The sequence below is a fragment of the Vigna unguiculata genome, chromosome 8, assembly GCF_004118075.2.
Source record: "Vigna unguiculata cultivar IT97K-499-35 chromosome 8, ASM411807v1, whole genome shotgun sequence".
In the NCBI taxonomy this organism is placed as follows: domain Eukaryota; kingdom Viridiplantae; phylum Streptophyta; class Magnoliopsida; order Fabales; family Fabaceae; genus Vigna; species Vigna unguiculata.
Window position 1 is genome coordinate 12,539,604 of NC_040286.1, and position 72,089 is coordinate 12,611,692.

The 72,089-nt window shown below is 34.8% G+C and overlaps 2 protein-coding genes across 4 annotated transcripts in view; both read left to right on the forward strand.

Moving 5' to 3' along the window:
* The first annotated feature begins 13,535 nt into the window (after positions 1 to 13,535).
* Positions 13,536 to 33,336, forward strand: LOC114193159 (DNA topoisomerase 2-binding protein 1-A). 3 transcript variants are annotated; one of them, XM_028082868.1, is made up of 18 exons: positions 13,536 to 13,652; positions 13,739 to 13,973; positions 14,047 to 14,089; positions 14,455 to 14,576; positions 18,072 to 18,179; positions 23,784 to 23,928; positions 24,011 to 24,102; positions 24,944 to 25,037; positions 25,594 to 26,077; positions 26,192 to 26,334; positions 26,506 to 26,834; positions 28,188 to 28,355; positions 29,032 to 29,322; positions 29,481 to 29,897; positions 30,004 to 30,048; positions 30,141 to 30,226; positions 32,750 to 32,840; positions 33,047 to 33,336. In XM_028082868.1, exons 2-18 carry the CDS (start codon positions 13,779 to 13,781, stop codon positions 33,122 to 33,124), a joined length of 2,931 nt encoding a protein of 976 aa, XP_027938669.1. In that variant the 5' UTR covers positions 13,536 to 13,652; positions 13,739 to 13,778; the 3' UTR covers positions 33,125 to 33,336. The 3 variants fall into 3 exon arrangements, with proteins under 3 accessions (XP_027938669.1, XP_027938667.1, XP_027938668.1); XM_028082866.1 differs by having other exon boundaries at positions 13,539 to 13,626; XM_028082867.1 differs by having other exon boundaries at positions 13,539 to 13,626; positions 32,759 to 32,840.
* A 29,299-nt stretch (positions 33,337 to 62,635) lies between these two features.
* Positions 62,636 to 72,089, forward strand: part of LOC114195207 (NAD kinase 2, chloroplastic-like) — an 11,368-nt gene continuing 1,914 nt past the window's right edge. Inside the window, exons 1-6 of the mRNA XM_028085601.1 lie at positions 62,636 to 62,905; positions 64,473 to 66,416; positions 67,488 to 67,609; positions 67,715 to 67,856; positions 67,989 to 68,213; positions 68,510 to 68,584. Coding sequence (XP_027941402.1) covers positions 62,684 to 62,905; positions 64,473 to 66,416; positions 67,488 to 67,609; positions 67,715 to 67,856; positions 67,989 to 68,213; positions 68,510 to 68,584 — 2,730 coding nt within the window. The 5' untranslated portion in view covers positions 62,636 to 62,683. The remainder of the gene's footprint in view (positions 62,906 to 64,472; positions 66,417 to 67,487; positions 67,610 to 67,714; positions 67,857 to 67,988; positions 68,214 to 68,509; positions 68,585 to 72,089) is intronic.

The window sequence follows — 72,089 nt, forward strand, 5'->3', positions numbered from 1 at the left end:
TTGATGATGGGATGTAGCTCGAGGGACGAGCACAAACAAGTGGAGAAGTTAGCAAGAAGGTTAAGTGTCATAAATCAGTTCAGTAGCATGGAAAGGTCGACAAGACGTGCGGATAGCTCGGAAAGCTTGGCAAAGAGTGTGAAGATCTCAGACAACCCAAAAAGGGACTTGGAGAGCTTAGTGGAGAATGTGGAGAGCTTAGTTGAGCATATGGAGAACTCGATGGAGCATGTGGAGAGCTCGGTGGAGCATGAGGCCAGCTTAGTTAGCTCGGTGGGAAGTTCGAATAGCTTGGTGGAGCAAGTGGAGTGCCCAGATCGTTCGGGGGAGCAAGTGATCACCTTGAAAAGCTTAGCAGGGAGCCTAGGTAGCTCGGTAGAGCGTCCAGCTAGCTTGGATAACTCAACGTGGATTGTGGATAGCTCAGATCTTGAACAAGAAGAGCAGTTGCATGCTGAGAAAGATCGTAGAGCAGTACTAAAGGAGCAAGATGAGAAGTGGCGACTTGGAACAGATGATGAGTTTTGTGTGAAAAAGGCGTGGGGATTGTCCGATCTCTTAAAGAGAGCTCGGCCTATTTAGAGGAATCCGGTTAATGGCAAGTCAGTCACAAAGATAATAAAGAATCTTGTAAAAGGTAAGTCAACCAAGGTTAAGATGAAGTCGGTCAAAGAGAAGATCAAGTCGGTCAAAAAGAAAATCAAGTCGGTTAAAGAGAAAAGCAAGTCGGCTTTGGAGATAGAAGATTGTTCAAAATAAGAAAAAAAAATTTAAGATTATGGGGGAGTTTTGTTGGATAATCTTTAATTTTGTTAGATAATATTTAGATTATGTTTTAGATTATGGAGTTGTTTTTATTTAATAAAGTGATAGGGTATTTTATATTTGGTGAATTAGATTTAAGTTAGTTGTTATTTTAGTTAGTTGGAATATCTAAAATTTAGTTTGATAATGTGAGATGTTAAATAAGATAATATTAGATTAATATTTAGTTTGGTTTGTTAATATTTGGTTTGTAATTGGCTATATAATAACTCATTCTCCATCAATGAAAAATACTAGTGAATTACATCACATATTCTTTTAGTGTGTGTGAGTTTTTTCCAACATTCATGGAGGAGATGGAAGTGCAGAGAGAGGAGCATGCCGAGAAGGAGGAAAGATAAAATGATTTTAAGTTTTTTTATTAAATTTTTCAGTAAGGGTAATGAGGTAATTTCAGTACAAATATGGGGTGGAGAAAAAGATAATGGAGGTGTACAAAGAAATAGCCTTGACAGTTCTACGCACATTATACCCGTATACATTCATATAAAAACAATTGTCAAATATTATTTTAATATTTAAATTAAACTAATATTTTTTATAATGAATTCTTTTCTTAAAAGAAAAATTTAATTATTTTATCTGAAATATAAGATATTTTAATTACTTTATAAAAAAAATATTTACAAAATAAAATCATTTAATTACAAATAATTCAAATATTATTTCAATTTTTAAAATTTCTTGTCCAAAAACAAATAATTCTTTAAGCTTGTAATGTAATGTTGAATTTCTTTTTACCAATCATTTTTAGCGGAAACCATTGCTTTTACCAAGATCCTTCCGAATTTTTTTTCTTTGCTAGATACCTTAGCCTAGCCATTGGTTTATGGTATGAAGAAACAACTTTTTGTTTAATATCGTAGTGTTTCAAGATCTTGTTCAGTTTTACATTGCAAAAATACCTTCATTATTAATTAAGACATCAAGAGAGCCAACTTGAAAAATATTGTTCTTCAAAACCCTAATCATTACTTTTGCATTATCTTTGCTTTCAACAATTGCTTTAAACCCATTTTGACGCAGCTATACATATGTATTCACTGGAAATTTTTATGATACAAATCCTATAAAGTTAATACCGTAACATTTAAAGATTTCAACTTTTATGAAATTTTAGACATTCTCATGTAGACCTATAAAACAAGTATTAAGATTTATCAAACAGAGTTTATGAGCCAAAATCAAAGCATAAGAACATGATCTCTGTGTAGGTTGTCTTAGAATAATGATCTAAGAACACCAGTTAGATGATAAAACTGTATGAAGAATACATGAACTAGAAAATGGACTTGAAACCATTTTGAACAAATCAAAGATTCAATAGTGTATAACAGTGAAATATTAGATAATGATATTTGGTAGAGCTAAAATATGAGCAAGTATTGTTCATCCGATAATTTATAAGTTCATCTATACTTATATAGGCGTTTGATGTTGAATGTCTTATAACTTTAGACTCTTCTTTTATTTGTTTACTCTATGACTTAGAGTACTTCAATGCATGAACCAATAGATAATCTTTTAATTTTAGTAGATAATCTTATATTACTGAGTTGTTTTTATTTAGCAAAGTGATATGGTAGCTTATATTTGATGAATTCGATTTTAGTTTTTATTTTAGTTAGTTGGAATATTTAAGATTTAGTTTGGTTTGTTAATTATTTGGTTTGTATGTGGCTATATAATAGCTCATTCTCTATCAATGAAAACAACATGGTGAATTACGTTGCATATTCTTCTAGTGTACGTGAGTTTTTTTTTTTCAACATCAGAGCTTTATGCTCTGAGTACCGAGTGGATAAAAAGGAGAGAGAGTGAAACAGAGTGAAAAAAAAAGTGTGCGCTTGTGTTTTGGAAAAAAAAAGGAGAGATGGCAAAAGTTGTAAATGGTATGATTGTGCCACAATTTTCAAAGAAAACCAATTATAATAATTGGTGTTCACAAATGAAGACCCTTTTGGGATCCCAAGACATATGGGATGTAGTGGAGAGCAAATACCAAGAACCCGCAGAGGACGCAAATCAGACAGTGGTCTAGATTACCACATTGAAAAAGATGCGAGTGAAAGATAAATCAACCTTGTACTTCTTATACAATACGGTGTACGAGTCAGGCTTCAAGAAGATTGTAAACGTTGCATCTTCAAAAGAAGCATGGGAGATTTTGGAGGTTGCATACAGAGGGAGCAACCACGTGAGACAAGTCCGACTACAAAATCCTTAGAGGAGAGTTTGAATGCCTAAAGATGGAGGACATAAAGCAAGTAATCGAGTACATAACTCGAGTAGAGAAGGTGGTCAACCAACTCGACAGGAATGGAAAGCCAATGTCAGCAAGCCGGGTTATGAAGAAAATCTTGAGATCATTGATAGATGATTTCAAGAGCATCGTATGCACCATATAGGAGTCAAAGGACTTGTGAGTTCTCTTACTGGAAGAACTTGTCGGGTCACTTAAGGCTTACAAACAAAGGAGAAGGAAGAAGCATGAACTACGTCACCAAGCACTATAGGCGCAACTTGATTTGAATGAAACTCGAAATGCTCAGGGCCGAGATCCTGAAGGCAAAGGACGAGGTGGCCAAGGACGAGGTGGCCGAGGATGAGATGGACGTGATCGAGATTATGTTAAAGACGACACCGATCAGTCCAAGCTGTAGAACTGGCGTGGCCGTGGTCAAGAAAGGGGCCAAGGAGATCAATCCCAATCAAAAGTGTAATGCTTCAGGTGTGGCAAGCACGACCACTACATAAGAGAATGCAAATCGGCAAGCTGTTACAATTGTGGCAAAGCTAGTCATATAGCGAAGTTTTGTTGAACTGAAGAAAAGGAGAAAAATGTTCTCACAGAGGAAGACGACGAGGAGGAAATATGATTGTACCTCTCGTTTTTAAATTTCCATTACGTAAGCATGAATGGAATGTGAAATATGATTGTTTGTTTCTCTTATTTTCTAGAATGTGTTGAGTTTTTTGAAATTTTGCAGAAATCGCTTGGTGGGCCTTCAAAGCCACCAGGCAACTTATGCCATTTTCTATGTAATTCTGGGTTCCTGAGAGTAACCGCCTGGCGGCATGAACTGGACGTTAGGCGACGCAACCTCGCTTTCCCAATTTCTGGGTGTTTGTATGAACAGCCTAGCAGTGATGAACACCCACCATGCGACGCGAGTCACATTGACTCGATTTTTAGTATTTTAGTGGTTTTTGGGATGTCATGATTGGAAAAAAAGGTTCTTATCAATTGATTATATTGTGAAATATTGATAATTTCAGTGTTGTGATGCGAAATGAGATGATTGAGTGGAATTTAACATAAATGTATTTTAGGGTTGGAAAATTGGGAATTTGGAATTAGGAATTGATTGATGCAGAATTACATTGAGTATTTTAGCGTTGAATTTGGTTTGCTAGTAATCATTGTTGCTGTTGTGATTGTTTACTAAAATGTGGATCTGGTATGAGTATTATACTCTAGGTTTAGGCTTCGTAGGTGCAAAAAAAATGCTGGATTTTACCCAGAATTATATGCACCACTTGGCGGCACCTAAATTAAGCCAAGCGCCAACGTAGAGAAGATGACTCTGTGTGGTTGTGAGGTGCAATCTTAGGTCTTGAAATTATTTTAGGTCAATCTAGTGACTAAGGGGAGTGTAGGAATTTTTCTGGACAGTGGGTAGAGGGCTAGAATGATAATAAGGGTATGAACTATTGATGTAAGCTAATTTATGGGTTAAAATGTGAGCTAGGTGGATTGCAATAGTAAAATCAGTGCATGTCTCATAGTCAAAATAAGACTCTAATTATAATTGAAGGCAAAATTTACTAATATCTAAAGTGAGAGTCTCCTAGGGTAAGTTTATCCAATGTTGTTGTTAATATGTGGATAATGTTCCAAGTGGAAATTGTATAAAGGTATTGTTCAAATTTAGGCAATGGTGTGTAAAGGTGTAACACATATTATATCGTCTGACGAAATTACTCAACTTAGAGAGTTAAGGGGGACGAGGATTATGATGGAATGCACATAAAGGTTTGGGGTGTTCTAAATGTGAGAATTAGGTAGAGCGGTATGCATAAAACCTTTGTGAAACACCTAAATCAGTATTGCGCAAGTACTAGTGTAGCGCCTGACTGTAGGGTTTGAACTGCCAAGCGATACCTACAATTCCAGGGGGCTGATCTGACACGTGGCGTCTGGCGGTGAGGTTCGTCCCACTAGGTGATACATGCAATGGCAGAGTGTTTTAAGGCGCTTGGTGCCTAGTGGGTTGTGGCTTCCGCCAGGCGGTCTAGAACTAGATTTCACCTGACGGCTCTAGAGCAACGCCAAGCAATAACATAGAGGCAGAATGGTTGTTTGCTTTGGATGTGTGTGGTCTACAATGCTTTGGTGATACCTTAAAGATCAACTTGCTGGAGTGTTCTTTGAGTTGTGACTCAGAACTGTATCCCTTAAGTTGTGGCTCGAGATAAGGGATAAACATGTGACATTCCTTGAGTTATGGCTCGGAATGACATCCCTTGAGTTGTGGCTCGGGATGACGGATGAACATAAGCGTTACTTGAGTTGTGGCTCGGATTGACGAGTGTTTTCGATGTGAGTGTGCAAGTTCTGGCTCGTACGAATAGGTCCATAAATATTGTCGTCTTCGACGCTGGTCAGCGAGTTTGGTAGTCTTGGAACATTATGACGTTGGTCAGCGAGTTTGGTAGTCTTGGAACATTACAAACTATGGTTCGTATTGGGAACTCCTCTTGGCATTATAGAGTGTGGTCTGTAAGAGGTTTCCCGCATGTGTTCTACAAGTTGTGGCAAGAAGGGCATCTTGAGGTATTCACCTAAAGACGTAGAACATGGATAACATGGGGGAGGTCATGTGGCATTGAATTAAAGGATTAAGTTCCTTTGATGAGTGCATGCTTATATATTTTTGAATTATTATATGTTATCTGTTAGCTCACTCTATCTGCTTCTGTTTGGCGATGATCGTGTAATCCATTACATGGGAGCAAATGATCATGGATGTCTACTATGTTCCCGAGGTAAAGAGTAATATTTTAAGGATAGGTCAAATAGTGGAAAAAAGAAACTCAATTCTGATAAAGAACCGTGTTAACCGAGTACTGTACTTGAAGGACAAGAATGGTCGACTAGCAGCCGGGGTAGAAATGAAGAAAAATCAAAGGTACAAATTAGAGTTGAGCATCCTGTAGAAAATGTGTTTGAAATATGTGGACAGTGAAGGCGGCGCGGGATCCGTTCGGAACGACGTTGTGAAGAAAGAGACTAGTAAACAAATTAAACCAATGTGATCTGAAAATGAAAGAGATGAGACAACCAATCTTGCCGAAGAAGTTGAAGAAGAAACATTGTTGTTGATGATGGGATGTAACTCGAGGGACGAGCATAAACAAATGGAGAAGTCAGCAAGAAGGTTAAGTGTCATAAATCAGTCTAGTAGCATGGAGAGGTTGTCAAGATGTGCGGATAGCTTGAAAAGTTTAACAGAGAGGTTGGAGATCTCAAACAACCCGAAAAGGGACTTGGAGAGCTCGATGGAACATCTGGAAAGCTCAGTGGAGCATGAAGCCAGCTTAGTTAGCTCGGTAGGAAGTCCAAATAGGTTGATTAAGTCATTGGAGCAAGTGGAGTGCCCAGATTGTTCGGGGGAGCAAGTGATCACCTCGAAAAGCTTAATAGGGAGCCTAGGTAGCTCAGTAGAGCATCTAGCTAGCTCGAATAGCTCAGCGTGGATTATGGATAGCTTGGCGTGCCGAGAAGGATCTAAGAGTTGTATTGGAGGTGTAAGACAAGAAGTGGAAACTCGAAATGGATGATGAATTTGGTGTGAAGAAGGCATGGGAATTATCTGATCTCTTAAAAATAGCTCAACCTATTTAGAGGAACCTGGTTAATGACAAGTCGGCCATAAAGATAGTAAAGAACCCAACAAAGAGTAAGTCAACCAAGGTTAAGAAGAAGTTAGTTAAAGAGAAGATCAAGTCAGTCAAAGAGAATATCAAGTTGGTCAAAGAGAATAACAAGTCAACTATGGAGCTACAACATCACTTTAGGAGTTTAGGAGATTGCTCAGGATGAGAAAAGGAAAAATTTAAAGCTTATTGGGGAGTTTTGTTAGATTATCTTTAATTTAGGGTTTTTTTTTTCACTAGTACGTGAGTTTTTTTTTTCAACAAATAATTCATTTTTTGTTAGAGTTAATTACAATATCATTGATCACTAATAATTAATTTGTTACACTCTTTAGTCATTTATCAGGGAAGTACATATTTGTCGTTGTATATGATATTGAAGTGCATAACAAAGTTGTGAATATAAATAAGTATATATATATATATATATATATATATATATATATATATATATATATATATATATATATAGGTCATCAATCCAGAAAAAATCAAAAGAAGTCATTGGGTCATCAACCCAAGAATGAGTCAAGAACTCCAAACCCAATCAACCCAAAAACCTGTCTCAAAAGATCAAACACATTATATAGCAAAAAACAAGTTTTCGTCAATTGTCCAATTGGAACCAGAGTATTGGGATAACAACCCAAACAAAATAACTACCAAAATTTTTCCTGAAGGTTTTCATTTCAGACCATCAGCTTGCAATAAAACCAGACAATTTTATGAGTTTGTTTTGGTTGATACAGATTCTGTAGCAATCAAACATTATAGGGATCCAAAAGATTCCTCAAATTTTACTCATTCAACATTTCAAATTTTAAGGTCTATTTGCTCTAAGTGTGTATGCTGGGAACATGTACGACACACTTATACATTTAGGTGAAAGAATAAGTACTTGATGTGTGAGTTTTATTTTGAATATTGTATACGTAGAAAACAAAGAAATATATGAAGAAAGAGATTGTATAATATTGAGTATGTATAAAATATTACAAGAGGTGTGTTACACAAAGCTAACCCTATAAACAACAAGTAAATGGGCCTAAAACATAGGCCTATGCTAACATCCCCTCAAACTCACAAAGCTACAGCTAAATGCATTGAGAGTTTATCAAATAAAAAACAAAAGTGTAAAACGGGGTGCGGCTTGGTAAATATATCAGTAATTTGTAGAGCCGAAGGAATAAGTGGTAAAGAGCAAACATATTGGCTATTCATTGTGAGGCTCTAATTCTCGACTGGAGCGGACACCAAAAGCCTATGCCCCTTCCAACCCTTGGATAGATAGAGAGAAGGGGCAGAGTTTTGGGTTTTTTCATGCTGTCAAAGAGTTGAACAATGAAAATAGATGACTCGTGCCTGATTGAATTGATAGGATCATATAGGAGCAATGTTCAAGTCTAACGATATGTTAGGATGCCTTAGCTGCATATGTCACTGCACTTCCACTTGACACCTATCATTAATTAGAAACAGCTCGTCTCACCGTGACCTTCTCCTAAATTTTCAAGTTGAAGATGATAACGAGTAAAATGACAATTTGTTTCAATATGTTGGTTCGCTCAAGAAAAATAGAGTTGCGAGCAATATGAATAGCACTTTTGTTGTCACAATGTAGAGGCGTGCGATCTTTCAACTAGACACGTATATATGCAAGTAACTAACTCAACCAAATATTCTCACAAGTAGTTAAAGCCATGGCGTGATACTCAACTGATGTAGACGATCGAGGTGTAACATCTTGTTTCTTACTCTTCCATGTGAATCACTAAGAAAAATACACCACCTAGTAGTGGATTTCCAATCATTAGGATCATCATTCCAATTCGCATCACAATAAGCATGAAAGTCTAAAGTCGACATAAAAGAAAGCGAAAGAGACTGAAATCGAGTGCCTTGAAGATACTTGAGAATACGAAGAACAACACCCCAATGAATTGTTGTGGGAGCTGAAACAAACAAACTAACAATATGATCAACATGTGCAATGTCTGGACGAGTCACAGTAAGATAAACCAGACTCCGAACAATAGTTCGATATAAAATAGAGTTAATCAAAGGAATACCATTTGATGGGGAATAACATACACTTGTATCAAGAAGAATATCAATAATCTTGTTGTCAATAAGCCGAGCACGCTCAAATAGGTTAGCAATATACTTGGACTGAGACAGAAGATTACCTTTGGAAGAAGAAGCAACTTCAATACCCAAAAAGTAACGCAGTACACCAAAATCTTTCATAGCAAAACGATGGGATGATGCACTTTTTAAAAATGCATTTCGATTAAAATCATCACTAATAATAATCATATAATCAACATATGCGGATAGCAAAATACGTCTCGCATTGGTTTTCCTGACAAATAATGTAGAATCATGTTAACTAGCAACAAAACTAAGAGAGACAATTACTTGGAAAACTTCTGAAACCAAGCACGAGGTGCTTGTTTAAGACCATAAAAGGGTTTTTTGAAGTTTGCAAACATCACCGGATTTGTGAGATCGCCATTCAAAAAGGCATTCTTCATGTAAACTTCCTCATGTAGATCACCATTCAAAAAGACATTCTTCACATCCATTTGAAAAATCTTCCATTGAAAAATAGAAGCGACAATAATGAAGATACGAACAGTAGTTATCTTTGCCACATGAGCATATGTTTCCTCATAATCCATGTCATACTTTTAGGTATATCCTTTAACAATAAGTCTAGCTTTATACCTTTCAACTGAGCTATCTAATTTTGTCTTGATTTTGTATACCCAATGAGATCTAATAGGACATTTTCCTAATGGCAATGGAACTAGATCACATGTATGAGCCAAATGTAAAGTAGTACATTCCTCAGCCATAACATTCATGGATCACAAACAACCTCTATATAGGATGAAGGCTCACGAAGACGATGAATAGAGGCAACAAAGCAGCAAATGAACCAAAATAAGAGGAATAAACAAAATATGGTAGTTGAGTAGACCTATGATTGTGATTGGGTCAAACATGTGGCAAAGGAACCACAACCTCCAAAGATGATTGAATAGGCGTAGTAAGGGAGTTAACAGGTACAACCTCCGATACAATGTTTGTAATTGGTGTTAAGACAGGTTTTAGAGTTGGTACAAAAGTAGGTGTAGTGTCATAAATACCAAAATGATCAATTTTAATGAAATCAGATGTAGTCAAATAATGTGAGTTGGCCGGAATAAAAAAAGAATGGAATATGTTCTAAAAACACAACATGACGTGAGACATACAATTTTTGACTAACTACATATAAACAATGATATCCCTTTTGACCAAGACCATATCCCAAAAGGACACACAAAGCAAACTTAGTTGATAATTTAGTACGTTCAACATGTGGTTTTAGAACAAAATAGGTACATCAAAAAGTTGTAAGAATAGCTTCCCCCAAAAGACACTTGGAACATTGACAGATAACAACACTTGTAGTCTCAACAAGATGACGATTTTTTCTTTAAACAACGCCATTTTGTTGAGGAGTATCAATGCAAGAGGTTTGATGTATAGTTTCATTAAAGGCAAGTAAAATGGTAAAATCATGAGAAGTGTATTCACTCCCAAGTCACAACGAAAGGTTTTTATGGTGGTAGAGTAATGGTTTTTCCAAAAGCATTAAATTTTTTTAAAATTGTGTGAAAATCATACCGACATTTCATAAGATAGACCCAAGTGAAACAAGTAAAACTATCAATGAAAGATACATAATATCTAGAACCTCCTTTGGTGGATACAGGAGGAGGTCCCCACACATCAAAATGCACAAGATCAAAATGAGCAAGAAAAGAAGAATACTTTCTTTAAAAGGTAAAAAAAAAATTACCAGTTTACAATCACTATGATCAGACATATCATGATTGTCCAAAGTACCAAAGACTCCTGTAGACGCTAAAAGCTTTAAACAAGATGTAGAAACATGACCCAAATGAGAATGCTGCAAATAAAAAGGTGAAGAAGAAGAACACAAACGAAATGAAGATAAATCCACACTAGAGGTTATTACTATTGACTCCTTAAACTGATTCAAGACATAACGTTCACTTTGTCTACGACCTATCTCAATCACTTTCTGAGATGTGCGTAGAGATGGCAAATAAACCCGTCCTCGTGGGTATTGTCCGAACCCGTCCCCGTTTTGACGGGGAATCCCCGCATTGACTGGGTATGGGTATGGGTATGGGGAATCCCCGACTTTTTCAGTTGGATATGGGGATGGGTGTGGGGATGTACATATCCCCGCCATAATACTCGTCCCCGCCATATCTCCATTCTCGTTTAAATTATTAAAATATTCACAATTAATTAAGTAACCATATATATATATATATATATATATATATATATATTCTATTTTTTATTTCTTTTAATTATTTGGTTTGTCATGAAACTCATTCGAATCTCCAATATATTTTTTATCTTATCATAACCTTTATGTAATTATGTTAAAATGATGTATGTTAATTAAAAATAATTTATGCCTCACATTTGAATATTTATATTATTTTTAATATTTTTATTTATTATATATTTTCCTTTCACATGAGAATGTTTATATCTCAATTTAAGGTAATATAAAAAAAAATCTTTACTTATTATTATTATTATTAATTTTTGTTTAATTTGAAGAACTCTTCTGTTTCATTAAAATAATTTTCGTTATTTTTCAACCATTGAGTATATATGTTGATATTTGAAAAGTTTTCTTAGTTCTCTAAGATATTTTTCATCTTATCATACCTTAATTATACATTTGATTTCCTTTGTGCGATTCCTTTTGATAGTCTCTCAAATTATTTCTAAAACACACATTTGTTAGTTTTTTAATATTTTTATTTATTATTTTTATTTTCATCATGTAGAATAATATTTTGATATATTCTATCTAATTATTTTTTATTTTATAACTCATTATTAATCATACTATAATTTTTTCACTTTAAATTATGTTTGAAGTGGTTCAAATTATATATATATATATATATATATATATATATATATATATAATGATATTTAGGAATAGTATATGATAATTCACTACAAGAAATACATGAAATAGTGACTGATTTAGTCAGTAACCCATATCAGTCATTATTTTTCGTCATTGGTGGTAGTAGTTGATTTATTATCTGAATCGATAATTAAATTAGTGACCGATTCAATGATCGAATCGGTACTTGATTTGTGACCAATTTAATTACTAATTTATTTGTAATTTAATGACAAATTTTTTGGTCACTAATGATATTTCTATTTAATTTAAGCACTTCAAACATAATTTTTTTAATAATTATTTCTCTAAGGTATTTTTCATCTTATCATACCTTAATTATACATTTGATTTCCTTTGTGCGATTTCTTTCAATAGTCTCTCAAATTATTTCTAAAACACACATTTGTTAGTTTTTTTATATTTTTATTTATTGTTTATTTTCATCAATAGAATAATATTTCGATATATTCTATCTAATTATTTGTTATTTTATAACTCATTATTAATCATACTGTAATTTTTTCACTTTAATTGTATAAATAACTTTTATTTACTACAATATAAAAATTTAATGTAATTGCTATGAATATTTTTTTGTCACTATCCAACATATATTGAAGTTTAAAAGATACAAAATCTATGTCAAAATTTTATTATTATGTTTATTATTTGTTCTTTGTGTCATTTTGATGTTTTATAACTTTTATTAGTGTATAAAAAAGACATTCATTAAAATTTTAAAAATTGAAGTAAACAAACATTTAAAATATATTTTAATTTGAATATTTGTTTTTCTTTTATATTTTTTTGAAATATTTTTTAATTTTATCAACTAAGTTCATCAATGTTGTAGTTTGCAAATTTAATAAATGTTTTGGTTCTCATGAAATTTTATTTGGTATTCTAATATAAAATGTTGACAATTATAATTTATTTCAAAATATTTGATATGGAAGAAACGATCATCCTCCTAATATTGAATATTTGATAATATTATGTTTTTTTTACCATAATTTTTTTTTTATAAAAATTAATATTGAAGTAATTAGAACAGGATACAGGTATGGGTACGAGATTATACCCGTTACCCGGTGGGGATTGGACAAAAGTTTGATACCCGTTGGGTTTGGGTATAGGGATGAGGATGAATTTTTTATGCGGAGATGAGTATGCGATAGCGAAACCCGTCCCCGCCCCGCCCCGTTACCATCCCTAGATGTGCGGTCCTATACAAAATATTTCGATGAAGTAAAATATACATTATATCCATTATCACAAATTTTCCCAACACAAACAAAATTCATAACAACCAAATATACTATAAACATCAAGACAGAAGATTCATAATAAGAATCACGTTAATTACGTAAAATGTATTTAAATGCATATAAGAAAAAGCATTATTTCACGTGACAAAAAAAGTATATATTCATAAGAAATTACGATATGAATATATGTTTTTACTATGGGATAACCTATCCAAGTTAATGACTTAATCTACTTAAATTGACAAGACCAATTCTTAAAAGAGTCCGATGATACATCCAAGTTGATAAAGATATTTTTATTTTTTTTAAACATTATATATATATATATATATATATATATATATATTATCTTTGAATTTGTTTAAAAAATTATTTATGTTGTTATTAAAGATATATTTTGTATATTATTTAATATGACATTGTTTTAAAATTTGAACTATAAAATTTATTGCGTTAAATTTCATAACCATCTGACCATTGATCTATGGTCTTGGTTGAGTTAATGATCCCACCACCGGCTGTGAGCATCGCACTTTACTCCATCCAAGCCAAGCAGATCAGCAACTCACATCTTCAGTCTGATTTCACATTCCCGCGTTTTTGTATACTCGCTCTTTCACTTTCTTCTCCATCCAAACTCACTCCACAATTCAAATCTCTTACCCCAAATTCTTCTTCTTCTCCATAGTTCTTCCTCTCCCACGAAAACGAAGGTGAAGTCGACGAAGATGTTGAAGACGAAGACGTTGAAGACGAAAGCATTCCAAGGCGCCAACGTGTTCATGTCGCGAAACCTCGTGCCGCCCGAAGTGTTCGACGCGCTGCACGATGCTGTTAAAGATAACGGTGCTCAACTCCACCTCTGCTGCGATCCCTCCCGTAACGGCCCCGACGATTACCACATCATTGCTTCCAGTAAACACGTAATTAGTTCCTCACTCATGCTCTCGTTCATTAATTGCTCTTTCTTTTCTGATTCCTCTATCTGTTTCGCAGGAGAAGTTCGATGATCTCAAATCCAAGGGCTGCAAGTTGCTCGGTAATTTTCCGTTTCTATTTTGCTTCGATTATGTGTTTGAAGTTGCCTTCTATTGTTAATTGAACCAGTCTGGATTGTAATGTCTGTGTTAGACAATGGCAGTTCTAGGTTTCGGTGGAGGTATACGAGAAATTCTTCCATTGTCTTTCTCAATCTTCACGTGACACATAATCAAGTGTTATTAATTTTTTTGTTAATTTTAAAATTTAAATAAGTTATATACATTAGTTCGGACCAATGCAGTAGTTCAAAACCACTTAATGACTCCACACACTCTTTATAAGTGTGCCTTTGTGTTGGGTTATGTAGTTGAAATTGAAATTGGTGTTGTTCGTGAGCTTTGTTTCTTCTTTATTATTCAACAGGACCTAGATGTGTTCTTTCGTGTGCCAAAGGTGGAAAGCCTTTGCCTAAACAAGGCTTCACTTGTTGTCTTGCCATGGATGGCGTCAAAGTACTTGCATCTGGCTTTGATACGGAAGAGAAGGTATTTTCGTTGTTGTCCACGTTTGTGTGTTCCTATTTTCATGGTAAATCTTCGTTTTGGTTGTTATGATTGTAAAGACTATTTACTTACCCCGTCTTTAAAAATCTCTCGATCCAATTCAATCCCTGAACATGAGAAATGTTCCAAAATTTTGTTATCTTTTCTTCTTCACTAGGTTTTCTCCATTGCCATTAGGGGTTAAGATGAATAAAACATTACTGCATATTATATAGTCAGGGACTAGAGGGAAAGTTTTGTAAACCGAGGGGCTAATGTGACCACTTACAATCTCAACAACCAAAGTCAGATGTTTACTCAATTGGATATCGGCAGAAGGATGTGATCATATATTCTCTTTTGACAACGGCCTTTCTATTCTCTTTCTTTGTCAGCATTGCCATGAACTACAATGTGTCTCTCTTTTTCCCGGAACATTCTTCAACAGAAAAAGGGAAAATAAAAAGAATCAGAATTATGAAAGGTTTCTTGAATATAAGCAACCTTTTATTTAAATATTGATACTATTTGTAGTTAAGTAGTTATGTATTTAAAATCATATTTTGTATGGCCTTCCCTCCCTTTTCATTTAATTTTAACTTATCATATTTTGATGTTTTCATTCTCTTTGCTGTAGTTATGTATTTAAATTCATATTTTGTATGGCCTTCCCTCCCTTTTCATTTAATTTTAACTTATCATATTTTGATGTTTTCATTCTCTTTGCTGTTTTTGGCTTTCTTATTGTTCGTTAAAAAGTTGTTACCATTGTGCTTAAGGTGCTGTCTCCTGAGAAAAATTCAATCTTCAAATAAGTAGTCCACTAAGGTCTGTCTAACAATAGAACTTCCAGAGGTATGCTTTCAATTATTTTGATCATGGATGTTTGTTTGGAGAGCCAAAGACTCAGAAACTCAACAAGTAATCCAAGAACCAAGTGGTGATAGCCCAAGGGAGATAAATATTTGGCTTTTAAGAAAATATATTGAAGGAAGATAATTAAAAGGTACAATGTAGTGCTAATTTCTTTTTAGATGAGATGTCTAAGAGAGTTTGGTTGGCTGCTAATGTAGTCTTGTGAATGAAAAGGTTTTGAATTGTGAAATAAGCAATCTTGATGGTGGAATGAAAATGTTCAATGCAATTTAAGAAACAAAAGAGAGTGCTTAAAGCCTTATAATCATGCTAAAATGTTAAGAATTAGACAAGGTAGTGGAATACTTGAAAGGAAACAAGGAAACTATGAGTGAGACACAGTCTTTGAAGAGTTTTAACAAGATATTGGAACAAAGAATGGAGAATGTAAGATGTTGTTAAAAGTAAATAACGGAAAATAGGATATTTTTATCAACTAAAGTAGGTTCTTCTTAGGATTCAAGACAAAATAAGGATCTGATTGTTAAGTGCAGTTAATCAAATGACAGGATGTTAGAATGACATCCCCCAAAAACGTTGTGGGAGCATTACAAAAAATAAGAATGGTACAAAATTGTTTCCACCAAGTGACGTTGTTGAGCTCAACAACCCGTTTTGTTGTGGTCTATGGCTGCATAATGTGTGAAGAAGAATCTCTGATGAATTTAGGAAATAGTGAAATTAGGAGGACAAATATTCTTTTGCATTGTCAATTTGTAAAATTTTAATAACAAACACCTGAAAGGATTAATATGAAAGAAAGAAGATTCTTATTCAGTTAATTAATTTAAAACAATACATCAACTTCTATATATAGAGAACTCAAACCCTAAAGTAATGATTACAAGAATCTCTACAATCTTCTAACAACTTCTAACAACTTCTAATAATACATTTAATATTCTACTAACAACTTTCACTATTGCATTTAATACCCAACTAACAACCCAAACCAAACTGATTTTGAATTTAGGTAAAGAAACTATGAAAAATAGACAACACATCAAAATGATTTTTCATTAGAAAAGCTTAAGTACAACTTAAATAAAAGTATCCCGTTGTTAACATACTTGAATGGGGCCATAAGTATCAAAGTGATCTAAAGCAGAAAGATGACACATGTTTATTGACAAGGGATCATAACTGGTACAAGTGTGTTTTCCTTTGTCGATTGACACAACTCACTGAAAGGGCTTAACATAAAAAAACCTAGGATTTGAAGTAAACACAATTTTTTTCTCAAAATTAGAAGAAAATAAATTCTCTTTTATTGAGTCTCATTGAATACATTAAGAAATGAATTTTAAGTTTATTTCAACCCTAAAAAACTAGTTTGTAAGATTAAGTTTGTATTCACTCATATACTGTAAGTTTATGTTATATCTAGTCAATGTGAGATCTCTAACATATCTCTTATGCTGAGACATACATTTTGAGCATGAGAGTAGATATTTGTGGGTGTTCTGATAGTGGCTTGATAGGCCCACCAAACAACAAATCTTGTTAAGATATGCTCTAAATGACTCTGAGTCCATATTAAGAAGTGGACTTTAAACCTACTTCAACCATATAAAACTGGCTTGTAAGATAAGGTTTACACATATATATTGTAAATTTATTTTATCTGTTATAGATGTAGGATCTCTGACAACATACATCTGATATATGTGTGTGTGTGAATAAAACCAAGTTACAACCAATATACAAAATTAAAACCAATAGTAAAGAAATTTGAAACTTTCTAAAATATCTTGACAGAATAGAATCTTAAAATTCCTAAAGTATCCCAACATTTTTCCACACTTTGGTGGCCAAGACATTGATGATCAAGTGTAATAGACATAGATGAGATAGACAATTGGAGAATGAACTGATATAATCCTTAGACTCATATCATATCTCCCTATTTTGCTATAATAAAGTCATATCTCTAACATAATTAGATCATATCACTAACTTAATCAAATCATATCTCTAACTAAATTTAATTATATGGGATCAAAACTAGGAAAGTGGTGGGGAAAATAACAAAGATGAAATGCATTTGATACGGACGGGATGTTTAAAAATGAAAAAGACGTCAAGGATTATTTGTGATTGAACCAAATTTAAATGAAAGTTTTATTGTCCTACTGGATCTTTTGTTATATTCTAGGGTAGTGAATATTATGTTTCAAAGGAACAAGAAAAAAGTGGGAGTTATGGATGATGAGAAATGATAATAATGAGGAGGTATTGGTATGACACCAATTAAGTGAAAGATGGATTTTTTTTAAAGTGGTTTAGACATGTGCAAAGAACCTTACTAGAAGCTTGAGTGAGAAGGATTTTATAGTTTTTACCCTTGTGAAGAAGGGGAGATGGTAACCAACGTAATAGAAGAAAATTGTGAAGAGGGATCTCATGTTGAATAACATTTTTGTGAATTTGTTCTTTAATTAAGCTTGATGGCATCATGTAATTCTTGTTGCTGGCCTTACCAAGTGGGATATAAGATTTTTGGTTGTTTGTTGTCTTCTCATATAATTCTTCCTCATTTTTTTTAATCTCATTTGGCAGTGTTTAATGTGTGTGATGTTGCAGGTTAAGATAGAAGAGTTAGTGGCTGAAATGGGGGGAGTTCTACACACTAAAACATCGTTGGATTTGAACTTTGTCATTGTGAAAAATGTTTTAGCTAGGAAGTACAAGGTCTGGTACAAGTTTTTATCCCCTATTTCTAGTTTATTCTTAATTATATCACACACACAATGTTATTGAGTAAATATTGTTGCAAGTAGGTGGAATTTTCTTTCTATCATTTTATGCTGCGTTTTATTCCTCTTCCCTATGAACTTATGTGTATGTTCTATCTTGCATCTTATTATCATCCCCTCCTATCAGGTGTAAGAAATAAACATGAAAAGAGAGTCATGTGACTGAGAGAGAAAGTGTTTAGTAACAAAATAAAAATGGAGATGATAGTATTCACGTTTTGTCTGTCACAACACAAATACATAGGAGAACTTCCTAGAGTAGCGGTTGGAGGAAGTTAGAGGCAGTTACAAACTAATGTAACGGCCTAGAGATATAATTACAGAGAAAAAGAAAAATAAAATACAACAATAACAATAATGGACAAAACGGTAAAATAATAAATAACAAGCAGAAAAACAGATAACACTAATAGCCCCCTCAAACTCAAGGTGAGGGATGAAAATGGCGGAAGTCCATCACGTTGACTATGGTATGCAGCAAAAACTGAGTGGAGGAAAGGGGCTTGGTTAGAACATCAGTCCACGGATCAACACCAGGAATGTGGTAAACACGAAGTTGCTTGGAAAACACCTAATCACGAATAGAAAAGATGTCAATCTCCATATGTTTGACCTTGGAGTGGAAGACATGATTATGAACGATGGCAATAACACTTTGGTTGTCACACAAAATGACGGGGTGTAGAGAAAGTAATGTGGAGTTCTATGAGCAATGCTTGAATCCACGTAAGTTCAGCAGAAGCGTGGGCTAGATTGTGGTATTCAGCCTCATCAGTGCTAGAACGAGAAGTGGCGTGTTGTTTATTAGACCACCATGAAATGAGAGAAGGCATCAACAAATGGGATATAATGGGATTTAATGGAGATAACCCGAGGTCGAGGAAACGTGAAAGGGACCCCATAAATCATCAAAAATTAATTGAAGGGGTTTTGTATAAATAGTAGTAAAGGGTGAAGATGGTAAACAATGAGATTTGGCCAAACAACAAGAAGAACAAAAATGAAGATTTTTATTAATAAAAGGAATATTACATTGAGTCATAACCATTTTAAATACATTAATATTTGGATGACCTAATCTAGAATGCCATAAATTCAAGATGGAGAAGAGGGTCAAGCAACAATAGACAGGATAGCAATAGGAGGACCAAACTTTGTCAGATCAGAAGTGGAGGAGCAACATGGAGATTGGAGGGGAGAAAAGGAATAAAGACCATCAACACCAACAACACCATGGAGGAGAACTTCATGGTGGCCCGAGATTTGATAGTACAAGAATTAGGAAAGAACTCAAAATAAACACCATTTTCAAAAGCAAATTGGCAAACACTAAGAAGGTTTTTAGTGATGGAAGGGACAAGTAGTAAACGATGAAGATGGAAAGTTAATGAAGTGTTTGTAGCAGGGTGGAGGGTAGTAGAACCAGAGGCAAAAACATGCAAACCTTCACCATTACTAACATAGATGTTGTCAAGACCATCAAAGTGCTTGAATTATTGAATGTGTTGAGAGTCATTGGTGACATGGAAGGAAGGAAGCACCAGAATTTGGAATTCAAGGTGTGGTGTTGTTAAGAGTGGCAGATGATGTCAACATAGTACTAGGAAAAGGATGGATAGGTTGTGTGGTAGTGGATAAGAGGAAGGAGTGCCAGAGGAAGCAGCAGTGGAAGAGGTTGTGTTTTTTCTGTGAGATTTGTAGTAGGATCATAGAGAACCAAAGAGTCATGGGGTTGAAAAGTGGGGTTTGCACGAAAAATGGCTAACATTGGCAGTATGGCCATACTTGAGACATATTTGGCATTGGAAGTTGGCAAAACGGCCACTACAGCCATGGCCACGATTGTGAGGACGGCGAACGCCACCATTAAAAAGATAGGGAGGAAAGTTGGTGTGGGCTAGAGATGGAGCAACATTAGAAGTGTGATGAACTGATAGAGGAGGAAAGAGAGCCTTTTGATGACATTGAAGGTGTGCTTCATGAGCAAGAAGAAGATCCTCCACTTCGGTAATGGGGGAGTCTCAAATTTGCTCTCAACAACGGAAATAACAACAACATACTCATGTGAAAGACCCTCTAGAATAGCATCAACAATAGATTTGATGTGGCTTAAAAAGTCATGCATAGATTGAGTGCCAAGGGTTTGGTTCCTTAAATCAGTGGGAAGCTGGTGCGCACGAGCTTTAGTTTGAGTGAAAAAATAGTCATGGACTTGGTCCCAAACTTGATAGAGACGAACAACACCAATAACACAGAAGAGCACAGGTTTGGAGTCTTTGGCATTATCTGAATGGACTCTTGTAATGGTTGTCACAAAAGGATTTTTAATCATTTGGATGGAGGTTTTGAAAACTTGGCTGACTTCACTTTTTTGTTTCAGAAATACCCATGAAACTCGAGTGCAATCATCAATGAATATGACAAACCACGAGCCCTAGATAAATAAGAATACTAGAGGATCCTCATACATCCACTTTGTAAATTTACAAGTATCATAATGAAACATTTGTTTGTCAATTTTTCGAAATAAATTGTGAAACATAATTTCTAGGGTATTGAATGACGTATTACCTAAATGAAGGTGGTGGTATAACTAGATTTTTTCTCCATTGGAAAGAGTTGTTTTTGACATCAAAGACAAAGAAATTTTACTCTTAGGGCTATGCATCCTCTAGAAGGTAGAGCCCATTGTCTTCCTTAGCAAGTTTAATCACCGTCCCCATTCTCTGATCCTAAAATGGGCTGGTTGTAGGATTAAAAAAAACCAAACATTGTAAATCTATTGTAAGTTTATGAACAAAAATCAAATTGGTAGATAATTTGGGAACATGCAGAACATCCTTCAGGATTAGATTATGATTTATCATAATATCTCATTTTCCAGCAACTGTAATGAAAGTTCCATCTGCTAGTTCAAATTTTTAATTGCATGGATAGTCTCTTTAAGGTATAACCTATAGTAGATGATTAAGTCATGTGGTCGGTGGCTCCATAATCAATTGCCCAGATACCTTTAGAGGAATTTAAAGTATTGACTGTACAGGAGTAATGAATATTACCTGTAACGGCTAAGGAGCAATGAGTCTGTAGGTTTTATTAGTGTGTCCAACAATCCCCTTAATTATAGAATCTCCTTTGTGCTAAACTTTGTTGTGGGTCTGAGTTTTTAAAGTATCAGACATTTTTTAGATTTTAACCATGGCAATGCAAGTCTAGGAGGAATATAGTGGAATAAAGAAAGTATTGTGGTGTTGCAGCAATACTGACTCAATAGGTAAATACAATGGAAGAAAGAATGTGGTTTTGCAGTAATGTTGGCTGCGCATGAGATTACACAGGATCCCAAGGAATTTAGAGCTCTAATACCATGTCAAAGAAATTGTTTATGATATCATTCATAAGGGAGCAATTGCTCTTAAATAGAATAGATAGATATAATAATTGAATCCTAATATATGATGGATATAATCTATCCCTACAATTCTTGATTAGTGATCTTGTACAATGAATATAAAATATATTTTTAGTAATCATCGTAATTATCCTCCTAGTTATGAAATGTAATTAAATCTTCTAATTATGTAATTAAAACCGTACAAGGAAATATTAATTGCAACATAAATCAAGGGATTCTGACAGAGAAAGTAATATTAAAATTAGATAGAAAATCTTACACCAGCATATAATATGGTTTAGGTTTAACTTTACAAAATCAGTTTGTAAAGTGAAGATTGTCACCCACTTACAATCATATTTGGCTATATCACTAATTGTATGAAATTGCCAACACCCTCTTCCTGTTTATTAGACATCTTGAGCATGAAGTTTGCAACATTCGGCATCAGCAATTGGTTCGATATGACCCAATCATGGGTGGTCCAATAGACTTAACAACAATAATTCGATGCAAAATAGACTTGTTAAAAGAGAGAGAAAAAATAGACTTTAATTAATATGAAATTATATGTGTTTATTACACAATGTAAATTTATATAGGCTTATTGCATTTACTATACCTAAATTGAGGATATTTTTCTTCCTTTAAACCAGAGATATATTCCTAAAGACTACTACTATTACAATAAATACAAATTATATTATAGTTTTCAATGAATTCATCTAATGCTCTTTTCCGTGGTCATGGTCCAGTATTTAATATATGTCAGGAGTTCCATATAAATTATTGTTTGGCACTTTGTTTTGTGCATGGTTTAGCATCCAAACTTTCGGTGGCTACAATGGTTCTTGTTGGAAGTCCCACATTGACTAGAGATAAGATAATTTCATAATATATAAGTGAGGTGCAACGGACCACCTACTAATTTCTAGTCCCATACATGAGATGAAAATACCTCGGCGTGAGGGAGTGTGTTGGAAGTCCCAGATCAACTAGAGATAAGGCAATTTCATAATATATAAGTGAGGTGCAAACCTCACCTTACAAGCCGTTTTTGTGAGGTTGAGTTAGGCTTAAAGCCCACTTCTAGCATGGTTACAGAGCCAAGTTAGAGCCTATCCTAGCGAGGTTTCTTGGACATTCTATTTCATCCGATATCGGGCCACTAACGGACCACCCATTCATTTCTAGTCCCACGCACGAGATGTATATACCTCGGCGTGGCGGGATGTGTTAGAAGTCCCACATCGACTAGAGATAAGGCCAATTCACAATATATAAGTGGAATGCAAACCTCATCTTACAAGTTGGTTTTGTGGGCTTGAGTTAGGCTTAAAGCCCACTTTTAACATGGTATTAGAGCTCGGTTAGAGCCTATCCTAGCGAACTTTCTTTGACATTTTGTTTCACCCGATATCGGGCCGCTAACAGACCACCCACTAATTCCTTGTTCCACGCACAAGATGAATATACCTCGGCGTGAGGGGGTGTATTAGAAGTTCCACATCGACTAGAAATAAGGTAATTTCATAATATATAAGTGGGTGCAAACCTCACCTTACTAGCCGGTTTTGTGGAGTTGAGTTAGTCTTAAAGTCCACTTCTAACATGGTATCAGAGTCAAGTTAGAGCTTATCCTAGCGAGTTTTCTTGGACATTCTGTTTCATTCGATATCGGACCGCTAACGGACCACTCATTCATTTCTAGTCCCACACACGAGATGTATATACCTCGGCGTGAGGGGATGTGTTAGAAGTCCCACATCGACTAGAGATAAGACAATTTCATAATATATAAATGAGGTGCAAACCTCACTTTACAAGCCGGTTTTGTGGGGTTGAGTTAGGCTTAAAGCCCACTTCTAACAGTTCTTAATAGAGCTCATATGTGCAGTTTCTTGGGCTATGTATTGAGTTGGTTTGGCTATTTCCCTACAATGCATCTAGATGACCATTTGATTATGCAAATGTGCTGATACTAAAAAGTCACCGGCCTTTTCTGAATATGCTACTTGTATTTTAAGTTGGTAATAATTCAAAAAATCAGTTACTCTGTCTTTTCAATCTTTGTGAATGTTTTAATTGTCACATTGAACTTATGTTCATGCTTTACTATCTACTGCATCTATTTGTGGTTGGCAGTGGGCTTTGAATGAATTGAAGAAACCAATAGTCACATATGAATGGTTAAAACAATGCTCGGAGGAGCATCGTGTTGTTCCTCAAGAGTCATACAAGGTCCTTCCTTTCTCTGGGTTAAAGATTTGTGTTACTGGAATTCCTGCAGGTTGTAACTTAGCTATCTGCTACTATTGGTCACAATAGAATGCTTCTTTGTTGGATGCTAATGAGTTTGAGATTTTTTTCAGATGTTCGTAAAGAGATGGAGAAGCTTATTTTACAAAATGGTGGAAAATACTCCGCAGAATTGACGAAGAATTGCACACATTTGATTTCTGAGATATCCTTCTTGTTGAATATAGTGAAAATTAGATATAGGAGTAATGTCCCTTGTGTAGAAAATACACATAGGGTAATGTATTTGTAACAAAGAAAATATGGGCTAAAGCCCAAATACAAATAAATATGAAAAATAACATAATTAACATAGGGACTATGTTTCCCTAATTAACATAAGACACAATATATCTAACATTTGTCATGGTTGTTGTAAATGATTGTGTATATTTTGGACATGCAAATATTCATCTATTATTTGAGTTGAGAACATATCTTGCATTATTTTTCAATAGTTCTGCCAAAATGACAACAACTTATGTTTTTCTAATAGGAACTTGGATATTATGGGGTACTTAAATCCCACATTGAGTATTATGGGATACTCACTGAAATATTTAAGTGTCTGGTTCTCTCCCCTTAGTTGCTAGTTTTTATGGGTGAGTTTTCTAAGTGCTTGGGTGCTTACTAATTGATATCAAAGTTGGTGTTCAATGTCTTGGAAAAGACTACCTATTGGAGAGTACACATTGTTTGAATGTATGACATTTATTTATTTTTATTTTGTAACAATCTGCAATAATTGTCAGATTGTTGTTTTCAACACCAGCTGGCTTGGTGAAATTTTGTTTCACCTGCATTAGTGAACCTTTTGATAACACAAGTTATTGTAAGTGAAATACTTTTTGGCATGCTATTCTGTGTTTTGGTTTCTCGGTCTCTGCAATTGCATCAGCTTAGAGGCTTAGGTGACCCTTCATGCTGGAATAATTCAGTACATGAGCTCAAGGATATCTTATACTTATTTAAACTTGGTGGATATTTGTGTTCTTGACTGTTCTTACGCTCCTCAAGGTGACAAGTACAAGGTAGCAAAACGATGGGGCCACATTCATATTGTGATAAGGAAATGGTTTGATCAATCAATTGCTCGAAGAGGTAACTTCTATGCTATAATGATGTTGTACTACCTTTCAGGTTTGAAATTGAATAGTAGAATGCCATATGTTAAAATATATTGTTATTATGATATAGTAGTCTCGGACTTTGACTTTGGGTTTAGGCCAACTCAAATTCAAAATGATGTATGTACCCTGTTCCCATATATACACTATTTTGGCCATGTCACTTTTCAATGTGAGATTTTCGCACTCCCTTACTATAAGAACTAGACATCTTGAGTTTGAAGTTTATAAGACTGGACTTGTGCGTGTGATCTCATTTGTGGTACAATAATGCATATTTTTGGAGGAGCAATTTGCTCTATTTATATATGGAGGCCAATGTGATTTCACCAATATCTTAGGAGGAGCGAATGAATAATTACTAGGCCAGTAGGAATTTGAAGTTAATGTTTGTATTAGTATACAATTATTCAGAGCCCTGTGAAATATCCTTTCTCCTTTCTATTTTCCATCTCATCTCTAAACTTTGAATGCCACTCATTGTATTTGACTTTCATCATTTATTTATTTGTATTTCTTTTCATGGATAGCATGTCTGAATGAGGAGTTCTTCCCTGTTCAGCATGGATCTGTATCTTCACATAAAGTAACTAGGGACTTAACAATGCAACATAGCCAAGAAAAGGATATCGGGAAATTGCAAGGTGCGGCATCCTCAGGTACTACAGATTCAAGTGTGCGAGCTTCTTGTGCTGAGCTCATTGATAGAGATCATGAAGCTATGCCATCAGAATGTATGTCCTCTGTTCCACAAACCCGTATATTTGCTAAGGAGGCAGATGCTGAAGCTCCATTGCAGACCAGTGGTGAATTGAACCTTGACAATGTTGTTGCTGATGATTCTGAATCTGATGATAATGGCTTGTACTTATCAGAGTGCAGAATATTACTAGTTGGTTTTGAAGCTTTAGAAATGCGGAAACTAATTAATATTGTGCGCAAAGGTGGAGGCTCTCGGTATATGTCTTTTAATGACAAATTGACACACATAGTAGTTGGGAATCCTACTGAAAAGTAAGTCAACTCTGATATAATGAAGAATTTTTTTGGGTGCATTTCATGTTTATGTTTTTCTCGATAGTTTCTTAAAAATTATTTTTTATATTGTCATGCATTGTGTTTTTCAAGGGAAAAGAAGGATGTGAGGAGTCTTGCTGCTTTAGGTGTAATTTATGTTGTTAAAACCTCATGGCTTGAAGATTGTGACCGTAAAAAGAAAGAAGTCCCTGTGCTTAGGAGACACATTGCGTATGATCTACTTCATCCAAAAGGTCTGGTATTATGATGTGCATATTTGCTTTTGTAGTCTGTGTATATTATCTCTTCATCATGTTGAAGCTAGAGAGCACTTTTTAGTTAATTTATTAGATTTTTCTTAAATAATTTATGACTTGATTCTATTGAATTCATGCTTTATTTGTTCGCTTATTTCTTAATCTCAGCAAGCTTGGTAAAAGGAGATGTAACAGAAAGCACATCAATGGATCACAGTAAAAGCTCCAGCTGTCATCAAAGCTCGCATCAGGTGGACTTTGAAATTGTGAAGCCAGAATCTTTGGAGAAAAGAAAAGAAGAGATAAAAGATATGGATATAAATGGTCACTCATTCCGTAAAGCAAATTGTAGAACTATGTTGCAAGATCAACTTCCTGATAATAAATTGAGCACACAAAGAATGAGCCAGCATGACTTCAGTGTTCAAAATGAAAAATCAGCAAATGTTTTCAGAGGGAAACTGTTTTGTTTTTCAAATTTGTTTCCTGAAGAAAAGGTAAGTCATTATGATCTTAATAGGCATAAACTCTTCCTGAAGAGTTTATTTGGTTATTTGAAATCAATCCCCGCATACTTCATGGACAAGATATATTTACGGTCTTTTGTAAACAGAAAAAGGCCACAGCTTTATTCTAGCACAACCTGTAACTTCATCGGTATTAGATTTAGTATAAAAACATTCATGCACGTTTACATCACAATTTAAGCTTTGGGGATAGTTATTTCATGACATGATATCAATTGTCAAAGGATTTATGAAAAAATAGTTGAGCTCAATCCTTGCTATCCCTATTCTTCTAATAAAAGTTGAAGCAAAAGGTAGGTCGACCTGTGTATTGGTTTTGTGCTTTAGTGGCATGTTAGAGATGCAATAAAATAAACTGTTTGCGTTACTTCACTTAACTTAAGGTTTTGGATAGTTGGTTCATGAAAATTAGGAAACTAATGTAGCATTTCAATCAACCAAATAATCCCTTCTGTTTTCTATATATATATATATATATATATATATATATATATATTATATATATATATATATATATATATATATATATATATCAGTCCAAATGAAGTTTATTTTTCCACGGACCTCAAGCATTAGTTGAGGTTACTTAAGGCTGTCAAGTAGTTAGTTATCAAATTCAGCTTAATGGTGTACCAGTATTTGTTAATGATAAATTTGGAATCATATAGACATGAACCAATTATCCAAAAAAGTAAGTTGATTGGTGAAGGAACCTGACTGCTCTTACATTAAACATACCGCCTCACATGAATCCCTTGGTCTTGTAAATGTGGATGCACAAATATACCATACCCTGTGCTAAAACTTAACCTTTTGGCTTTAGAAGAAAGGGGCAACAGGGAACACACCCTAGATTACATGCTATAGGTGATTTCTTAGATGCTTTGTTGACTAATTTAAATAAATTACTAAGATAATCGAATACCATAGTAACTATTTCAACCACAGCCTTTTGGTGCTTGGGCTCTTCATTTTTTGTGTGCCTGATATCTGAATCATCTATTTTGATATGACCTAGCTATTTAGTGTTTTTTGTGTTAAACAATAGGAAAGAGAGAGATATTGAACTGAAAAGGGGTTCCGCGACAACATAATATTTATATTGAGAAGAAAGAATAAATACAATAATATAAGAAAATTGACAACCTCTAAGAATAAAGATATGATACACAAATAAATATAATCGTTCCGTAATACATATATAATTTAGATATGATAGGATATTGTTTTATAAATAATCATAAATGTTATGCTTCACCACAGATATGCACATATATATGTTCATGGATATTGTTTAATTTCAGTTTCGATAACTTTTTTCAGAGAGGTGAGATTGTTCAATGGATAAATCAAGGGGGAGGAGAGGTAATTAGTGGGCAAGCAAAACAGATTGTCCGCTATACTGTTGAGTGTCATGGTGTAACACCCATGTTGGCTGGTGATTCCAAGAGTTTGTATGTTTCCAGTCACTGGATACGATCTTGTTTGGAGGTAAGCCTTACTAGTCTTACAGTCCTAGATTTCCCTTCTCAGCTCTATTTTAAGATGCTTTTAATCTTCTGCATTTTTCAGGTTCTTGTTGGGCTAAAGTTCTTGATATAAATATTGAATAATTAGGATGGATTGAAGGCGAAAACCGAGAGTAGTCTTGATCCATGTGTTCCAAGTTATTATTTCAAAAGTTCTATTAACGAGAATAAAATAATGATGGAAAGTTGGATCCATTTTTATATAGCTGCAAAATTTCAACACTTCAATCAGATGTGATGCATGCATGTATTGTTCTCCTTATATTTTTCGGAATTTAAATGCTGAAATTGGGGTTACACTTTTCTTTTTCTGATCTCTGGTATCATTTATTATCACAAACAAAAGAATCTTGAAAAGGAAACTGTAAGGTTAACTCAATTCTATAAAACTAAGTTGTAGTTTAAAGTTTTTATATATTATAATTTGGTCATATCTCCAATCAGTATGTGATCTTCAACACACATGCTCATGTTAGGACAGGGTATCTCGAATTTGGAACTAGATATTTGTGAGGGGTCCATAGCGGTGTATATACTTCTATTATCGTTGTGTATGATGATTTCTTTTTCTTTTAAAAGCTGGAATCATTGAGAATATGTTGGTTTACCTACTTATACTTTGATTATTTTTCTTGAAGGCTGGATCCTTGCTGGATGTTGACAGTCACATTCTTTATTCTCCACTTCCCTGTCATGTTCCCTTGCCTGGATTTGAAAGCTTCCGGTTTTGTGTTTCACAGTATGAGGAGAAAGACAGAAATCTCCTAAGAAACTTGTGTTTTGTTCTAGGAGCAAAATTTGGGGAGAAGCTGCATAAGAAGGTTACGCATTTGTTGTGTAAATTCACCAATGGACCCAAGTATGATGGTGCTCGTAAATGGGGGATTCAATCAGTTACATGTGAATGGATATTTGAGTGCGTCAAACAGGTAATATTATTTATGGTGACCGTGTACAGAGCAGTGAGAGCTTCAATATATGTTAAAGCATTGACATTTTGTTTGTCATGAATGTCTTCATGCATTTTCTATGCTATGTATTATTTACTAAAATTGTCCTTATCTACATGCAATCTTTTTTTTTCCAGAATGGAGTTGTTGCCATTGATCAATTTTTACCAAAAGAAGTAACTGCTCAAGATCGAGAGGCGGGACTTTGTACCGTGAGTCAATTTCCTACCCAGGCTGCTCAAATGATAAGTGACATGCCCTCGCAGTTGTCAAGTCAATCACAAATTTTGAGAGGCATCACAAATAAAAATGTGGGTTGTGGAGTTGGTAATCATGAGACCAATTTTAAGAAACCAAGTGTTTATAGTAAAAAGGCCAGACTTGTGGAAGAGTCTTGCCTAGCTAATAAGATGCCTTCGGCATCAAATTCAGGTATTCATGCCTATGGAAAGAATTTTTCTGAAGACAATATGCTAGTAGATGGTGGGGAGGTTTGTCGTACTGTTCCTGATGTTGCTGCTGCAATTGAGGACTTGTTAGAGCAGACTAGTAAGGTACAAGAGCTGTTTTTTTTTTTATGTTGATATTTCATTAAATTTGTTTTACTGTGCTCATGGCCAAAGTGTTCCTGCTAAACTTGTTCATTTTCTTCTCACAAAGATGCATGGTCAGAGGTCTCCAGCACAGACAGGGTGTCAGAGCGGTGTATCCTTAAAGTGTTATCAATTTCATAGATGTTCTATTTTATATTTTCCTTGATTTATTTTTGGGAGTAGTTATCCTTGATGGTAGAATAGATTTACCCATCTGATCTTTCAGTCCTTGGTGAAGATAATTCCAATCCTCATACCGTTTTTGGGTTATCAAAACACTGGTTAAACAGGTTAGCTTTTAGTTCCCATTTAAAATTTATCATATTGTTCTCATGTCGCCACATAATCTTTCTTTGTCAGAATTAGATTGTTTTATGTCCACGGCCTTTAAATGACCTATGTGATCACTTTATTGATTAGAATTTATTGAACACTATGTTTATCTATAAGAATTATAATGGAGATTGAATCTGGTAACCATTTTTTGATATACATTTTTTTTACCCTTTGTATCCTTATATTCGTTAACTGTGTCTTTTTAATTTTCATTACCCATGAAGATTAAAATTAAATAATTATAACAATTATTAAATTTGAAATATATTTTTTATTCATATTTTATTTTTATGTAACAAATTTTTATAAGTTTAATATAAAAGATTTTAGATATACTTTTATGATTTCTTATAGGTTAAGATATCTTTTTGGTCTAAATTTTCGTCAAGTTTTGTCAAATACGTCCTAATCTTGTTTTTGTATTCAAATAGATCATAATTTTCGTCAACTTTGTTCAATTCAGTCCTTTTTTACTAACACCGTTTAAGTCATTAATGATCATGAACAGTGACTTTAAGATGTCACTTTGTGGTTTTTTTGATTTTTTTAATTTTAAAATTTTTTTTAAATTTTTTTTAATTTTTTTCAAATGCACATGTGTCAACCCCAGTAGCATGTCACATGTCAAAGTCAATGTTCTATATTCAATTTGGTCCCTATATTTGTTATTTTTGTTTAATTTAGTCTTAATTTTGTTCCTATCGAAGATGTGACCAAATTTAATTTTTACATCAAAGTTATAATGATGTGAAATTTAATATATTATATAAAAATATTTAATAAAAAATGTGAATTTTAATATAAAAATTAAATTTGGTTTCAATTTGGAGAGGGACCAAATTGGTTCATGTTAACAAAAATTGGAACTAAATTGAACAAAAATAACAAATATAGGGATCAAATTGAATATAGAACATTGACTTGGACACGTGACATACGGTTGGGTTGACACGTGAACATTTAAAAAAAAATATAAAATAAAAAATAAAAAAACCACGAAATGACACGTGATAGTCACTGTTCATGGCAGTTAATGATTTAAACGGTGTAAACAAAAAAAGACCCAATTGAACAAAATTGACGAAAATTGGGACCTATTTGGACACAAAAACAAAATTAGGACTTATTTAACAAAATTTGACGAAAATTAAGACCAAAAAGGTATTTTAACCTTTCTTATAAATTTCAACCACCTAGCAATTCTTCTCTCTTAACGTTTTCATGCAAATATCATATATTACTCCGTCATATGGAGATTGGAAGTTATGCTAAATAGGGATGATTATAAAGTATTGGTAATAAATAAAAGAATAATTATAGTTATCTTAGTTTCTTGATTACCATAATTATGTAGATCCTGGAATTGGCCAAGGACCTCGCAATACATTTTCTCCGAATATTTAACAATATCCAACTAGTTACACACGGCTGGCTCTTTCATTTAATATACCATGGGTGGCTCCTTCTTAGAATTGGCGCCTCATCCGTTTTTACGTTGTCCTGTGTCTCCTTAGAATTTTTTGTTCTGCCTTTTGGAATAAGCTGGATATGCCCATTAGTGATGGTTAAAATTGAAGTAGAAAGACCTATTCTTTGTGTTAATGAATCTGCAATAACTTGTGCATTTGGTTGGAGCATAACTATGAAATCCTCTAGGTGCCGTTTATGCAAAGCAATTATGGTTTCCCAATGGTAGTCCTTTAACTTGTCAATGGATAAGTGTCCATTAACATAGTTAGTGTAGATGGACGGGTCAGAGACACCAACAGAGAATTCAGAACTGAAAGAAGCAGTGGAAGATGCCATGGAGGAAGAGAAGAGAGAGGAAAGAAAACCCTAAAATACCAAAGAGGTCTGATTGAATCAACAAGACCAGATCCAGAAAGAGCAGGACGAGATGATCGGCGCAGGTGATCGCTGCCGGAGACGTTAGGTGGCGCGCCGCCACGTGCAGCGGCGAAACAGGAGGAGGCACGCCTTCGAACGGCGTGCGAGGGAGCATCGCTGCTCCGATGGTGACGATTCTGGCGACGTTGAGGTCGCCTTGGCGATCAGAATTGTGTGGTTGTCGGTCGGAACTGACACTTCAGTGCCAACAGTGACGGAGGAGGCAGCGGTTGCAGCGACAGCGGCTGAAAAAAATACTTTAAGCTCTGATACCATGTTGAGAATAAAGAAAATAGGGTTTGAGATTAATCACCCTTGTGTATAAACCACAGATAGGGTAATATATTTATAGTAGAGAGATGTACAATTAAAAAGAGTAACTGAAAAAATAGAGTAAACAGAAGATATTGTTTAATATCTAACGATCTTAATAATATCAAACAATATCTAACAATAATGTTTTTATTTAGTGTGAAAAGTGTGATAATAAAGTTCAAACTCTTGTCTATTTTAATAACGATGTAAACTATGCGAGAATGCATATCATTTTTTCACTTCTTTGAATCAGTACTGAGCATATATTCTTATAGAAGTGACAGAAAAGAAGATGATGGGGAGGCTTCTCAAGACAGACGAACAGGAATATACGATGGTTTTAGTGAAACACAGACAGAATCTCAGGTTATATTTTTGACATTGGCTACTGCTTTTACTCTTCAATTTTTTCAAGTACTTGTCTGGTTTGTGACTTCTTTTTTGTTTAAACATATTTTGTTACATATACCAGTCTCTCCCTCGAACTATAGTTAGTTACCTTTTGCACTTGCTACTTACTAATGACTATTTGAGTGCATTTGGTGAATGTCATTTACTTTTGTAAAATGCAGGTTGTTGGTTATGAAGAAGATTTGTCAGGAAGGCAAAGCCTTATAGATAAATACCGAACTCGAAGTAGCACGCAGTGAATAGGATCAAGAATCTGTTTTGTCCTGATTTCAAAACATGAAAGATAAAAGAAGAAAACTCAACCTTGGTCAGCTAATGAAGGGAACATTTTAGCACATCAACAACAACTTAGTATAGGTCAATCAATTATGTCTATTTTATTATGTTATTCCCATCTCCAAAATAAAATTGCATCTTTATCTCTATAGTAACAAGTATAAATTTTTTATCCCATTTTGATTCCTACATGTTAAAATTCACGCAAAAAAAAAAAACATAAAATCAATATTTAAAAAAATTATAATTATATAAATTTTAAATTAGAATATCAAATACCAATTAGATTAAAGTGAAATAATTATGTAAAATATTATACAATTATCCATAAATAAAATTTTATGGCAATCGAAATTCTTATTTTCTTTTTCTAAATTCTAAGAATCTTTTCTATATACTAACAAAAATTATAAAACATCACTTAAGTAAAATTGCATAGAGAATAAAGATTAAATTAATGTTGTTTGACTCGTTTTGTCACGACATAAATTTATTTACTGTGAACATGTTACATTTGTTTCACAAATTGAACTTAAGAAGTGAATGATGTTTTAAATGATAGTAATTGGATTGTTGCTATGCAAGATGAACTCAATAAATTTACTAGAAATGATGTGTGGCCTCTAGTACCTAAGAGTGATAAAAGGAATGTAATTGGTACTAAATAGTTGTTTACAAATAAAATGGATGAAGATGAAAATATAATTAGAAATAAAGATAGACTATTAGCTAAAGGGTATAATCAAAAGGAAGATACTAATTTTGATGAAACTTACGCACCCATGACTAGGCTAGAAGCTGTAAGATTATCACTTGCATATGCTTGCATGTGTAATTTTAAACTTTCTCAAATGGATGTGTAAAGTGTATTCTTGAATGATTTCTTAAATGAAGAAGTGTATGTATTACAACCTCCTGGCTTTGAAGATCACCTTTATCCTAATCATGTTTTCAAATTGAAAAAGACCTTGTATGGTTTGAAACAAGCATCACGATAGTGGTATGAAAGACTAAGCAATTTTACTTCATCAAATGGATATGCTAGATGTGTTGTTGATAAAACACTCTTCGTTAGGAAACATGAAAGTAATGTTATACTTGTTCAAGTGTATGATGATGATATTATCTCTGGTTTAAACAATAACTCTGTATGAAAAGTTTGTTGCAGCTATGTAGGGTGAATTTGAATTGTCTATGATGGATGAGCATAACCTACTTTCTAGGGCTGCAAGTTAAAGAACTCGAACAATGGACATTTTTGAGTTAGTCAAAATATTGTTTTGATTTGCTGAAAAAGTTTGAAATGGAGAATTGCAAAGAAGTTGTCACTCTAATTGCTACAAACTATCTTATGGATTCAGATGAGGTTGGGTAGTAAGTTGATTCAAGCAGATATAGAGGGTTGATTGGTTCTTTGGCCTATCTAACAACAAGTAGGTCAAATATTCAATTTAGTATATGCTTATGTGTAAGATTTTAATCCAATCCAAAGGAGTCACATTATAAAGTTGGAAAGAAGATTCTCAAGTATCTGAAAGGGACAATCAATATTAGATTATGGTATCCAGGTAGTTCTAAGATGGCTCTTAGTGGATTTTCAGATTCTGGTTGTGCAGGGTGCAAATTGGATAGAAAAGCACAAGTGGAACATGTCACCTACTTGGCTCAAGCTTGATATCATGGAATAACAAGAAGTGAGCTTGCGTGGCACTCTCCACAGTTGAGGCAAAATATATATATATATATATATATATATATATATATATATATATATATATATATATATATATATATATATATATATATATATATATATATAGCAACTAGTCATGGTTGTGCTGAAATAATATGGCTAAAATATCAACTCTTGGACTATGGTGTGAAGTTGGAAAAGGTACCCTTATATTGTGATAACATTAGTGCAATTAATCTAACTAAGAATCCAATACAACACTCCAAAACCAAACACATTAAGATAAGGCATCACTTTATTAGAAATCATGTACAAAAAGGTGATTATGAAATTAAGTTTGTTAAAACAAAGAATCAATTAGTTGATTTGTTCACTAAACCACTTGCTCATGATAGGTTTAACAAGCTTAAAATAGAATTAGGCATTCTAGATATGAAAAATGTGACTTAATACATTTCTGGCTTGTTAATCTTATTGAATCATGTGTTAATTTCACTTAAATAGTTAAATTCTGCATAAAGTGTGATCTTATAGTATTTTAATGTTAAATCTATAAACAACACAAAGATTTCACTTAAACTGCCAAATTTTGCATAAAATGTGATCTTCCAGTATTTTAACATGTTAATTTTACAAAACAACACATAAATTTCATATAAAATGTTAAATTCTGCACTAATTGTGATTTGTCAGTATTTTAATCTATTGATTTTACAAAATAACACTTAAATTTCACTTAAATTGTTAAATTATGCACAAAGTGTGATATGTCAGTATTTTAATTTGTTGATTTTACAAAACAACACATACATTTCACTTAAATTGTTAAATTCTGCAAAAAGTGTGATATGTCAATATTTAATATGCTGATTCTATATTTTTATGTGTTAATTTCACTTATGCTGATTTAAATCTGAATGAACTGAATTCAATTGATTGACCCAATCAAATAATTCATTAGTGACACTATACGTACTATGGTAACAATTATTGCATCAACTAAATCTGCTTTTTCAGATTTCATTGACCATAAAGCACTTTTATTACATGATTCCCAATGTGCATGCATTTGTTGTGATATGAAATAAGTAGATAGCACATAAAACGCCTGGAAACATCATGCTTTATGATCATACATAGATTATAATGCATTTAATTGACTCTGATTGCTTATATTGCACTGAATACGAAATCACTATGCAAATTAATTAATTGATTACAAAATTTAATACGCTGCTTTTATAAATACTAGCTTTGGCATCATGCATTTGCATTCATATTTACTAGTAAATGCCAAACCACAACACAGGATGTCTCACAGAGAGAGAAATATGCAATCTGATGAGGAGATCTCCAACCCTCATACACCAACCTTTCCCGTTGCTGAAAATCATGGTAGGCTTGAAGCTTGGTTTGAGGGTCATGAGGACAAAATTCAAGTGTTCCTCATTGAGATAACCCACAAGCAGATAATCATCCCTAAAGTGTTTGTTTCTCCTAGTTGAGGGCTGAAAAGTTTGAGGCCTTGCATCAACAACTCAGAACACAAAAGCTTAAGGCATTTCTTGAACTTTTTGGCAAGATTTATCTGGTTCTAGTGAAAGTCTTTTATGCCAACCTCAAGTTCAATGGTGGTGTGCTAAAATCTAGTTTGAAAGGTGTCAAAATGGAGATTACCAAGCCAATATGGAAGGATGTGGTTGATCTTAGACAAAGAGGTGTGCAAGTTAGAAAGGGAGAAATCACAACTATTGAGGAATTCAACAAAGTCCAATACTTTAACCAATGTGTGTGAAATTCATGGTTAACAATATATTAAATAACATAATGAACCTGTCATAGAATTCAAATTTGATTGGAATGTATTGAGCTCCTCCGGCATGTTGTGCTACAAAATCATTAGGATATGACATTGACGGATACTCCTTCAATGTTCTTCTGTTATTTTTGTAGTAGCTTCTCAATCTCAACCAAGGTCAAATTTTGCAAAGTTTCAATTCCTAGATTTAAGTTTGCAAAGAATAAAGGTAAAGTTAGGCATTTGCAAGTTGGTAAATAATGTACACACATTAGTAATGGTTTATACCTAGATTGTTAGAAATAATTCTTTCATTAAATAATATTCCATCTGAAAGCCATTCCCCTATTTTATTCCAAATGTCTTCAGGTTTACTAACACTATTTGACATTAGTATATTCATAAACAACTTCCTTAGGAAATGTCCTGAACCCCAATCTTTTGCTTCCTTAATAGCTTTAACATATTCATTATCGTCTGCCAAACATCCAAAAGCTAAGCAGGCTTCTCTGAATGTAGGGTATGTTATGTTCTTTACTGTTCGAAGATCTTCATAAGATTATGGACCTTTCACAACTGTTAACATTCTTCTTACATAGAAAAGTTCACCAATTGTTGGAGGAACCCACACAAGTCTACCGATTGTATTGCCCTTTTCCCTTGGTTTCCATCATCTTTGTTTCTTATTATAAACATACTTAAATACGAATTGAGGTTATGTAAGAACTTGTGCTTCTAAGTATTTCTTGTTGCATTCCATCCAGATGGTAAACATGGACTCTCTAATGGTTGGTTTACCTATTATGTTATCAATATCATCATCATCCTTGAAATATACAGATTGTTCACCTGGCAGATGATAAAATAATCTTTCCACTACAAGATTTCTGTCATGAATAGCAAATGAAAAAGATCCTCTAACATGTTTCACATGGAGATATATACCTACAATCCAAATATTGTTTGATCTCATATATTGGTTGACTACATAAGGATGTTTCATTACTAGGATCTATAGCAGTTGTAATTTTGTCGTAACCCTTGTTGATGTACTTAAATAAGTACTTGATGGAATTGCTACGATTACACCATTCAAGATTAATATGAGTTTGGTACTTTAACATTAATTGAACATTGTAAGGAACAACAAAACGATTATCTAATGCAATATCATTTTTTACAACATTGAAACCATTATCTCTTTGCCGATAACATGGAAAATCATCTTCTGAGAAAAAATTGTAGTATTATGAAATTTCTTTGGATAATACCAGGAACATGATCCATTTTTCATACAAGGAGATGATTTATTAGTTATTCCACAAGGCTCCTTTTCAGGACATGGGATTTCAGCTGAGTTTACCTTGTCAATATCTACTGGTGTAGGATATTTGCTAGAAGGATGCAAAAATAATAGTATATGTGGTAGAACACGTTTCTGGAATTCAATACTATACAAATCTACAATGTGAAAGAAAGTTATAACTATAATAATCATAAAATACAATTAATTGCATTAGGGTTTAGGGTTTATCGTTTAGGGTTTACATAATTATAATATGAATACTCACATGCAACAACTCGTCCTAAGATGTGTTTCTTTGTCAAGTCTTTGAGAAGTTCATCAAATTTGATTCTGAAAACTTTGGAAGCAATATCTGGTCGGTTTACTCACTACAAGAAAATTACTTATTATCTACGATTGTTTTTGTAGATAATTTCATTTTATCTACGAAAAAAGTTCGTAGATAACATTAAAATTCATGGGTAGCGAAAAAATAAATTACATACGAAAATTTCGTAGATAAACATAACGAGCTTTGACAAGAATTTTTCATATGAAATGTTACCTATGAAATTATGTGTAGAAAATAAAAATAATTTACCTATGAAATTATATAAAAAGAATTTTTCATACGAAATGTTACCCGTGAAATTATATAAAAATTATTTATAAAAGAATTTACCTACGAAGATAACTCGTATGTAAGAATTATAATTTTTTTATTAAACTTTTCTTTCTTGCATTTCGTTCCCTCGCTCTGATTTCTCAACCCTTCTCTTTTACTTCTTTATCTTAGGTTTCTCTTCAAAAACCATTTACTCTCATTAGGGTTTTTCACCCTGCTCACAACTTCGATCCTCTCATTTCAAAATTACTTGATCTCAAACCCACTCCCTCCCAATTTACTCTCACTCTTGCATTTCCAAATCATTTTTGTGTAACAGTTGAGTCGATCGGACATAATCAATTTTTCTAGTGTTCTTCGCTGCTTCTCTTTATAAATCTCACTTTTCGATTCACATTTGTTTCTCTCACATTTGTTTCCTATCACTTGCAATTCCAGTATGGCCTCGAGGTAGTGTTATTGTTGGCTTTGTGTGTGCTTCCCGTGATGGATGTGACCATTCGCCCAACCAAGAACCCTTTTTGCATGAAGGGTCGCGTCTATTATGACCGTTGTCGTGCTGGTTTTGAGAACTCTGCAACCACCTACATTGATTGTGCGACAGTTATGTTGTAATGCAAAGCTTGTGAGAAGTCCTCACCCTGAATGCAGGGAAGTGACTCGTGGCCATGACGAAGCCCTTGTTATTCTCACCTGCTACAATGGCACTGCCTTCGACGACAGGTATGTCAATGCCATGGGTTTCATGTCTTAGGATGTTGTTGCTAGCTGTGATGAGGTCCAGTCCTCAAGAAATACCAGGAGTTCGACAATGAGAACTAATTAATTGTTTAATTAATTAATTGATCTCAATATATTATCATTATCCACCATCGTTTTCGGTTTCCTAGTGTCTATTTAGTTCAATCTTAATGTTGAGTATTATCTCGACATTTTCATATTATGTTATATATAATATATGTATGTGGACCCTGCTTAATATTATGTTGCATCTTGAATGGTTTTCTTGAAAGAGTTTTATAGAATGTTTTATGCCTGCTATGATGAATATTGTGTTGCTATTTACAAAGCTAAATATAACTGGAGGAAAAATGGAAAGTTTGATAACTCCAAAATTTAAATGGGGGTTCATGAATATACTGCGTCTAAAGTACCTTAAGCAATTTAATGTGGACATAGACTATTTGTAAGCATTCTTTCCTCGGTTGAAATAGGTAGAAATTAAACAAATCTTAAACCATTCATACATTAAACATGAATGGGCTGATCAATGGGACTTCATGATGTAAAATGTTGTGTATATTTAATTTCTTCTTTGATACTTATAGGCTTATAGCTTATGTCATAGGCTCATAGCATTGCTTTGTATAGATTTTATTTCATGATTATTGGTAACTAGAATTTATACTATGATATGAACAATTTCATGCAAGAGATTTTTTTTCCTATTTATGTTTGAACATTGTTTCAACTAAATCTAGGAATTTCTCTTGCAATATATAATACTTGGACTTGCAGGTTTGAACATTGATACATAAATATTGGTTAATCACAAAAAGAAAGAAAGAGAAGCAGCAAAATAGGAAAATGTCCTTTTTTAAAAAGTATATAAAAAACTTATGGAATTGAATTAGGTTTAAAAATGAATTTGATTAGAAAATTTTTTGAACTCAAATCGGATCTTGCAGGATGCACAGGTTCCAAAAACATTTAAAGAAACTAAAACAAATGAGAAGACCAAGATTGAGGAAACAATCCCAGGAAAACTAGGCATTGAGGTTTCAGTCCCAAAAGTAACAACAATTGATGTTGTTGTTATTGTTAAGACCACGAAGGAAGTGGTGATATTGAAGACAGAGGAAAAGGCTAGAGAAGTTATGATAGAAGATCCAACTACTAGAAAAGAATCAGCAGCAGAAGATGAGAAGGCGAATGGAAAAAATGAAGCTTTGGTGGGCAATTGAAGTGAAATTAAGAAAGAAAATTTATGTGTTATTGCATGTCGTTTCCAACTATTAATTACTTTTGAAGGGAACCTTACTTGGCATTATCGATATTGTTTCTATGTCTGAGAATTATTCTCTCTGTATTTCCCATGATTATGCCTCATCTCAAAGCATTTTGGTCATCCTATGTTAATCATTTGAGCTTTTAAAAGCTTGGCCAAGTGATGGAACATGTTCTTCATGTAATGGATGTGAAGAGGGTTTCGACCAAGCTAGAATTTTGCAAGAGCAATAAGATGTGTGATGTGCTATCGCACATGTGTATGCTTCTTCTTTTTTGTCTGAGTTAGTTTTTAGATTCTCTTTTTTTTTTTTCAAATTGTGAATATTTATAATAAAAAATGATGATTTAGGTTCGAACTTAAGACCTGTTGAAGAGTAGGCAAATGCTCTACCACTTAGCTAACCACCGTAATTTGTTAATTATTGCATTGATTTCTATATATGGTTCCACGGATTCTAAAATCTTTTCTTTTTCATATTTAAGTTACCTACGAAAATTTTCGTATGTAATTTATTTATGAAATCTTTCGTAGATAATTCAAATACTTTTTTCACGATCAGTTTTCGTAGATAATTTTTGACATCGCGCTTTCGTAGATATCATTCGTAGGTAAATTATCTACGAATACATATTTCGTAGATAAAGTTACCTACCAGCTCAATACCTACGCATTTTGCTTCGTAGGTAATTCGAAGGTTACAGCACATTACCTACGAAAATAGCACATTACTTACAAAAAATTGGCGTAGATACTAAGCTGATTTCTTGTAGTGACTACTGTTAATTTTAGAGTAGTCAAAATTCTACATATTTCTAGCCATTTAGGATTGTAAGTAAATGTCAAGAATAGATATGGGAATCCAACATAACCACAAATTGTCATTCCATCAAAATAGAGTTGGTCCATAAATCTCATGCCACCAACAAATGTTGATGGTAGCACAAATCGTTTTCCCCGTTGTGAGCCTTGATTGTGTGTTCCATTAGAGGATTCAAAAAGGTTATTGTACTCCTCAACTCCCAGCTTTGATTGGTTGTTTCTAGCGAAGTATAGCCTTTCTGACTCAATCATAGTATATCCATCTACGACAAATTGTTGAAACAACCTTCTAGATCTCAAGATAGTCTTTTCCTCACATTCCTTTGACTAAATTCTAAAACAAAATCATTCCCTAATTTTTAATCGGTTTCGTTTTCTATATTTGGAAGACAATGATTCCCTGTGATTTGTATCATGCCTATACCCATCTTCGTCGTATGGAAATAGCAAAGGATATTGAAAACCCAAATAACTAGTCTGCATTTCGTTTATTCTTCGTAGCTTTCCTGACCTTGTATGCATTATAATGTCTCTTGGAGAAGTAGTATCAACATCTCCTACTATCAAAGCAGCTACTGCTAAAACGGTGGGGATGTTGTATACTCTTCATCTTTTATCCTGTCAGATATAACTATGAGTTTAAGATCATCAAATGGTTGTTGTCTATATTGATCTCTTGCCATTTAGAATGATTTATTATGAACATTGTGCTTATCTAACATATTAGTTAGATTCTTTACAATTTATACATCAATGTGATTTTGGTTCCTGCAAAATAAATTGGAAGAATATGATTATTTTCGTAAGGATAACTAAATTTTTTATATATTAATATACCATGGAAGAAGTTCCTCCTATTACCCTAGAGAATGAATTCTATTGTGTGTTTCATTCTTAGTGTCATAAATGTAGAGTTGAGCAAACTTTGGACATTCTCCTTTTGGAGGAAGAAGGCTGCAAATTCTATGACATGATTGGCCTTGTATTCTCAAATTCGGGGGTCCATGTCCATTGTTAAATATGTTGTCCACTTTTGCTCCAGAAGATGTGAATGTAAACATTATGTTGTATGTTTTAATGTGTTGATAGTTTTTACATTCTTTAGAATGACATCCAAATAAAAGTCGTTGAAGCTCTTCAGGTGGTTCTTTCAACATAGGCAATTGAACCATCTGTTGCAATAACACATATGAAAGTTAGGATGTATATTATTTTTGTTTTGGTTGATTCGTTCTTGATATTACATACATGCTTTGCAATGTTTACATAAATTTATTGGATCCTATATATCCGAATACACGGTGTGATAGAGGTTCTACCACACCAAATTAAAACAGATAAATGCAATATGTGGTAACCAACCATAGTCATCTCTCAACGACCAATGTTCTTGTTCAAAACTTCATTTTCCAGACAAACACAACAACTATAACATAGGGGGTTTGACAGATTCAATTTCAACACAAAATTACTAAAATCTAATAGCGAAACTTAATTGAACAAAATTCAAAATGTATTGATTCCTTGATTCCACTGAAAATCCACCAACCATAGATTACCAAATTACTTGTTCTATTCGATTTTGCTCTCATGAACCCTAAGTTAATCAACTAAGCAAAATTAATCATGGATTCATTATGTCATTAAGCACAACAAATTTCAGGCAGCTAACACCCACAGATTTAAGCAAGATGTGACATAACCCATAAACATTAAGCATGAATACGAGCCATTAATGTGCACAAAACACAAATTTGAGATTAAACATGCATCAAAAAACGTATTTATCATGAAAACGCAACTTGAACCAGAGTCAAATCCGAACACAACCCAGAAACGACCAACAATCTCATGGTTTGATTTCAATTTTTTCAAGGAATCAATACAAAAAGCTTAGCTAGACATGGAAATGGAGCATACAAGCCCTTCAAAACGGGATTCACAAAAACAAAACATCAAACCCTAACTTGGGTATTATTCAAACGTGATTTCAAGACCAAAAGAGAAATTTTAAAGCTTCAATGAAACAAAAATGGTTGTTGTCATATAAAAACCAAAAACCCCATACATGGGTGTTATTCCAAGTCAATACAATCCACAAAATGAAATGCCCAATCTAGCAAATGAGTTCAAAACGTATAACCCACATTGGGTGCTGTCAAATTTGCATAAAAACGCTAAAGATAAGTGCTAAAACATAAAAACCGCAAGAGGCACCTCCATGGTCACCACCCAAACATTCAAAATGCAAAAGTGGAGGTTGGAGAAGATGATGTTCGACTACCACCCTAAAAAATCTAAAAATCTCGTAGTCACATCAATTATACCACTCTTATTTACAAAAATACCACTATGGGCTGAAATTGCTAGCCCAATGACGTGGACGGGCTGACTAACATGGCGTAGACGTGGCAATGATATGGAAATTCTCTTCATCTGAAGATTAAAGTGCAAGCTCCAAAATTGCTTCACCCAAATACCTAAAAATAATTAAACACGAAAATTAGGCCAAATAATGTGAAATTAACCCAAATTTGGAACAATGCCCCAATAAAGCCCAACAGATGAAAACACACTAAAGATAAACAATTAAGCACTAAACAACTATCAAATGAGTACACAAAGGCTAGTAGAATGGAGGAAAATAATGACTCATCAAAATTGACCACACTCATCAAAGCAAGGACATCACAAACAAAACAAGAGAGACAAAAAAAGACACAAGACAAACAGACTCGAAACAGACAAATGGAAACACATCCAACACAAAAGGATTCAAAGCTGCAACGTATCCATTAACATCATCCAAGCAATTCAAAATATGTCAAGTATTCACTATACTCATATAGAGAATTGAAAGCTACATAACCTCACAAAATATTCATTGTATCATGTCATCCCAAATATAATATCTAGCATCACTCTTGAGTTTATCACATTGAGCTCTGGATGCTAGGGGAGGAAAAAGAGAAGCAGCAAGAAAATTCACAATGTTAGCAAACCATGGAGAGGGAAAAGAAGCAGAGAGTGTCAACAAACTTTCATCAGGAAAGTCATCCCGGATAGGTGAAACATCATCAAAAAATCTTTTTATCTTGCTTAGGTGGTCTGCTACCAAATTTTGTGCTCCGCTCCTATCACGCATCTTCAAACCGAACTCTTGGAGCCAGAGAATCCATCTTATCAGCCATGGTTTCGACCCCACCTTCTTCAACAGGAACTTCAAAGCTGCATGGTTAGTAAACACAACAACAGGAGAATCAAGCAAATATGATATAAATTTCTCAAGTGCAAGGAGTTCTTTTTCTGTTGTGGTATAGTTCGCTTGAGCAGCATCTAACATCCTGGAGGCGTAGTAGATGACTCGAGGCTTCTTGTCAATCTTTTTTGCTAGGACAGCTCCCACAGCATAATTTGATGCATCACACATGAGCTCGAATGGGGCTGTCCAATCCAGCGCCAGAATGATAGGAGTGGTGGTCAGGGCCTTCTTGAGGCAATCAAAAGCTTCTTTGCATCCTTCATCAAAGATGAAGTCAACATCCTTTTGCAACAAATTGGACAGTGGAAGGGCCTTCTTGCTGAAATCCTGAATAAAGCGCTTGTAAAACCCTACATGGTCAAGAAAAGAACGAACCTCTCGCACACAAGAGGGGTAAGGCAACTATGAAATAATAGAAATCTTGGCAAGATCAACTTCAATGCCCTTACTCGAAATTATGTGCCCCAAAACTATACCATGTTCGACCATGAAATTACATTTCTCAAAATTCAGAACAAGGTTAGATTAGATGCATCTATTAAGAACTTTGTCCAAACTTTCAAGACATGAATCAAAAGAGGATCCATACATAGTAAAATCATCTATAAACACCTCTATGCAGTTTTCAAGAAAATCACTGAAAATGCTAAGCATGCACCGTTGTAATGTGTCAAGGGCATTGCATAGGCCAAAAGGCATCCTCCTATAAGCAAAAATGCCAAAGGGGCAGGTGAATATGGTTTTCTCTTGGTCCTCATGTGCAATATGGATTTGAAAGTAACCAGAAAAACCATCAAGAAAGTAGTAGTGGGATTTACCTGCCAAGCGCTCAAGCATTTGATCAATAAAAGGCAGGGGGAAGTGGTCTTTCCTGGTTTCTTGATTTAGCCTTCTACAGTCGATGCAAACTCTCTAACTGTTTTGCACCCTTATTGGAATCAACTCCTCTTTTTCATTCTTCACTATAGTGATGCCTATCTTTTTAGGAACAACATGGATGGGGCTAACCCACTGACTATCTGAAATAGGATAGATGATCCCAACTTCAAGAACCTTGGTCATCTCCTTCTTGACAACATCTGAGATCACAGGGTTGAGTCGCCTTTGTGGTTGTATCATTGGCTTTCCTTCATCTTCCAATAATATCCTATTCATGCATGTTGATTGGCTAATACCATGAATGTCAGCCAATGTTCATCCAATCGCCTTCTTGTGCTTTTTAAGAACATGCAACAACCTCTGCTCTTGTTCAGTAGTGAGGGAGGTGAAAATGATGACGGGCAGCTTCTCCTCCTCCTCCAAGTAGACATACTTGAGGTTGTCTGGTAGGGGTTTCAACTCTAGAGTGCTGGATGTTGGCTGAATATCTGGAACTAGAAGGGAGCAAGAAATGGGTTCCATAGCCTGTACCTCGACATAACAATCAGATGCATACGTAATTCCTGCAACATGGTTAGTGCATTCTAACCGTGTAACATCAAAATCATATGGTACAACACCCAGAGAGTCAAACTCAGAATCAACATAAAAGTCAGAATCATAATATAAATCAGAGTCAACACCAATGCATGCAAATTCAAACAATTCAGACACAGATGCATATTTCATGCAATGCAAATGGTGGAAATTAGAAATATGTCCATCAACAGCATCATCAATGATATCAACATGAAAAATAGAGTGATCCTCAAAAGGATGTTTCATAGCATCCAGAATATTAAAACGCATAACAATATCATCAAACTCCATGGACAAAGTACCTGCATGGACATCAATCTTGGTTCGTGCAGTTTTTAAAAATGGTTTGCCTAAAATGATTGGTGTAGAACCATGTGAAAAACCCTATTCCATATCAAGAATGTAAAAATCAGTAGGGAAAATAAATTCACCAACACGAACCAAAACATCATCAACTAAACCTGTTGGGTGGGAAACACTTCTATTTGCCAACTGAATCACCACACTTGTAGGTTGCAGGGGTCTAAGAGAAAGAGATTTAAAAATAGATAGAGACATTACATTTATTGAAGCATCAAGATCAAACATTGTGTTTTCAAATTTATTGTTACCTATGATGCAAGGTACATAAAATGTACCTAGGTCCTTGCACTTCTCAAGAATTTGAGGAATAAATTTACCTATTAATGCTGACACATTTCTCCCCATGCTGATCTTCTTATTTCCCTTTAGCCTCCTCTTGTGCGTGCACAACTCCTTCAAGAAATTTGCATATCCTGGGATCTGTTTAATGGCATCCAATAGAGGTATGTTCACCTCCACCTTCCTAAATGTTTCTAAGATTTCCCTGTCAACCTCTTCCATCTTTTTGCTTGGAATGGCTCTTGGAGGGAAAGGAAGAGAGATGAAAGGTACAGTAGTAGAGGTGGAAGGTGTAAAAGTCACACTAGATGTTGAAGGACCAGCTGCATGAGCATCACACTTTCTCTGAAGTGTGGCAGGGTCGACTTCCTTTTCAAGTGTGTACTGAGCAATGGGAACTTCAATCTTCTTCCCAGATCTCAATGTGATAGCACTCACATTTCTGAGCCTGTGCTTGGTTTAGCTTAGTGGCCATCTGCCCCATTTCATTTGTCAGACTCTGAATTGAAGCTCTAGTCTCCTGCTAGAATTGCATATTTTGAAGGGTCATCATCCTGACTAACTCCTCTAATGAAGTAGAAGATTAAAGTGCAGCAGCAGCTGAGGTAGCAGCAAGGACAAGTGGAACCTAGGTAGCTTGTGGTGCATGTCCAGCTCTTTGTTATTGGTGAGGAGGTGGCTGCACATTTTGAACCTATTGGTTTTGCTACTGTTGCTGGTTCCCCATCTCAAATTAGGATGATTTCTCCAACCTGGATTATGTCTATTGGTGGATAAATCATGGTTTTGCTGGTGTTGTTGGGCAGCCTATTGTTGAAAATGTTAGCAGCATAGGCTTAAGGAGTATTAGAAGGTGTAGAAGTTGTGGCTTGTTGCAAGGCGGGGCAAGAATATGTGAAATGCTCAACTAACATGCAAATGCCACAAATCATTAGTGCAAATTATTCGATAGAAAATGGAATCATTAACATTTCTTGTTTTTTATATCATTTTTCATATTCTTCTTCGTCTTTATTGATGTATTTGTTGTTGAAAGTTGGGCTAAGGGTACGTCTTCCAAAATTTTGAACTCAAGGAAGGTTGATGGTAAATATAACAAACATTATGACTTCTGAATTATGGCATTGCACCCAACCTCTAATTCAAAAGTTTCATCTTTAAGAATTTTCCTCTTCTTGGTTAACAAATCCTTCATGAACTTTGCATAAGTTAGCATTTGCTCCATGGCTTCAGTGAATGGCACATTGATTTGTAACCTCTTTATCATATCCAGAAACTTAGTGAATTATCTTTCTTTGTCTTTTATTAGGACCATGGGGGTAAGGTAGATGTTTAACAAGGGCATTTTCTTTCCCTATAGGTTTCTTCTTCCCTTTTTCTCCCGCTCTCTTTCTTTTTCTCTGTTTTTTCTTTTTTCTTTTTCTACTTGTATATTTACATTATTGTTATCTACATCCTCCCTACTCTTCTCTATATTCTCTTTTTCTTTTCTTAATTCTCCAGACTCATTCTCATTTTCAGTTTCTTCTCTTTGCACTACCTTTTCTTTTTCATGCTCACTCTTAGTATTCTCTTTTTCTTTTTGTTCTCCTTGTAGTTCACTCATCTCACCTTCTTTACTTCTTAAATTTTTTCCACCTTTTTTTTCCTATCATTCTACTTTGTTTGGCAATGATAGACTTGCATTGTTCCTAATTATCGATCCTTGTATTGGCTGATATTGGAGCTTCCTATTGATTTGTAAGTTGCTTTGCAATCTGTCCAATTTGCACCTCAAGGTTTCTTATGGATGCCTTAGTGTTCTTTTTTATTAGAAGTTGATACTTGTATGAATTGAGTCAAAGCATCTTCAATTTGGGAAATTTTGTCATGTTGTTGATTTTGTTGTCCTTGATAAGGCATCTGTGTAGATTGCCTATTGGATGTTCCTCCTTCTTGCCTCCAATTAGAATGTTGATTTTTATTTTGGTTTGATCTTCAATTGTTGGAATAGTTGTGTGTTCCCCTATTATTGTTCATATAGCTCATCTCCTCTTTTTGAGTCTCTAATGTAGAATAGTGATCATTTTGGTGTTCTCTAGAGAAAAAAATCACATCTTTGCACTTGTTGTGCTGAGCCAAGAGGTTGTGGCTCAAGCTAAAATTTCATCATTTTCTTCTTCAATTCTTCCATTTGCTATGAAAGGTATCCTATGATCTCGACTCTAGAATCTCTCTCTTGAAAGGTTGATTTCTATCATATTGAACTTGATGGTCACTAGTAGTTAGTGATTCAATTATCATAGTGGCTTCTTCAACATTCTTTAACATCATGGTCCCTCTTGCAAAGGCATCAAATAGCATTCTAGTTTGGGGCCTAGGTCCATTGTAAAACATGTTATATTGTGTTATGTCATCAGATCCATGGTTTAGGCATTTCTTTAGTAATGCCTTGTATCTTTCCAATACTTCACAAAATTGTTCACCAACTCCATGGGAGAAGGTTTTTATGGTAGCTTTTAAACTAATGTATTTGGAAAGAGAGAAAAATCTTGGTAGGAACTTTTTCTCTACATCTCCCCAGCTGGTTAACTTTTGATTTGGGTGAGATTGCAGCCATGTTTTGGCCTTACCTATGAGTGAAAAACAGAATAATCTGAGGTAAACTACCTTTTCATCATCAGAGTCAGTGCCAAGAGTTCCACACAACTCATAGAGCATGGCAAGATGATTAAAGGGTTTTTCCTGGTCCAAACTAGAAAAATGGTTTGTTGTGATTAATGAGAGTAGTGCAGGCTTCATTTCTACACCCTTAGTAGGATTGACTATGCTTGAAAAATGATGTGGTCCTTGTTGTTGTGTGTAATCACCTAAAAACCTCCTTTGGTTGTTTTTTGCAACCATTTGGTCTACTGTATGAGATTCCATATTTTAGAGTTTGAATCAGCCACCTCAGCTTGCTCTTGTTGTTGCCTTTTCATGAGTTGCTTATGCTTTCTGTTTTTGCTATTGTTTCTCCTAACTGTTCTTTCAATTTCAGGATCAAAGAGTAGAACTTGATTTTTTGTTTTCTTCTTTGCATACAAAATAACTTCAAACGTTGGTAAGCAACAAAATTTATACAGTAAGATTATGCAATCGTTGTTAATCTGCTTAACAAAGTAAATCTTTTTACAATTTCTACAATAATTAAACTAGTTTGAAATAGTGGTTTTCTTAACACAAATTCCTGACAATGGCACCAAAATTTTGTTCACGCTCCAATGCAATCAATTTTTCTAGAAAATATACTGAGTAGTTTGTAGTACAATAAGTGTTGTATCCACAGGAATTTGTTAAAGTACACAAAGTTTAAAAAATGTTGATTTGAATGAAACAGCGTTTGGGGGTGAACGAGAAGTGTAAGATCAAATTCAATGTATAAATAAATATAGATTTAATAGAGTGAAGATGAAATAAAACAAGTTTGAGTAAAAGATTAACTTCAAGATAGTAAAGACTTGTTGAAGCTAGATTTCACCACATTGTCCCTCTCTTGTATTGCTTCCATCATTATTTATTAAGACATAGTCTTTCATGTCTTGGGAGTTCTCTTTGAATGTAACTCTACGTCCATTCCTGAAACCTAGAGCCTACGATTATCAAACTTCACTATGACTCCTCACCAACTGCTTAAATGAATCACCTACATTAAGATCAAGACCTTATAACCAGCTAGAGCCTTAGATCTATTCTAGCATAAAAAAGTGGGAGGAGAAATAGTTGAACCACAACTTGGAACCAGTTCCCACTCAATCCCAAGCCAGTGAAATAAGATGAGTTATCAGTTCATCCAACAATAAGCATAAACTAATTCATAAACATGTAATAAAAATATACTTTGATAAATATAACAATACCAATACAAGAGAGTTCTAAAGGGTTACATCTTTGCTTCAACACTTAGAGAGGTTTAGCTCCTCATAATAGATGAAGAGAATACAAGATATTAAAGATTCATCCTCTCTTAAGCCCTTTATTAATGTTCACTAAAAATATAGGTAAGTGTTTAGAAAAAGTTCTCAAAGATTCTCTCAAAAGAACCCCTCAAAAAGTCTCTCTAAACAAGGGTGAAACTTTGTTTTTATGAATTGTCCAGGGTAGTGCTCAGTAGTGCACTTGTGGCTCCAACTATAGAGGTTTCCTTCCTGGTTGGGTTTCCTTTATGGTTCACGCCTCATGCTCTCGTGTTGTAGCTCCTCAGATAATTTCCTAGAGAAGGAGTCTTCATAGCTTAGTCTCAGGTTGAGTGCTTAAGGTTTCCCTTTGTAATGGGTTTGCTTTTGTGGCTCAAGCTTGAACTTTGTCGCTCAGCTGTGCCAATGTCAGTTTTGCCCATAATTGCTTGAAATTCATCCATTTTCTTTATTTTTCCACTTTGACTCTCTATTGGTATTAGAAATTGCAAAACAAGTTAAAGTAGGGTGATATCTACAAAAATTCAACAAAATCAAAAACAAGATAAGTGTCAAAACTATCTCATATTGGGCACTTATCAAATATGAAACTTAGGATTGGATAAAGCTAATAAAGAGAGGAAGCTTCCACTAGTGCAAAAAACGCTTTTGAAATGTGATGGCATTTTTGAACTTTTTTGCACGATTATAGACTTCGGTTCTAAAATAACTTAAGCTTATACTAGTATAGGCTTCGATTCTTTAAAGGGAGTTTGAGCTTCACTTGACTTCCATTGTTACACTTAATAAAAGGAGTTTGTGAGCATTTGAACATAGTTTTTAATTTTCCATTATTAGTTGGAGCTTTTGAACCTGATTGACATGTTCATGTATTGAACTTTATTAGATTCTCATGAAGAATTAGATGATGGATCAATGAATAAGCCTTTGTTAATTTTGATTTTTTTTTTCATTCTTGTGTGAATTACTCATGCATGTATTATACTCCAAAACTAGATTTGACTTTTTTTAATGCTACTTGTCTGATTGCACTAGTGAAATGATCTAGGCCATTATGTTGATTCAACTACTTAGCCAAATAGCCTACCCTGCATGGTTTTCCTTTGCACCCTTCTTTGAACCTTAATTGACGTTATTTCTTGTTGGTTTCTCAGCCCATTCAAAAAGCCTTGAAACTGTAAAGCCATGATTAAACCCAATCTTTGAGTTTCGAGGAGCTTTGGAATTATTTTGGGAATCCATTAAGAAGTTCAAGTGTAGGGCAGAGGTTTTTTTGTTCAAAGTGAAAGAGAAAAAAAGAAAAATATAAAAAAAAATAAAATAAAATTGTGTATGGTTTGAACTAGGATGAAAGAGAAAAGAAACGAAAGGGAAATTGAAACTGAGAAGAATATACAAGAATTTATTGTATCTGAGAAAGGAAAATTTGCATTTTTTTTCTAATTTTTTTTTTTTGCTTTGTTCCTCATTTCTCACTGATTTTTAGCTCTAAACCCTTTCTTTATCATACCTTCTCCATGACCACATTACAAGCCAAATAGAAGTCCTTTTAATCTTGAGTGCATTTGTTTCAAGGGATAAATAATTAGAGGTCTTTCAAGCCTTGGCAATGCTTGCTTGCATGATGTGCTGAGTGTAAATTCTAACCTGAAACACATGATAGTGAGTGAAACACATTCCTAGAGAGACTATCTTTCATCCTGAATCTAATTAAAATGACATCCCCATTTCCTTACATGCTTCAAACATGTTCTTGACTTGTTTTGACTGGTTTTGAATGCTTCTCACTGATGAGGCTCCTCCATCGCGGTATCGCCGGAAAAGCTCTCCCAATCGGCGTTCCACCGATTGAATCTCACAGAGAGCGAGGGAAAACGCAGCGGAAAGAAGATTTATGGTGTTTAAGCTCGGTTCGCTCTAGTTTCTCACTGGTTTGGGGGATCCCGAATAGGTAACGACCTAAACTAGGATTTATGGTGAGCTGATGAAAGGCGGGAGTGTTCTCTACCGAATATTCATTCATCAAAGCTACCTTACAAAGAAACGGCCTGCACCTTTTATAGTTGAAGGGCAGCCAAAAGCAACGGGAGAGAAAACTAACGGCAAAGCTGTCGTGAACAACAAAACTTAAAGTTGCAGATGGAATACGTGAGGGTTTGGATGACTCTAACAAACCCTAACAGAGAAAATAGGAAAAAGGTTGATGTGTTGTTGTGTGTTGACGGCAATGGGCTGTTGTGTGTGCGAGAAACCCTAGCCATAAGGATGAATGGAACGCGTGAGGCCAAGAAGATACGGCTGTGAGACGCGATCCCTAAGTCAAGACGGAGGAAGAGCGTTGGCCGAGAAACCCTAGGAGTGTGTATGGACCAAAGGGTTTGCGCGTGTGGCTGGATCTGCATGATCGCTTCTTAATGAAATTGGGCTGCTACACGCAGGCCCAATTGACGCTGATGCTTGGAGCCTGTCCGTGTTTTGAAGCTCATCAGTAGACATGATGCTGAAGTACGCGTGCATCACTTAATGGCAGCAAGTATGTTAAATGGTGGTGCGTGACAAAATGGCTGCACTCGTGGATTGGCCGAACTTGTTGTCCGTATTGGGGTGCTGAATTGGGCCGCAGGCCCAACATCAAATGGCAGCTTAGGAATAAAAGGCTGCATTTAGCAAACAAACCCAATTAGAACAAGTTTTATTTAATTAAAATAAAAGAAAATAAAAGAAATTAAAAAGAATAGGCCTAGGCGTTGGCCCAATGCTATAAGCCATATTGGGATCACATCATCCCCTCCCCCTTGAAAAGGATCTGTCCTCAGATCTAGAAGGTTATTAAAGGCTCACAGCAACCAAAATAATAGTACCACCAAGATCAAAAATAAATCTGCAATAGTCATCAAATAAAATAGAATTAAAATCATAAAGACCATGCAGTAAAATTGGATGGAAAATTTGTGAAAATGGGCCTTTGAAGATTGAAAAAGATGGTATTAAGCCCACTTCACAAAAGAAATGTTTCACACTTTGACTAAGATGATTTTTGAAAAGAATTTTAATATCAAAGTGTGTTTTGGCAAAACAATTTGAGGAGGATGAAATAAAGAAATGAGATGGAGAACAAAAATTTTGAAAAGAAAACAAAACAAAAGATTTAATGGAAAAGTGAGTAGAGGTTAAAGATGGGAAAACGCCCTTTGAAAATGGGATCTTCATGTCAGGAATTGGTGAAGAATTGTTCACCAAATCCCTAACACAGAGTTCTGTTCGCTCTTTTGAAGTACACTTTAACTCTACCACTTGTGATTGTTTTGCAAGATTGCTCTCTTGTGTTATTTTCTCTCTTTTCTCTAATTCTTTTCTCTCATTCTCTTCTTTTGCTTTTCTTAGATTCTCCTCTTTAGCCTTTTCTTCTTCCTCTCTTTTTTTCTTCTCATTTATCTCTCTTTTCTCTTGTTCTCTTTTAGCACAAAGCTTCTTGAGCGCTTCTTTTTCTCTCTTCTTTTCAAATTCTCGAAGCTGTTGATGTTTAGCTTGCTCTCTCTTGTATTTTTCTCTCTTTCTTTGTTCACTCAAGAGCAAGTCTAAATTGTGCTTGAAATCTTTTACTAGTCTAGAAAACTTATCAATGTTTTGGATGAATGCATCCCCAATGTCAATAAAGTCTTCTATCCTAACTTGTTGTGCTTTAGTGATCCTAAATGAAGGGGGTATGAAATGTTTCCACATGCATGTTTTTAATTCATAAAATATATTGATGCATGATGTTCTCCCCTTTTTCACTAGATATTGCCTCTCTTGCCACCAATCTAATGCACGTCCTACAAATCTAGATGTAACATGCCTAAGAATGTCTATATGACTATATTTACTAAACAAAGGTTGCACTAATTTTTCAGTATCCCACATCCAATCTTTAAATGATATTGGTCCTATATCGTCCCCAAAGAAAGGAATGTCACTATGAATGGTGTAATGCAACTCATGACTACCATTATGCCTACCTAAATGCACACTATTATGCCTATCTACATGCATACAACTAGAAGAAGAAAAACTCATTTTGAAACAATTGTAGCAAAACAATTTTTGACAAAGTTGATGAATTTCTAAAGAGAAAATAGTGGAAAAGAGTTCTAGAGATACTCCCAGGAAAAGGAGGTGAGTCACATGGACAAGCTTAGGAACCAAGCCTTTCCTAGCCAGAGATCTCTAAAATGCTTTCACAAAATTTCTCAATAAAAATACAAATGAAACAGATGGGTGAAAAACAAATTGACAAAGAGTGTGAAAAGAGTGAAAACTTAAAGACCAAAAGAAGGTCAACTAGGTGTTAAACACATTGCACCTAGATATCACGGGACTTAAAACAGAAATACAAGCATACAAAGCACGCAAAACAGAACCTCGACATTGAAACACAGAGCATAAAAGCTGAAAACATAAAAACTGAAAACATAAACTAGACGAAAAACCTAAGTGAAGATACAAGTGGCCTTTGGAACCCCTTGAACCTCACACTAAACACGCTTAAACTATTACAATTAAATGCTAAGGATGGGATTGCTCTAAAGCATTTTCCCACCTAAGCCAAATGAAGCAAATAAAAACATAAAACTGAAAAAAAATTTACACAAAGTCCGTGACATCAAAACAGCAAAAGACGAAAGGAAGCTATGTTATGCTATGTTACACAAATTTCCCAGCTCACTCCTTTGTATCCCCTCGTGGTGCACTCTTTCCAACATCAATGTGGGGTCTCAAGTCCCAGCTCACTCCTGTGTTCCCTCGGCAGTGTACCTCCCAACAGGTTCACTCACCATTCCACCTTCAAGAAGAGGCTTTACCTACAAGGATGTCCAAAACAATGAGTTGGAAGCAAAGTGAACCAAGAGCATGCACAATCTTCCACATAAGAATAACAAAGCAGAAAGCAATAAAAGCTCAAATGGAAGAAGTGGACAACATCAAGTGAAAGATTAAATGACAAACTGAATGGAATAATCCAAAAAGACAAACAAGAAACAAGCTAAGAATTAAAGGTGGCACACAAAAGGATCCTAAGGAATGTGTCTAGAATAAGATGAATAAAACCAAACTCAAACAAAGACTCAAAACAAGTTGAATCAAGAGCACATGCACATTGTATTGGAAAGGAATGGTGAATACAAAATTGTGAACTGTTTAGTATTTTGATGCACTATTTCTCTTCACTCAAATGAGTCAATGCAGAATTTCAATCATAGTCTTATCCACAAATTTTCTTTCCAACTCACAGAATTTTCTTTTCAACTCAACAGATTTTCTTTTCAACTCACAGATCACATATGCAACTAATGTTTTAAAGCACAGTTCACTTCAAAGTAATTATCCAATTCCATTCAAATGGTCAATGGCATATGACAGATGCAAATGATTCAACTCAAAAACAATTGGAAAGAAACAAAAAGGAAACGAAGAAACAAGACACAACAATAGGCAACCATAGTATGCTTGGCCAGTGCAGTGAAAATCTGATAACAGAAGCTTGCCAAAATAGAAACTGCAAGACAAAATTGATATGGCAGAACTGGATTTATGACACAGCAACAAGTAGCAATTTCAATGATCAAAATCTAAAAAAAAAAAAAAACAACAGCTGCAATTCAACAAATTACATGGCCGAGCTGAATCGAAAACATGAAGAGATTAATGCAGCAAGAATCAGCAAAAAGATGTGATGCATGGAAACTGATATAGGCAAAACCAATGTTTCACAGTGAATCCAATGTTCACTCCACAATGTTATCAAGCCACAAGGAGAAATAGGCTATGTTACACAAATTCCTCATGTCTCGACTAAGTGCAACAATTAAGAACAACACTGAACAAAGGATTCCAAGCAACATGACATGACAATGCACATGCTAATATCAACGAATACAACTTGTTTCAAACAAGGTAAATGCACATGGCCAAAGCAACATATTCAAAGATTAAAGAATAGCAAAATACGAAACCAGTACTAGAAAGTAAAGCAAAAGTACTGGAAGGACTAATGATATGAAACCAGTTCAAATCCAAAAGACACGACCAAGGCTAATTTCAAATTCAAACGTGAATCCATTCATTCGATTAACAAGCTTGGCAGTTTAATCAGCAAACAAGTGTACCAGAACAGATGCATCCTATGCATTCATATGACCACACTTGCATTTCCACAGAGTACACTATAATGGAATGTGCAACAAGTGCTTCGGTCTGATTCAATCATTGGCCATTAGATGAATTTTCAGACAGCACAGAGGGAGAATAGCAATAGTTTAAACAGAATTGAAGAAGGAACAACACGAATCAGACACAAATCAAACAACAGGCACGAATTAAACTGAAATAGCTTGAATTAGAAATTGTAGAAAATTGCTAGTGGTCTATTAGCAATTAAAGAACTCCACAAAACATAGGAAACTAAACATACTCAGCACGACTGATGCAGAAACAGTTAACAGCACACACAATTCTATGGAAGCAACAACAGAGAAAGCGACTATCACAAAACCTATGACAAAACAGGATTCGAAAAAATTAAAGCTAAGTAAGAAAACAAAATTAAAACTAAGACATGCATTTGAACGGTAGATTAGAAAGCGTATGACAGTGCATTAATCAGTATTGATCCAAGACAATCAGAACATGGATTTTGAATCAATTTCACCACGAAAATTTTTTAGCACAGATTAACAATAGAGACGCAAAACTCAATCAAGCCAGAACAAGACGGAATCGAACAAAAACTGAAGAAATAACAGCAGAGAGAAGATGAAGAACACTTATCTCAGCGCGGTCCAAGCACGAGTGGCTCTGAATACCACTTGATGAGGCTCCTCCGTCGCGGTATCGCCGGAAAAGCTCTCCCAATCGGCGTTCCACCGATTGAATCTCGCAGAGAGCGAGGGAAAACGTAGCAGAAAGAAGATTTATGGTGTTTAAGCTCGGTTCGCTCTGGTTTCTCACTGGTTTGGGGGATCCCGAATAGGTAACGACCTAAACTAGGATTTATGGTGAGCTGATGAAAGGCGGGAGTGTTCTCTACCGAATATTCATTCATCAAAGCTACCTTACAAAGAAACGGCCTGCACCTTTTATAGTTGAAGGGCAGCCAAAAGCAACGGGAGAGAAAACTAACGGCAAAGTTGTCGTGAACAACAAAACTTAAAGTTGCAGATGGAATACGTGAGGGTTTGGATGACTCTAACAAACCCTAACAGAGAAAATAGGAAAAAGGTTGATGTGTTGCTGTGTGTTGACGGCAATGGGTTGTTGTGTGTGCGAGAAACCCTAGCCATAAGGATGAATGGAACGCGTGAGGCCAAGAAGATACGGCTGTGAGACGCGATCCCTAAGTCAAGACAGAGGAAGAGCGTTGGCCGAGAAACCCTAGGAGTGTGTATGGACCAAAGGGTTTGCGCGTGTGGCTGGATCTGCATGATCGCTTCTTAATGAAATTGGGCTGCTACACGCAGGCCTAATTGACGCTGATGCTTGGAGCCTGTCCGTGTTTTGAAGCTCATCAGTAGACATGATGCTGAAGTACGCGTGCATCACTTAATGGCAGCAAGTATGTTAAATGGTGGTGCGTGACAAAATGGTTGCACTCGTGGATTGGCCGAACTTGTTGTCCGCATTGGGGTGCTGAATTGGGCCGCAGGCCCAACATCAAATTGCAGCTTAGGAATAAAAGGCTGCATTTAGCAAACAAACCCAATTAGAACAAGTTTTATTTAATTAAAATAAAAGAAAATAAAAGAAATTAAAAAGAATAGGCCTAGGCGTTGGCCCAATGCTATAAGCCTTATTGGGATCACATCACTCACAATAAGTTTTCTAAGTTCTTGCAAAATCTTAGTGGAAATAAATTTTCTAAGTTCAAGAACAATAAGGTTGTTCATCTCTCTATTTTACTTCCATTACATATGAGAATATGGTGTATTTTGATCTTTTGAACAAATTAGGTCATTGGTGTGAAGAAGAAGAAGAAGAAGAATTAATTGGTAGAATTTCATGGAAATGAAAGAAAAACTAAAATGAAAGAAATCAAATCAAAATATAGTTGTTGGAATGTAATAATTATGCACAAATCTTCAAAAACTCCACTCTAAGCTCACTTTGTATTCAAGGAGTTGAAGAACTTGAGAGAAAACTTCAATTCTAAGGAAAGTTGTAAAATGCAGAAAATGTAAAAAAAGTGTCTATAAAGCTATATGTAAAAGTAGCATAACAATCTTCAAATTCTAGCTTATATACACAATCTAATTAACTAAACTAACTCCTAAGATACCTCAAAAAGATAGGTCAACTAATGCTAAGAAAATTCAATTATGGTACTTCAATCTATGTGTTTCAATTGTTAGCACAAATGACTTTGATGCATAAAGATTTGATGAAGATATTGCATAGAGACTTTATGAGGTTATGAAGGATTGATGAAGATTGATGAAGACTTGATAAAGTGATAAAGACTTGAAGAAATAGTATGTTGATCAAGCTTAAAGTGTTCTTAATCCGGTTAACACATGAAGAACTTGAAGCTTAAAGATTTAAGCTTAACTTGAAGATTATTTGACATAGAATAGGTGTCTTGTGTTTGGTTGTTGTCTTTTAGTTTGTTAAAAGGGTTTTTAATAGGTTAATTAGCTTGTTGTTATAGTTTTGGTATTAACATATTCAGTCAATTGAATTATCATTCAATTAGTTGATTTCATTTAAGTCAAGTGAAATCAATAGATTGAGCAGACAAATCAATTTGTTGAATAAGTTAACTGACAGACTATAAAGCCTATTTTTATCAAAAAGGTCAGTGACAAATCAACAAATTGAACAAACAAATCAACCTAATTTTTTCACTTTTAGTGCGAAATTAGTATGAAATCTCTGAAAAACTCGTCTTCTCTAAATTACACAGTGTTGCAGACGTTCGTGAATTGCTTCTAACAGCCTTGGAGCCTTATTGGCTTAGTGTGGGTACCTTGAAGAAAGCTTTTGGTTGGCTAGGGAGAGCCACCACCAAGGTTTGTTCTTTCTTGGGTATTTGGGTTTTGTCTGGTGTGATTCCAGATTTGCAAATGGGAGTCTTGTTATGCCAAATTAGATTCTTATGGGATTCAAGAGTCTTGGTGTTGTGTTTTGGTTTTTTAAAAGTGTAATCTTGTAAGAATTTTGTAAAACTTTTGATATAGTGGAAAGTCAGGCTAAGGTTGCCTTGACTAACTAGATGTAACTCTGTTATGAGTGAACTAGTATAAAAATCTTTCTACATTCGTTTGATTCTTCTTGTCTTAATTGAACTTTGATAAAATCTTCAAGAAAACCATTTTAATCAATCTTTTTGTGTAATTTTGGTGTTTTACCTTGTGTTTGGATGAAGCATTTCAACAATGCTGAGAAATTGAAATGTATTGTATTTGAATTGCTTGCAATTAAATTCCCTTCATTTTCTAAATAACTTGTTTGGATAAAGAAATTAAATACCTTACATTTCAATTTCTTGTTTTGATAAAATAATTGAATTTCTTGTGAGATAAAATTTCATTTTATCAATATTTATTTTAGGCTTAATTATGTTTTGAGTTCATGATAAATTTGGAAACGGGATGATCAGACTTGTTAGGTCAACAGGTCGGTCGGGTCGTTGGGTCTGCCCGACACGACTGGGTCATTAGGCCCGCCCGACACCTCTAGGTCATCTAGCCCGCCAAACTCGTGTGGGTTGTCGGGCTCGCCCATCCTGCTCTGGCCATCGGACTCACTGACGTGTCTTGGTTGTCAGGTTGATTCAACCCGTCTCTGTCTTCGAGCCCACCCGGCTCATCTGGGTCATCAATCCTATTTGGGTCGTCGGGCCTACTTGGGCAATGCGTGTTGTCGGGCTTGACCAACCTATTTGAGTTGTCAAGCCTGCCCGACCCATATGTGTCATCAAGTCACCCCTCGTCCGTCTGGGTCGTCAGGCTGCCTAATCCGTCTGGGTCATCGAGCCCACTCAACCCATCTGGGTCGTCGGGCCTGCTCGACCCGTCTGGGTCACTAGGCTTGCTCGACCAATTTGTGTCGTTAAGTTGGTTTGATCCAACTGGATTGTCTGTCCAGCCCAACCTGTCATGGCTGTCGAGTTTGTCGGGTCTGTTTGGGATTGAGTTTAAAGTGTGAGGTTGAGTGAGAAGAATTTCAAATTCCACCTTTTTTTAGGGTATTTGAATTTCTTCTAATTTGTCTAATTGAAATACTTCAACAAAATGCATGCATTTTAAATGCTTTTTAATTTCTCTATCCAAACAAAGCATTTCATTCCAAAGAATTTTAAATTCTCCAAATAAATGAGTCACCCTCTTGAATTGCCTCATCCAAACACACCATTAATGTAATCTATTGTGAAAACATTGCTTATATTGTGAATTGGAATTAATGTTGATTGGTAGTTTGATCAGATTATATGTTTTGTGTTAATTTGTGTTTTCTGCATAATTTTTCTAGTTTTTTAACTTGTTGATCATGTTTCTTAATTTGTTGAATTATACTGATCTCATAGTGTGCTTCTTTGTTAAGTGATTTCAATCTATTGATTCTGTTTTGAATCGGTTAAAATGTATGTTTCAGGTGTGATAGATTGCTTGAAACTTGGTCAGTTGAATTCAAACAAGAGATTTTAAAATTGATCCTAATTTTTAGAAAGAGTTAATTCAACCCCCCTCCCTTTCTTGGCTAAGAACATCTTTTATATCTTAAATTAGTTTCTTCACACAACTCTTGCCAACTGTGTTTACGTTTATGTAAACATGTGTCTAATGGAGTCATTCATGTGCCAACTTGTTAATGTCTAGGTCAGCCTCTAAATGTGTTAGCGTAACCGTGAAAAAGCTATGTAAGCTTTCATAGAAAAACAACAATGGCACTTCCTTTCTATAATGTAAAAGAAGTATTTAGCCAAGAAGGGGTTGAATTGGCCCTTACTAAAATTTATATTCAATTTTATACTTGTTAAAAACTTTTGTTTGAATCTTGTTGACTAAGTTTTTAGAAATCTATCACTTCTGAAACACACATTTTAACCAATTAAAATCAAACTCAACAAATTAAACATACTAATAATGAGTGTACAGAGAAATCAACACAATTCAACAAATTGAAAAACAAAACCAACAAATTAAAATAATGATAGTAACTAACTATACAAAAAAAAAGTCAATTAAATTAATTAAATTTTATTCTAAAATCATTTTAACCATAAAGACAAAACAATAATATTACACTATTATCAATTAAAATAGTTTTTATCTATTACATATCATATCGTTTCCATCTTTTCATTCTCTTTTTTTCACTTTCCACCCTTCATCTCTTAATTCAAATAATTTTACTTACCACTCTTTTTTTTTTTCAAATCCATTATTTTATACTCTCTCAAATTCATCTTTTAATATAAACAAAGGCTTAAATAAATTTCGTTCAACATATTCTAAAATTGTTTGTTTATGTAGACTATATATAAACCATTAAAACTACAAGGCAAAACTTATTTATTTTCTAAATATACAAATCAAAATCAACTAATTAAACTATAAAATACAGTTAGCTCTTCATTGCTTTTTGTATAATAAATCAAGAGTGAGATAAAGTAGATGTTGTCTCATGACATGGCCCAATGATATCTGAGAAAGGAAAATGGATAATAATGAAAAAGAAAAATAGGAAAAATCCATATAATAAGCATCACATCACATCAAGATTCAAGCACAAACGGCAAATGTCATAGACCGGACATGTTGCCTCCACCACCAAAATTATTATTATCCTCTGCCATTTTCCAACCACAATTTTTCTCATTTTCCATCTCATTATCTCTTTTCCCTAAATATCGATACAAAAATAATAATAATAATCAAGGAACAGATTTTTTTAATATTTTAATTATTATAAAAACTATATATACAATATTCTTATTTTGGAAGATCGTGGCGAACTCCGATGGTAGCATGCATCGACATGGCATTCTCGGCGGACATGGCCGCTGCTCTGTCACCTTCGTATCAGTGTTTCTTCAAGCCTCCTCCGTCGTTCTTGGGCCTGGGCTTGGGCCTGGGCCTGGAGTTTCAGAGGAAGGGAAGAAAGCTCCGTAGACACTTCAACTTGGTCATCAGCGCCCAACTTTCCAACTCCTTTTCCTTCAGCTTCGGTCTCGACTCTCCGGTTCGTAACTGTTTCTCTTTTTCAACTTGTTTTCTTTTTTCAGCTTATGATACACTACTTTCAGCTTTTCTTTCAGTTGATTTACTCGAATTGGCAATTCTGATGCGAGTACTTGAATTTGATAATGGTTGTGAAAAAGTAATTAAATTAATGGTGATGTAAGTGGAAATGTGCTTTTGAAATTATTTTAATATAGTTTTTTAATTTTTTTATTAGTTGTGCCTGGTAGACACAATATGTTGTCGGACAAGTTTTTTTTATGTGGATTACGGTGCTCGGTGGCTTAGATTTTATTGTAAAATATTGTGTTTGATGTGAGAGTGTATTTGAAGGGTAGATGATGCTTTCTACGTGATGGAGAGTTTAAATAATGCTATGTTTTTTTGTTAATTGTTGTCCGGTGTGATATTAGCTAAGAAATCGATGTGGAATGTATTACCCTGTTTCGAAATGTATGTTCTGGGAAATGACATAACATATATGTACACGAAGTCTTTTGGTGCTGTTTTCAAGAAACTTCAATTGTGATGGGAGAACATTACTTCAATAGTTAGGGAGCTGCATCTGAGTTTAGTTTAGTTCTTTAAATAAGTGGTCATGGGTATAAGAAGCTCAGTTTCACTTTGATGTTGGTTCACATGCAATAAAGACTGTGTTTGTTTTAAATTTTAACAGAATTAATTTTGAACTCTGGTAAATGAATGGTTTTGAAAGAATCGATTTGCTTTTGGAAATAATTTTGTAAAAGTGAGTTTAGGGTAGAGAGAGGAATGGAAGGAAGAGGAGAGATTTTGATTAGATATCCTGTTTAGGTAAGAGGAGGGGAGGGAAAGTAGTCATTTTCTTGTTTGGATCACAAAAAGAATATAAAAAGTTACAAAAACTAATTTACTTTTATAATTTTCGATTTCGAAATTAAATAATTGTTTTTTTGTAAAAATACACTTGAAATGTTTTAAATCACCTCTCTTGTAAATTGTTAAGTATTTGCACCCCTCCCCTCTCCCTGAAAATTGAATCAAATAAGAAAGGCATAAATAAACTCCTCCCTTTCTCTCCCTTCCATTTTCCTCTAACCAAATACCTTGTACAATAATTTAATCAGTTCGGAAGTAAAGTACTATATCTTTACAAGTGTAAAATATAAGTGTTTTTTGTATGTTTCACTCATAAAATCAATTCTTATTAACTGAAAACTAAAATTTTTACTTCTCTGAAAATCAACACTACTCATGGTAGAATTGATTGTGTACCCAAAATCTAAAACTAAATTATGTACCCTCAATGTCAAAAACATCCTCGCTATGTACTCGTATGGGAGAGTCATTTTACACTGCCTTACCTAAAATCTAAACCGAACTCTTCAATTTACTATTGAGGTCCATTTTTTTTATTTTATTTTGAAAGTGTGCTTTAGCATCTTGTTGTTAGTGTGTGTCATCTTGTTGTTCTTTGTTTTTCTTTTGTTTAATATTTCAATTTACATGCATTAATGATTTAAATCCTGTTATTCATGCATGGACTGACATCCATCTTTCAAATTTGTTTTTGATACTTTTCTTTATAGAATTTGAATTCCTTCCAATCCAATGATACATCACGGTTGTCTTGGATGGGTCCAGTTCCAGGTGATATTGCTGAAGTTGAGGCGTTTTGTAGGATCTTTAGGAATTCAGAAAGGCTTCATTCTGCATTAATGGATGCATTATGTAACCCATTGACTGGTGAGTGTAGTGTTTCATATGAGGTTCCATCTGAGGAGAAACCTCAACTAGAAGATAAAATAGTTTCTGTTCTTGGATGCATGGTATCCCTTGTGAACAAAGGCAGGGAGGATATTCTTTCTGGAAGATCCTCAATTATGAATTCCTTTCGTGCTGCAGATGTCAGCACAACAGATGATGAGCTCCCCCCACTAGCCCTTTTTAGGAGTGAGATGAAAAGGTGTTGTGAGAGCTTGCATGTAGCTCTCGAGAATTATTTAGTACTTGATGATGATCGAAGCTTAAATGTATGGAGGAAACTTCAGAGACTGAAGAATGTCTGCTATGATTCTGGTTTTCCTCGTGGGGAGGGTTTTCCTTGTCACACGCTATTTTCAAATTGGAATCCTGTGTATTTATCTGCTGCTAAAGAGGACATGGAAACCAAAGACACAGAAGCAGTCTTTTGGACTGGTGGTCAGGTAACAGAAGAAGGCCTGAAGTGGTTACTGGATAAAGGATATAAAACCATTATAGATCTTAGAGCGGAGACTGTAAAAGACAACTTCTATCAAGCGGCTTTAGATGATGCCATTTCATCTGGAAGAATTGAATTGGTTAAAATCCCAGTTGAAGCTAGGACTGCACCTACAATGGAGCAGGTTGTGAGGTTTGCATCTTATGTTTTAAATGGCAGCAAAGGGCCTGTCTATCTTCACAGCAAGGAAGGAGTTTTAAGAACATCTGCCATGGTCTCTCGATGGAGGCAGTACATGACCCGATCTTCATCACAGATTGTTTCTAATCCACCAGTTACACCCTATGACATGTTATCACGTTATACAGATGGGTCTGCTAGACTTCGGGATTCTTCAATAAATGCAGAGAGATCCTCCCTGGAAAAAGATGTCAATTCATTGCCAGAGAATTTGGACTCAACACATAGTTCTGTTAGTGCATTTGACAACGGTGAAGCACAAGGTACTGCAGTCTTGAGCGAAGTTTCTACTGATAACAGGGAATTATCGGAAGCAACTGCTGCTAATGAGGAAGGATCTTTTCCAAGTGACTTCAGCAAAATTAACCCTTTAAAATCTCAAGTTCCTCCTTGTGATATCTTTTCCAAAAGGGAGATGTCAAAATTTTTGGAAAGCCGGAAGATCTCACCACCCTCTTATGTCAATTATCAGAGTAGAAGGTTGGAAGGCTCTCTGCAACAGAGGAACATGAATAAAACAAAACAACAGGGAGGTGTGGGTGTCAGCAGTAGTGATAATGCCATACCTAAAATAGTAGGTCCAGAAAGTTCAAATGGATCAGCCCATGTGGACTATCTATCTAGAGAGTCCCAGATTACAGTTGATGGCAATTGGAAGTTAGTGAACGGGAATACTTCTAGTTCTGTTAGGACAACAGTAAATGGATTTAGTGAACATGAATACATGACTAATGGCAATGTTTCCAACATTGTGAATGATGATTTTGATAATGTCGCAGCTAACTCTCGAAGGATTGAAAATCATATGGTTAAAGATAGGTTAGCATTAAATGATGATGACTTGGGATCCATTGAAGGAGATATGTGTGCTTCTTCAACAGGAGTTGTAAGAGTGCAATCAAGAAAGAAGGCTGAGATGTTCCTAGTTCGAACAGATGGATTTTCTTGTACCAGAGAAAAAGTGACCGAATCTTCTTTGGCTTTCTCTCATCCTAGCACCCAGCAGCAGATGCTTATGTGGAAGTCTACGCCGAAGAATGTATTATTGTTAAAAAAACTTGGGGATGAACTAATGGAAGAAGCAAAAATGGTAAGGATTTTCTTAGGCTCCAAAAAGCATGAAAGTGGTTCAAAGAAATGGTCTCCATATCATTAGAGTGTTTAGAAACAATATTTTTGCAAAAAGATTTAGCATTGAGCATGACAATCATTGGCATTGTTTCCATCTTCTATGCCTTTAATTCTATTGTATCTTTGGTAAACCTTATATACTCATGTCCACCATTATTTTGAAGAACCAGTTGTTCGATTGTGGTTGTGCTTAGCCTTTTAGCAAGAGGCGGGCTTGGTCTGTCTCATGTAGTAAATAAATTTATTTAAGATAGCAATGAAACATATTTAAAGAAACAAGCTTAGCTTGAGAATACTCCTAGGCTTGAGTATTCCTGTAATGAAATATAAAAAAAAAATGTTTTATAATTGTAGATTATATTGTTTTAGTATTTAATAAATATAATTTTATATCTATATAAATATTTTTCATATTAGTTTGCAATTATATAATTATGTAACAGATATTTATGAATTTTTATATGGGTTTTCATTAAAAGCTTGTGTTGTATGAGATTTTATTTAAGATTTGGACTCGTTTAAGGTTGAGTTCTTTTATATGTGCTCATTATATTAAACGATTATTTATATTGATAGATTTTTATCATTCATTAATCATTCAAGCATAAAATATTTTGAATTCCTTGAGGATGATTAAAGATAATTGTAAAATCCAAAACTGTAGCATTTTGTTCGAATACAGAAAATTGGATGGATAAAAAATACTGGTTAATTAAAAGAACAGCATTTAGATGTAAAATATAGAAAATAGGATACTCAAGTTTTTGCTTCACAATGTTTTGGGGATGGTATGATATATATTTTCAATAATAAAGAATGGACCAAAAGGTATTTTAATTCTACTTCCTTGTCTAATAAAGATTTGGAGGAATTTAGGAATAAAATCCGTTAGGGAACACGAGACTGGAGTAGTTTTGAGTTTGAATAGTATAAAGAGCATATGGTTGTTTTCACTTCAAATGTTAATTGAGTATTTATTATGAACTTCTATAAATAATTTCACTACATATACTCTCAATATAATCTGCAGGTTGCCTCATTTCTTCACCGCCAAGAGAAAATGAATGTTCTTGTGGAACCTGATGTGCATGACATATTTGCTAGAATTCCAGGCTTTGGATTTGTTCAGACCTTCTACAGTCAAGATACCAGGTGCTGGCATTTGTAAATTGTTGTGAATAGCTTCAGAGCAGTTTTTTCTGTTCTTAAAACAGTGTTACTTTCCTTTGTTTAACATATAAAGTGTGTTTGATTCAGTGATCTACATGAACAAGTAGATTTTGTGGCATGCTTGGGTGGAGATGGCGTTATACTGCATGCATCAAATCTATTCAGAGAAGCGGTTCCCCCTATTGTGTCATTTAACCTAGGCTCCCTTGGTTTTCTAACTTCTCATGATGTAATCTTTCCAAATTCATAATTTGTTTTACTATAAAATAATATATATATATATATATATATATATATGTACGTATGTATGTATACATAGCTTTATTTCCATTTTTTAACTTCTGTATTGCTCTCTCTGCAGTTTGATGATTACAAGCAAGACTTACGACAAGTCATCCATGGAAATAATACACGAGATGGTGTGTATATTACTCTCAGAATGCGTCTCCGATGTGAAATTTTTCATAAAGGTAAAGCAAGGCCAGGGAAAGTATTTGACATCCTCAATGAGGTTGTTGTTGATCGGGGCTCCAATCCATACCTCTCAAAGATTGAATGCTATGAACATGATCGACTTATAACCAAAGTGAGTTTTATTCTGTCTTTATAATATGCCTTCTCAATATCTATTCATTTTTTTGTTATATTTTATTAAACTTGAGGAAAGAGAGAACCATTGAGCTAGAACCAAATTGGGTGTTTCCGATGCAGCATGGATGGTTTGTGTATGTTGAGAAAAAGGAATCAATACAATAAATAGAGATTTGATATCCTTTAATGACAAAGTTATGATACGTGAATAAATAAAAACATTCCCATTGATACTTGTATAATCTAGATATTCTTGCCATCCTTCTCTATGACGAGTGTCATGTATTTCAGGTACAAGGTGATGGAGTCATCGTGGCCACCCCAACAGGAAGTACTGCCTATTCTACTGCTGCTGGAGGTTCCATGGTAAGCTTGTGAGAGTTTTACACTTACAATGGAATTATTAGATATGTTGATTTGATATTCTTGCTTTTGACATAAGCTTCTCTGTGATACTTTCTGTGCACGAGTGGTAGACTTTGAATATTGCTTTGTGTGTTCCATATTTTACATCATTGCACTATAGGTGGAAACAATAGAAGATAGGCTAAATTACAATTTTCATCCCATTTAATTTCTTCTTCATGGTCTTGGTTTTCCTATTTCATTTCTTGCAATTTTTGTCTGCCGATTTTAGAAAACCTACAATTTTCGTCCAATTTTCAACTTCAAATACATTTTTTACTTTTATTTTATATCTTAATTAAGTTATTCTGTAGGTATCTTAAATGAAATGTTAAGTTATGGTTCTGTTGAACCAAAATAAAAAACAAATAAAATATGTGCCAATTTGAGTTCCTGTTAGGTAATACGGATGGGGCTTTCTTATTGGGTTGGGACGATGGGATGTGATCCTAGTACAAGGGTGATGAGTTTACACTGCTATTTGGGGTAGAGGAATTTAGGCCTTTGGGTTGATGGGTTTATGCTATGGTTTGGGTTTGGGCCTCGGGCTTGAGTGGTTGGATCGCTTACATAGTTGATACAAGTGGGAAAGGCTTTTTCTTGCTACACCCCCATGATTTCTAGCTGTACTCGCATAATTTTTAAAATGACCATTATACCCTTCCATAAAGGTGACTTACGAATTACCTGATCCGGAACATGATTTCTTTCCGGACCAAAATTTCTGGAACAGGATTTCTAGGAATGCTTTCTACAATGCATTTCAAAACGATCTTTCTGGAAAAAAAAATTCATAATGAGCTTTTCGAAAGGTTAATGTTACCTTCCAAAATGGGCTTTTCGAAACACACTTCTCTTCTTCCTCCTCTCAAAGAGGCTGCAGTGGAGAATGAAGGTGCAGTTGGAGGGTAGGCGGTGGTGATGACAACGACAAAGGTGGTGTGGTGTAGAGAAGAGGGTATTTTGGTCTTTTGATGTTAATATGGGGTGTAGTTAGTAATCATAGTGGTGCGAGAAGAAAAAAATCGTAGGAAAGGAAAAGTTGTTATGCTTGGAGAGTTGAAGCTAAATGGTTTATGAAGTATCATGTCAAGGTGGGTATGTGGCTCCGAGGCGATTGGTGTGGTAGGTGGCATGTAGACATTGTTTGATGGGTGGGAAGGGACGATGCATGTAATGGAGATAAGGGTAAGGTGTTAATGTTTTTGGGTAAGTATTAGGTTGGGAAAATGGCACAACCACTTGTGTGGTTTCAAAAGAAGTGTGTTGGTTTTGGGAGAGCGAATTTGGGTGTGTTTGGAAAGGTGGGGTAGTGGGTTAGTCTAATGGGTTAAGAAAGGGGATGATCCTTGGTGGGAACAATCCATTTTAGGGGCAAAGGAATGAGATATGAAAAATTGGATGTATTAGGTCTAAGGGGGATAGATCTAGTTTGTACATACAATGCCTCTCCTATGTGGCAAAGCACTAATAAGGGCTCACAGAACTTGTGAAAGAGATTATTTTATTGATGCTGGGGGGAAAGGGAACTTTGTCGATGAGGGTGAACACAAAGGAGAACCATGTTAGAAATTGGACTTTAAACCTAATTTAATCTCACAAAACTGACTTGTAATATGAGGTTTGCACTTTCTTATATACTATACTTTGATCAAATCTCTAGTCAATACAGGATCTCAAATAGTTAATAAAGTAGAGAAAGGCAATAAAGTTAGTAACTAAGATACTGGTGGAATGAAGTAAGTATTGAAATGGTGGAGGAAGACCCAAAAGGGGTGATAGGAAAGGTATTATAGGTGGAGACAAATGGGGTAGAAAACTCTGTTGTCATTTGGGCCTAAGGATTGTACAAATCCATGCCTAAAACAACGTCATCCCCTTCAATGGGGAAAAGGTAAAACGGTATGGTAAACAAGTGGGATTGGATGGAGAGGCTAACTTGGGGGTAGCAAGAGGAGCATTGAATGCACTCTCCATTGCCAACCATAATAGAGAATGGGGTGGTGGGGATGATGCATAGGTGTAAGTGGGATGGGATGTCAACTTGGGTGGTGGGGATGGCGCATAGGTGTAAGTGGGATGGGATGTCAACTTAGGTTGTAGGATATTGCGGGAGTTACCCATGTCTAACAAAATGGTTATTGGTAGATATTTAATGTGACCTTGAAATCTAAAAGGTATTGTTATGGCTTGGAAGGATAAATGGAAATGTAGAGGGTCATATGGTTTGGTGTGATGTTGTTTGGGTGGAGGTTGTGTTTGGTTGTGGAATGGAATCATCTCCCAACAAGAGGAGGAAACAACTATATATGTACACTTATGACTAGGGTAGAATTTTTCATCACAATGTAACACTGGAAGAAATAAGGCAAGTTGTGGGTTGGAATTGGTTAGGACGGGGCTGGTGGTAAAAGGTTTAGTGATGGTTATGGGAGGGATGGAAAATGGCTTGAGGATTTGAAGTCTTATATTTTGAACTCCACTAACTTAGCGAGACCAAGGGCTTGAGAGATAGATGTTGGTTGTGGTTAATGAAAGTTGATGGACCAAATTCTAAAGCCTCACAAAAAGTGGGCCAATTACGTAATTGGTGATTTTGGTACATGCACTTAAACCACATTGAAGTATCCCATGCAGCGGCAGACCTTCATGGTGACAGAAGGGGGCCTTCTCCCCACCCCACCAATTTTTTATATTTATATAAATTAATATATAATTTAAACTATTTTTTTGAAATTTTAATATATTTTATATATTTGGCACCCCTAAAAGTTTTTACACATCGATATAAAGATTTTGGCACTCTTAAAACATTTGTTAAAGATATGCCATTGATCCCATACATGAAGAAAGCAGCTATGTGGAAGCAAGACTCCAAGGAATTTGGTAAAAGTGAAAGTACTAGTCACCTTGAAACCACAAATGTAAAGGATTTCTCCCCTCAGAAAAGAATAGTTGAAGTTTAGGAAAACAGAATTGTAAGGGATGTTAGGAATTCAAGGTGAATTGAAAGTTCCACATTGGGTAAAAATGAGTAAGATGACTAATATATAAGTAGAAAGACCCATAAACCTATTGTCTTAAGGTTTTTGGTTGAATGTGGTGACCTGATCTCTTATACAGGTTTCTTCACGACTCATTGGTATTGAATCTTCTCAGTTTGAAAAATCTCACAGTTGTATCAGAATTTATGGTTTATCCTAGTGATGGTTTGGATGAGTATGGTACAAAGGTAAATGAAGAATCTTAAGTTTAAGGGTTCCTTGTACCGAAAATCTTCCATCTCAAAAAAGTGTATCTCGTTGTAGAACAACGGTACAAAGGAATGGTCACCACTAAGATACTTGTGCTTGAGAGGAAGGTGTTCCAATGAGGAGAGACTCGTACTTGAGAGAAGACTGTCAAGAATTCAAGGTGAGTTGGAAGTTTTACATTGGGTAAACATGAGAGAAGACTGTCAGGAATG

Bases quoted from the DNA above. Each gene is read 5' to 3' on its own strand.
- LOC114193159 (XM_028082866.1), top strand. From the start codon at position 13,553: ATGATCCCACCACCGGCTGTGAGCATCGCACTTTACTCCATCCAAGCC. The intron at 14,577-18,071 runs GTATTTTCGTTG...GTGATGTTGCAG, and splicing joins GCTTTGATACGGAAGAGAAG to GTTAAGATAGAAGAGTTAGT. The intron at 28,356-29,031 runs GTAAGCCTTACT...TTTTTCTTGAAG, and splicing joins GGATACGATCTTGTTTGGAG to GCTGGATCCTTGCTGGATGT.